The sequence below is a fragment of the Amblyomma maculatum genome, chromosome 2, assembly GCF_055883805.1.
Source record: "Amblyomma maculatum isolate TAMU_Amacu chromosome 2, ASM5588380v1, whole genome shotgun sequence".
Lineage (NCBI taxonomy): Eukaryota > Metazoa > Arthropoda > Arachnida > Ixodida > Ixodidae > Amblyomma > Amblyomma maculatum.
The window spans coordinates 135,253,066-135,325,154 of NC_139345.1; the positions used below are offsets into that span (position 1 = coordinate 135,253,066).

Consider the following 72,089-nt stretch of genomic DNA (forward strand, 5'->3'; position numbering starts at 1 on the left):
CACAACTCCCCCTGAACCCTTTTTTCCAAAACTTCAATAGGATTTTGTGCTGAGACGCAGGTCAAAATATTCAATTTGTTCTTGCCGATGAATATAAGTTTCTTGAAGTACGAGGATGTCGGTCAATCTTTTTGGCGCGAGCCATGTCTATTGTTTCAGCTTGTTTGGCGGCTTTAGTTAAGACGCGAATGTAACGGTTGTGAGAACGAAGGAAAAGGCCAGGATGTAGCTAAAGGAAGGAAGGGAGGCAATGCACGACCACCTCATGAGGAGGGAGCGGTGTCATGGGCAGTGGGAGAAGCGGAAGGTGACTCCGCTGTGGAATCGCCGTCGTAGATGTCCGAGATGTCCGAGTAGCAATCACAATTCGTTGTGTTGCAAATGCAACAGGGAGGTTGGCTCGGCATTTCTATTTAGGTGTCAGAGCTGCTCTCGCTTATTGGGGGAGGGTTTTCAGAAACAAACGCTTCGTCAACGGCGCGTCGGTGGAAAATTCCGATGATGCAGATGGCGCTGATTTCTTGTTTTTCTTCTTGGGACTGCGCTTGCGTTTGTGCCGCGCTGTGGTCGTATCCATGTCCCTCTCTTCATCTTCTTCAGTTTCAACCGAGCGGTCTTTTGTAACGGCAGCGACGCCGGCCGCACAATATTTTTCCTCTACCATGGCGGCCAAGAGGGCACCTGGCATTGTCCAGTTTTACGTTTTATTTTCGGGGTCTGTTCGAACGCTGTAGAGGGTGCGGCAATGTCCGCAACCGCCTTCCCGGCAGCCGACTTTGGGGGCACCTCGTGGTCTTCATAGACTACTTCTGCTCGCTTGTCCTCTAATTCTTCAGATGGCGCGGCCGCGGCCGTCGCCTCCTTGCTATCTTCCTCGGTGATGGCGTTTGTAGACGCGTCACCCTGCGTCTCGGTTTCTTTCGGGTCCTCAGTGGTTGCGAGCGCGAGTGCGGGTGCGGGCTGCTTCCAATAGTCAGCTGGCTGTTCATTCACATCTTGATTTCCTAAGACAGACGCAAATGTCCTCTTCTCACATGCCTTTACAGTGTGGTCCTCACCACACCTAGGGAACACGACCTCACACATTTCATGCCCATACGCGCCGCAATGCTCGTACTGTGGCGTGTTGCAACTCGCGCCTATGTGGCCTTCGTATCTGCGCTTGCGACATACCCTCTTGACTCCTTCATACTCGCACTAAATGGTTGTATCAATAACATCGAGGAAGTTCGGAATCTCAGACTTCATCTCTATCTTGATCCGTCGGTTTCCTGTGGTGAGGAACGGGAAACCGGGGACGGTCTCGCGAGCTACGCTGACAATTTTTCCATAGGGCTGCAGTGCATTTGCCAACTCGATATCATGATGCTTCGATGAGTAGCCGAAGCCGCGCACCAGCGTCGCGCGCGTGCCCCGATACTCAAGCGTTACCGCAGTTACCTTAACATCTACGACGGGATCCTTCAGGAATCTTACAACAGCAGCCCGAGTCTTCAGGAAAATCTCGAACTTCCCGCCTGTGAAATCTTGAACGCCACCAAGTTCCGCTTTAGAAAAACGTTTCAATAGGATCTTCGTCAGTTTAAGTGTAGTGGTGCTATGCGGCACATGGCCAAAAAACGTAAAAAGCTTCAGCCGCTTGGCTCCTGGAATTGCGAGAACGCGCCGGCGAGCGCCGGGCGCGCAAGTGTCCTCGCAGTGACGCAAGCCAAGAATGGCGGCGTGGACGCACAATAATCAAATCACAGGGCCAGCTGACCAACTCACCCCTTTAGGTAACGTTTCCGTGCTTGCGTAGCCTTCTTTATCACGGAACACGAGCGTTGCTGTCCTGGCACATCTGAGTCACAGAACTTCACAAAAAGGTCGCGAGGCCAGAGCCCATGCGGCGCACGTCCGCTTAGCTCAGCATCTCAGAGAGCTCTACCGCCAAAAGAACCTCCAAGATGCTTGATTCAACCAGGGTTTGCGTTGATTACCGCTGTATTAACAAGATCACGAGAAAAGACTCCTACCATATGTCCCACATCTACGACAGTCTGGACTGCCTTCAAGGTGCAAAGCTATTTTCGTCACTTTAATTGCGCTCTGGTTATTGGCAGGTCCCGAAGACAGCTGAAGACCGAGCCAAAACCACATTTTATTACCCCAGATGGCCTATATGGTTTCACCGTCATGCCTTTTGGCCTATGCAACGTTCCGGCCACATTCGAGCGAATGATAGACACAGTTTTGCGTGGCCTAAGGTGGAGAAAGTTCCTGGGCTATTTGGACGATATCGTATTATTTTCGCCAGATTTCGAAACTCATATATGTCGCCAGAAGCACGAACGCAATTCAGCAGCTAAACTTTGAAAAATGCACTTTTGCTGCCCGTGAACTCACGATTTTAGGTCATGTCGTTTCGACAGATGGTGTGCACCCTGATCCTGCCTAACTTCGTTCCGTGACAGCGTTTACGACACCCACCAATGAGGAACTACGAAATTTCTTAAGGCTTTGCTCTTATTTTAGGTGCTTAATTCGCAATTGTGCATCAATTGCTGCCACCTTGACTGAGCTACTCGGCAGTGATACCACTTTGTCGACTTGTTCAGATGCGTGCGACAACGCTTACAGCGCCCTGCGTCATCTTCTAACGCTGGGCCATTTCGACGCAGAGGCTCCGACGAAAGTCCACACTGACGTCAGTGGTACTGGTCTCTTTGCAGTGTTTCGTCAGTGCAAAGCTGGATTCGACAAATATGTCGCTGCGTATGCCAGCCGCACACTCAGAAAAGCCGAACTATTGTGTAAAAAAAAAAGAATGACTCGCCGTTGTGTGGGCCTTTGGCAAATTTTGCCCTTGCGTGCATGGCCGTCCTTTCGAGGTCGTTGCGAACCATCATGCCCTCTGTTGGCTTTCTTCATTGAAAGATCCTTCTGGTCTCTTGGCCCGATGGGGACTTTGGCTCCAAGAATATGACATCCACGTCATCTATCGGTCGGGCCGTAAGCATCAAGACACCGATGCCTTGTCCCACTCCCCGCTACCAGCAGAAATTGCGAGACTCTGTCGAGACTTGCATATTCTCTCGTCATGAGGGAAATGCCTTCAGAGCAGCTCAAGGATCCTTGCAGTAGGGCACTTCTGAACTTTCTCTCCGACCCCTCGGTGGTATACCATCACGCACTCTGCGGCGACAAGCTTCAAATTTCGACACCCACGACAACCTGCTCTACCGTCGCAATTACCACTCTGATGGCCGCCAATGGCTCCTAGTCATTCCATGACAGCTACGGGCCTTTTACATTTGCTCAGCTTTTCAAACGGACATGCAATGCGATCACGGGGGCCTTTTTAGACGTACACGCATCTGCACCTCCGATGTTACTGCCGTGGCATGTATAACTTTGTTTTAAAGTACGTGCACTCGTGCCTCGACTGCCAACGCCGCAAAACGCCCACCCACCGTACTTCTGGAGATTTACAGTCACTTCCTTGTCCGCTTCACCCTTTCGACCATGTTGGAATTATTTATGTGGGCCCCGCCGTACACGGTATGTGACAAACAATGGATTATTGTTGCCATAGATCACCTGACGCGGTATGCTAAAACCACCACTCCCCCTGTGGCGACAGCCTAGGATGTGGCATCCTTTCTTCTACGGAGGTTTATCCTTAGACATGGTGGCCCTTGTGAACTGCTCAGCGACCGAGGACACATCTTCTTGTCCGACGTCATTCAACCTCTGCTCCTAGAGTGCAATGTAATTCACAGGACTTGCACTGCCTGCCACCCTCAAACAAATGGCCTCACTGAGCGTTTTAATCGTAATTTGGGTGACATGCTGTCTATGTACGCGACACGAACAGGCACGTCGTCCTTCCCTATATTACATTCGCGTACAATACAGCCCTACACCCTACTACAGGATTCTCTTCTCTCTTCCTTCTGTGTGGTCTTCATCCTTCCTTTCCCATCGATACTGTTACCGTACCACCCTGATACATCTCAGTGTACCACCGTTTCGCAAGTTGTCAAGCACACCGAAGATTGTCGCCAGATTGCACGGTCCCTCACGACGGCTACTCACTGCCTCCAATAAGCTTGCAACGCAGAAAATCCATCTGCCCCACATTTCCCGCCTGGCCCTCTCGTCTGGCTATGGATATCCCTCAGTACACCAGGCCTCTCCAGAAACCTTCTGGCAAAATATCACGGTCCCTGTCGGGTCTATCGTAGCGGGAATATTCTTTCAATTACGTTATTGCGCCCCTCACGCCGTCTCCTGATCTCCGTCGCCGCGGACGTGAGACAGTCCACGTCCAATGCCTCAAGCCTTATTATGACCCCGTGGTCTCCTCCACTCCTTAAGACGCCAGTTTGGCTCCTTTTGTGGTCGGGGTCATTGTAAAGAAAAAGACGAGCTTGTGCTCGAACCTCGTGGTCGTCGTCTTCGCTCGCGCCTGGCTGGTCTCGCTGCTCTGTCACTGCTGCTGCTGGTGGTGGTAAAACATTTATTTTTGGAACCAGGGTACATTACAAAGGTTAAGGTGGTTCCTAATCCTGGCTGGTGTCTGTCAGGCCGTACCTGGCAGCGACCGCTTCAGCCCAGTCAACCAGCATCTTTTGCACTGCTGGGTCCGAGCTGGCGACCGCGATCTCCCAACCATCTTGGTCCGTGAGGCCACATTGGGGCGGTGGCTTGAAATCTTCGCATAAAAGCATTATGTTATTAAAGGTGGCTCCAGGTTCGCAACATAGAGAGCATACACCTGCTTTAGAGCTTCCAGTTTAATTCAGTGTTCTATAAGTAAGCCTCCACTCTCTTACGTCTTTCTGCGGACACCTGAAGGGAGGAAGTTGGGAGTGAAAGTGGATAGAGCGGAAGAGGAGCCGTAGTGGGTGCACGGCTACGGAGTAATTTCGATCGCTTGGGGATCATTAACGTGCACTGACATCGCACTGTCCATGGACGCCTCTTTAGGTTTTGGGAAAGGAGGGCACAGTATGCTCTGAGCGGAGACCACGGATTTTTGGACGCCCCCACTCTACTAGACCAAGGTCACGTGAAGGCCAAATTTAGTGCCACGTGAAGACCGACTCTACCTAGCGTAGTGCACATTTAGCTTCCATTGTAAATTCATTTATATGAAAGGAAAGCGGCGTCATATGCCAAGGTCACTTGAAGCTGAAGATTGGCCTCACGCTGACAGATAAAATGAGGTTTTGGATTAATAATAAAACAATTGTTTCACAGGAAAGTATAGGCGCAGTACTTGTCACACTAGTTCTGTGGACAAATATTATGGTGAGGCCACCAAAAAATATAAAATAATATGCCTCTGCCCGTGCCACTAGGAATAACGGGCTAAAGACAGCTTAACCACGCCCCAAGGGATGGGATAAAGGTGAGAATTAAAGTAAAAGCAAATACGAACCGTAATGGTTACACACGGAGTAATGCCGACAACTTAGGTATCTTTAACATGCAATGACATCGCACAGCACACGAATGCCTCTTTGTTTTACCTCCATCCAACTGCAGCCGCCGGCCATCGGGTTTGCTAAACCGAGCGACGCACGTCACCTCCTTCTCTTTCTCCACTTCACATTCGTGTAGAGAGAGAAACAGGCTTCGAACAGAAATGGATGAAATCTGTGATTGTGGCTAGTAGGGCTAAGCACTGCAAATTGTGTTCCCACAATGAATAGAAAGACTGTCTTTACTAGCTCTCCTCAGCGGAGAGCGCAGAATACTACTCCAGATTGAATGCGTGAAAACTATCATTCTCGTTGTGTAGCAAAAGGATGTCACAAGGCGCTGAGGGTAAGAACAATAGCTTCTGTTCGAGAAAGAACGAACAAAACTTGCAACCTTCTCCCAGAGTATAGTTATGGAAGGCAACGAAAACGGTTCAAACTCTGCGCACGCAAAATTCAAGCCGAGACCGAGACAATGAATCTAAAGTTGGAGATGTTGCGACTTCCTGTGATGTCGACATAACACAGCACAGCGCAGCAGCATTCTGCAGCCTTGGCAGTGAAGAAAAAAATCTTTAAAGGAATACCAATAACGTCGGGAGACTCAATTTACCCTTGAATTATAGCGCAAGGCGCATGACGTAACCCGTGAAGCAGCAAAAGACTAACTTGCAGAATATAATTACCAAAACCACGCAAAAATTGTTTCGTATACTGTAAATAAGCAGACTTGATTGCTCTCCTGGAATGTTTCATTAGAGAGATTAGTCTTAACTGTTGGCTCCAAAGAAGTACTCATGACCAATTCAAAACTGACAGAACTTCGGATAAAGAACAGTACACAAATAAAACTGCAGATCCCTCACTGGCCGTCTGAACGTCCATAGTAGATTTATTTGGGATGTTTGATGATGCTCCTCTGAAGCGGGAAAGGCTTGTTTCCACAAATTCCAGCCCAGTCATCCGCGTTTAGGGTGAATGTCATGGTGCCTCCGTAGCCATTTCTGACAGCCCATTCGGCCTGGAAGCATCCAAAATAATTTTTATTCTCAAAGTATATAAAAAGCACAAAAACCAAATGAAGTGCTTAATACTGCTAATATTTAAGCGCAAAACGCCTCCCGTATAAGCTTGATTCTTAAGCCATTAATTCAACGCGTTTTCTAGTTGTGTTTGTGGCTGTAACAACATTCATTCAAACTGGAAAAAGTAAAGCCGACTAAAAAAACTTAACGTGCAAAGATGAAAAGACAGAGAGGGGCAGGAATAGTCAATAGAGAGTGCTTGTATATACATAGATGAAATACAATACATATAGGTGCAATCAGGCGTACACTGGCTCTGTTCCTGACTAATAATGACCATTTTTGCCAAAGGACGACCTAAGATCGTCAATAACCCCGGAAGCATTTTCTAAGCAGCAACCTACCATTAAAGACAAGAAATACTGTTGCCTCTAAAACTGAGGAATGCTTTTTCTTAATGGCAGTAGATGAAATGCTGCCGTATATGTGAGGACCAAATTATTGTGGGCTGCTATCAACTTCAAACATCATCGATGTAATCGCTTTCTAAACTGGCATATGTGGCATATTCACGCTCATAGGAATATCTGGTACCTACGCACAAGGTTTCTAAAGTTGCGGCACAAGGGTAGCCGTTCTAGTAATAGCACACATTTTCTCCTTAATCTTTTCAGTTGTTTCAATTTTTTTCCTTTATATCCGCGTCCCGAGGGCTCATATTTATTTGTCCACCAAAGAAGAGACTTAAATTGACAAAAGAGGAGCGTGAAAATTTCGATACGCTATTGCGCATCGGAATCTACCCCATCTCACCGTTCACCACAACTTGGTAACCAGGGTGTCCGTGGGTATTGCGCACACTGCATTATTGCCCTGAGAAGCAGGCTTTCAATTCTTCCTTTTTCACATGGAAAGCGAGCAAAGTAATAGCAGAAATATTTGGTAGGACACCCGTTTCCTCTTTTTGACGTTCTGGGTTAGAATGCGCCTTCTTAATGTAACAATGTCCGCTATTTATTGTTCATTTTTGTACGCTCCTACATGTACTGATTTTTTTTTTACTCTCAAGGCTTATCCGGCGCTGCAGAGAGGTGCGTACAAGGGTTCAACAAAATCCGAGAATACAAACAAAATGAACAACTAAGCAGTGGAGCAGATTGAAAATCCAAAAAGGTGACAAAAGCAAAGTGCCATAACAAGAATAAGTGGCAGAGGCTTTAAGACAGGAAATTTCTTAACACGTCTTTGAATGCTTCAATTCGGGAAATGAGTGGGACGGATGGTTTTACTGTTTTCCGCTTCAGGCCAGCATCGAATGGAATAAATGAAGATCTGTACGGTAAAATGGAGGCCGAACTTTCAGCAGGCTCAGAAAGAGGTTATATTTTGAATAACAAGCTGGCTAAAAAGGTTTCTGGGTTTGAAAGAAAATGGAGAGATTTTTCTCGACAAATACATTTTGTTGACTCATTTAATATTTCATTACAAATAGCGGTACGGGAACAATTAGAAGTAATTAAACGCGCTGTTATATCGTAAAAGTAGTAAAGAAGGATTACTACAACGAAAGTATAATTTATAAAACGGTCTCTTTGGTTAATAGCTTAGTTTTCGTGTCTCCATGAATCAATTTAAAGTCAATTTCCAGTCAAGAGGGATCTAAATCATTCCATGTCTATGTGCCACTGTTGCACACAGTAAAGAAACTGCCCCTACCTTAATTGCCACGCTATCCTGGTCGTCGTAACTAATCCACAGGGTTCCATTATGTAGGAATGGAACCTTCGCTTCTTCGTCATATTCACACGAAGCTCCATCTTCCAACAACCTGCACACCTGGCAAATAATATACCACATGATGTTGTAAATTTTTGAGTTCTCTGTGTTATTCAAAACAAATTGATTACACAAAATTGTGTCAACTAGTGTTTTCTTGCTAATGCTTAGGTGTCCAGGAATGAAAATGTCCACAGCACAAAAGATAATGGTTATAGACCATTTTCGCGGCGAGGTAGAAAAAGCCTCGAACAGGAGCGCGCAGCCTCACTCCTCCTTTCTGCTCTGTGGGGACGCGGTGATTGCAGCGAAGGCGCCAGGGCAATCAACGCAGAAGCCCACGCGCTACGCAGTCTTTTGCACACAAAACATCTTGAACAGATGAAAACCGTCTAAGGTTCTCAAGTGATACGAGCGATGGTCAATTTCTAGTTCGTTACATTTCGTACGCTTTAGACATATCCTATACCTTACCTCTCTACCGTCTTTTCCCCCGTTCCTTTCCTTCCGATCCACGATTGTTTCATTTCTGCCGGCCATACATAGCTACTAACAAGTGCCGCGGCTAGCAAAACCTTTTCCTTTTCGTTAGTGTTTTAATTATCAAGGAAATAAGAGCTTAAAACAGATCGTTAATAAAAGATAGAGATGAAAAGCACTGTGAGTTCATATCGCTATTCCAGTTGCAGCTATTTCTATCGGGCTATGACGAGCGGCCGCTTAATTTCAAACACCAAGCAAAAATGTTTCGCTTGGCAGCCTTTCATGCGAGTTCCGAACAGTGTGTTTGTAGAGAAGAGACAGAAAAAGCTCAATACCCGTGTGAAAAGCGGATGATGTTCTTTACGGCAAAATTTTACGGTTGGCTGCCTGGAGAAGAAAAATTATTTCGACGTACCTGAAGGTTTTGCAAGTGTGAAAAAACATGATTGTCCCAACTGAAGACAACGATGCCAAATAAATTGGTCGTCACTTTATTGTTTAACCAAATAGTGCCACAGTAAACATTTTTAGAAAACATGGCTCTCATAAGCTTTTGGTGCCGATAATAAATGTGAATGTGGTCATGGGAACGACAGCCATTTCCTTTTAATAAGCAAATCTTGCGACAACAGATGTTTAATGTAATAGTTGTTCATAAAATTACCTTCATTTTGTCACTTTGAACGTCAAACTCTACATAACCAAACCAAATGAAACAAATTTCGCTGTGGTCATTATGGGACATTATTCGTAAAGTCAAGATTTTATGAGATTCTACTATCCATTTCCTATTTCTTCTGCTGGACCTCAGCATTACAGCTGCATCAGACGATTCACAGCGAGGGACCAGTCACAGAAATTCCAGGATAGCAGCTCCCGTCTTCGACGACAGCCATCGCTGCTAACCACAAGCAATTGGTAAACCGGTGGCAGAGTAATGCAGCGAATGCTGAAATACGATTGCCAGGTGGTCAGTGCCAAGGACGCTTCAACGCCACTTGTTACCCTCAAACAGTGATCGAGGGCACAGTAAATGGAAATGAAGTGGACAATGGATCATGAATATAACATTAGTGGATGCGCAACAACTTCTCCCAGTATCCGCTGAAGTAGTAAACAGTCTATTAGCATGATCGGTTTGCCCAACAAATTTAGCACGATTAGCGTTGCTCCTACAATCACATGAAACGGCATTGGCTTGCTTTCATTGCTCTAAGCTGTTGCGGTCACCCATCCATACAAATCTTTCAAGAATAAAAATTAGATCCAAAGATGTCCTGTATTGTTTTATTCACCACGCCAATGGTACGCCACCGCCCCTCTGTGCCATACAAAAGCTACACGCTGACTGTAATCAGGCTTGCGGTCCATGGCCGAGAAATGCCTTTTGCTTATATGAAATCGTATCTGTAGAACGTATTTATGAATTTCGCTTGCTACAAACACAAGATTTGCTCTCCTAATATTACAAACATGACATCACTACCAAGTTTACAACGCCGAAATACTGATATACCCACCATAAATCTGGATGTATGGGAAATTCTACGATTCCGTACAATTTTCAAGCTCAAATCTTTGGCTCACAATCTACCAGCAATACTGAATAAACTGATACACATAGTAAGCCCCAGTCGAGAAGAACACGAGGTCTTCGTTTTTAGAGCAATGAAATTGCTGTTTGCTGTTTTTTTATTTTTAGATGGAACAACTCACTTTTTACGATGAAGCTACTGAATTTGTTTCACTACTTTCTTTTTTTTGTCATTCAAAATGTGAATTTCATGTTTTGAACTGTTTGCGTTAACAATTTTAAGATGCAATTAGTAAATGGTTTGATTTGTGTCTTTCTTTTTGATGCCCAATGTAAATTTCATGTTTTGCACTGTTTATCAACCGACTATATAATGATTGTTAGTGCTAAATCCTACTGCTGTGTTTTCTTTTTGTGTGCTACTGCCCCGTAGTGGTCTCTTGTACCTTAGTCAAGCTTCATGGGGAGCTTTTAGCCCAGGAGGCCATTGATTCATATATTTCGCTCATTTTTGAATGAATGGCTAGATGCTGCTGAAAAGATTTCTTTTTAAGTCAGAGCGAAAAAGTGTGCACATGCAAGCTCCGCAATACGGATCTGTGTTCCTTGTCTTCTCTCCCGCCGACGTGAACGCAAATACCAGCCACGGCCGGTCTCGAGGGAGAGCGCGTTTCTCTCTTATCTTACGGCCTCTCCAATGGGGTCTGTTTCCACCGCCCGCCGCGCCTCAGTGAGGTCGCCACCGCCCCACTGCTGCTCCTCCGCTACAGCCCTTCACGCGCAAGGGAAACGCGCGCTCGCTCTTCGCTCCGCCTGCATCGGTTGCAATCGGGAAGGTCCAGATGTTTCACCCCTTATGGCTTATAGGAAAAAGCCGTAATCAGCGTCTGATTTATCGTGTATAAGCAATAAAATAGGCAATAAAGCGCACGAGACCGCGCGCGCATTCGTTAGAGCTGTCGCGCACGGTCGAATGAAGTTTCGGGTGAACTTACATCATCACTTTTTGCCCCGAAATTTTTCACAAACCTATATGTACCATTTTATGCAGTGTGCCTTTTAAAGCTGTAAGCAGGTATAGCGCGACCTACCGCTAGTGCATGGCAAACTGTTCGATGGATATTCTGTCAACTACTGCCATTTTCGTTTAGAGAAAAAGAGGCACTGAAGAAAATTCATAGCACGTCTCAGATTCAGAGTAAGGAACAAAAATTTACCCATACAGTTAAAATTTCAGTTGTGTAGTGAAGTGGGATGTTCTAGCTTCGTTTAAAACAAATCAGTAAGTTGAAAGACAGCAGATGTATACGTAGTCTCGCGACTGACGCACACGTAGACAGTCGTAGTCAATTTAATACAGTGATAAAAACACAACATTTAATCAAGGAAATGGGCATAAACAGGTATGCATAATTGAAAAGAGCAGCAAGCAATAAACAAAATGTCCTTCAAAGTTAACACATTGCACTCATTCATGAAAACGGTACATGCAGCTAGAAAATTAAAGTCTCAAAATCTTTCTGGATGGTTTGTGCACATAAGGAACTGGCCTTTCGTTCCTGTCTGTCACTTTCTTAGCATAATTGACAAGAAGGATTCTGAGAAATTTCTCACATTTTAAAGAAGCGGACCTTATAGCATGGCTATTGTCAATGCCTTCCGGGCAACTCAGCAAAGGTGTGTTCTCAAGTGCTGGCTGGATTAAGATTTGAAGGACTTCAAGGACATTTGTGTGTGGTAGGTGCACGACAGCTTTTTTAAAAAAAAAAGACACAACCTTGTCCAAGAGGGCTACAAACTCTGATTTTTTGATAATGCAGTCCGCTAGAATCTTGTCGTCGCAGAATAGTGTACATGGGGCTGCTTCTTTCGCTGGTTTCAAGAAGGATAGCACAAGCGTCACACTTGAATTCACTGATTAACTTCACAATGTATCCAGCGACGTAAGCTAAACCAGAATACGTGACAGTGGGTAATGGGATGACAGGAAATACCATCACTTCTTTCAGTTCCTTGGTTACTGATTGCGGCAGAGCTGAAATGATTTCGTCGGTGTCGACAGTAGGTGCCTAGGCGCGCAATACAGCGCGACATACAACTCCTATGGTCACCTCTGAATAAATAGCACAGGGAAAAGCTTTTATACCCATTATAGAGGAGTCTCCCTTGAGTAACAGTGGCGAATCTGTAATAAGCAAAGCATTCTACCATAATAATGGGGCAGCGATTGCTCTCTATAAGGCAGGCATTACTTCACAGATAGTTACAAGGAACTATTAGTTCAAAAACATACTAGAAAAAGAAAGAAAATATTGCTAGGAATTAGTGCTTGAAATAGATTTCCTGTTTTTTCATGAAATAATCATGATATCATGCAAACATTTCATTAAACCAACGCTTATTTGCAAAATTAAAATAATATATTTATAATACAACATAAAACATTTATTGGTCTATAAATTATAGCAAAATTGACAACAAAACTTAAAAGAGTTCCTCTGACGTTATACTAATACTTTATGTCATGTAAGCATTGTGCAACTTATATTACATTTTTATAAAATTATTTTCATCTTCAGTGTTACCTCGATGGTTTCTCATCTAGCGCTGAAAGACGGTTTTCCCATTGTTGCTGTTATGTTTGCCTTGAAGAAGCTTCGATGTGATCACTACTCATTCATATTTTTTTTATTCATCTTCTTGTACAGGCTTGGGAAAAAATTCAGATTAAAATGAACACAAGTAGATACCATGCCGCAATACATGTCATATGCTTGTCGAACGTTTGCTGAGCGACAGTGTTTTTTAATATAAAGACTCCATTCACGTGTGTAGCACGCTGACAGGATGCCGCTGCAGCATCTACCTTCTGTAATCTCTCATTTAGGGGCTGCACTCACCACGAAACCCGCGGGCGACAGCGCGAAACCAGGCAAAAGCCACCCGACGCCACTGAAGCAGATGCGGAGCGAACAGTGAGCAGGTCGCGCCCCTTGCGGCGGCGGAGAGCGTACCTCAAGGAGAAAAGTTCCCATCGGTCACGCGGCGATTGAGAAGGCCGTATGAAAGAGCGCGGGCTCTCTCCCTCGAGACCGGCCGTGTACCAGCATGGCGGTTGTCCGCACCTTAGCCGCTAGATGGTGCCAACTACGCAAAATGGCAGCTAACAAGTAGAAGGGAATTGTGCAGTCTGTAAGCCGCGGATATTGTAAACATAGAACCTAATTACCATCCGACGCCGAAATGCGTTCAACTTAAACACGCAGAGATAACAGATAAAAATTCTCTCGTCTTATCTAGGCTAAGCCTGGTTATGCAAGAAAAAACCTGTTTTGCTTCGAAACACTGTGTTGTCAAGTCAGGATAGATTCATATATACAGAGCGGAAGTCAAACGATCGGTTCTTGCGCGCGGCTCTTCCATGGCTGTATTCGAATCTCAAGCACACCAAAGCCGGGTAAAGGCGTAATAAGATATCGGGACATTTTGAAGAGGGAGATCGTTGGAGGGGAGCCAAATGGGCAGTGGTGACGGTGGAGAGAACACGTAGGCAGGGGACTCGAAAGCTGTGCGGCATTGTGTCAAGCAATATTGCATATTTGTGGATATACGTACCGGTACGAATATAGTTTTAAGTGTGTGTGAACATTGAGAATTAGCAGCAGGGTTACGAAGTAAAAGAACCGAAGCAGCAGTAGAGGAAGAAGGGAGCGCCGCCGATCCCGTGCGCCGCACCTGATGTCAAATTGTGGCGCCCAAGACCGTTGCTCGAAGAGGGTTGTAAAACTGTCGCTTTAAAATGATTATATGCTGCAAAAGCTTTAAGGCTACGTGACACAGGAAAATAAGCCCTCATATTGCGCGCAACTCAAGAAACCTGCTTGCGACGTACCAACGCCTCAGGATGGTTGCTGTTTGAAACAGTGCTCTAAAGGTTTCATTGCACTTTACAAGTGTGAGCTACACTCTGAAGAGCTGCAGTCGCTGTTTCTAATCAAATGTTTTGAGCATTACTTAAGCCGTACGCATGTTACTTTGCAGACGTATAGCTCTGCTTTACATACATATAGGACATGCATCATGCAGTTCAGGGCGTGCAGCCCATAACAATACCCCCTTGTCTTCGAAGTACAGTCTTTGTCGAAAATATGTAGAGTGCTTCATGGGACAGTTACGAGGCTCGTTGCGCATCCTAGCTTGCTTTTCCCTGTGTGAAGACGTCAGATGCATCACCGTATATTTATTAAGAACTACACTCGCTCTCCTGAGTTAAAGCTGAATGTCTCCTTTATAGCCAGATTCTGCATTTCTCCATTGTTCACTCTTAGTACAAACTCAAGAAAGGAGTTGTTTCGTCCACGCTTTATACGCTTCCAATTAAAGCGTAACCCACTCGGGGATCCTGCCATCCTGCATAGCATGCCACATCCCTTAAAATTTCTGTATCATGCACTATGCCAGGGCACGCTCATGGCAAAAAATCATTTTAGCCTATCTGTTAGTGCTCTTTAATGACACTTGTGTTTGTCTTAAAGGTAGCTGTAGGTAGCTGTATTAATATTATAAACGTAAAATAAGGAGAAGAATTTGTATGCACGGTTGCTAAAGATCTGCTAAAGACGTGTATAACCACTGCGGATCCCATTACAAAAATAATATGCGCTCAAATATGAGCCCTTCATCATATCTGCAGAACAATTACGTGTAAAAACATAGCGAGCTGGGACACTTGCATTCGAACACACAAAAAAAAGTCTTGTTGGCTAGGTATACGTCTCTTGAGGCTTCTGTGCCCCTTCTCAAGAAACAGTGTCAAAGCATGCAAACACACTTGACGAGAAGAGTAACAAAGCGCTTACTAGGAACTGACAGTTTTCTGCCTCCTCATTAAGAACAATAATACTAATACATATGCGCTTAAAAAAGAAAATCAGAGGAAAAAGAACAAATTTAGAAAGTGCTTGCGATTGTACCATGAAACAAATGTAACCAGCGTTAAGAAGAACCGTTAAGGAGATAGCCGAGGCTAGGAAAATATCCATACAGGGAAGTACGCGTGTTAGCACCCTTACGGTATTATTGATGCAAACCCTGTCACCCCTATTGGACTGTTAATCCTTGTTTATTGTACATAGTGTGATTGTTGTGTCGGAATATTCTTCCGTTTTTGTCTGTCTTTTTTCTTATTTTACCGTCCTTCCTTTTTGGTTCTTTCTATGCCTGTTTTTGTTATTTGTTGTGTTACTTAGCTGGAAGAAAATTGTCAGTTTCTAGTCAGCGCTGTGTCTCTCTTCTCGTCGAATCTATCGTTTTGTGTTTGTGTTCTTCCTTTTGAAAGATCGGCCGACAAGCCCACCGATATGTCCTCGCCCATGTTTAGTGCAGGCTTCCACAAAACTGCAGAAATCACTTTATGGCACCTGTACGAAAGCATCTAGATTTCAAGACACGCAAATCCTTTGTGATCCCCACTTAAACGTGCACAATAGCCTTCCGGTTTTTGCTGCATCCTCGTTGCTGTGACTGCGTAGACATTCCCGAAACTCGTACCTTTCAGACAATTCACTTGAAACTTTAACGACGGTAAATAAAAAAAAGTAATATTTTCACAGTAGTGTCGAATCTTCCGTGAGGAATGACAACGACATTGAAATATCCCAAAATCTTAAAGGAAGTTTTGATCTCGCTTATACTTGAAGCCACGCCCTCGATTTCAACACTGGACATACAAACGCCGTTTCAGAATGCTTTCTGGGCCGTCCTTCTAAGCATATTTAGGATCGTGGAAATATTTAGTATAGAGTTACGTGTTTCAGGGCTAGGTCTGCAAAGAAGGCTGTGCAGAAGGCGAACGAAGAGGACGAAGTGCTTACTCTTTGGTACAAGCGCAGTCAATCTTCGAACTAGGCGCATCACTGCTTGAAAAGGAGCCAAGGTCGCAATGTTGCGCCATAAGCACAAAAGGAGCTGTACTGTCGCTCCGTGACTTGCTGGGTTGAGTCATGTAGGCTATCCCAGTCAGGCCACCACTGCGAAGCAGCCGCGACAGTGGTACGAAGATGGAACCCAGCACCTCCGCCAAAGATGTTACGTGTTTCGAGGCTAGTTCCAGAGTACAAGACAAGGTGTACATTGGACGACCACTGCCCAGGACAGCACAGCACAGAGCGAACAACACGCTCAGCCCTTCGACCTCGTCGATCGTCCTCTTCGCTCGCCTTGTTCGTAGCAATATCTTTCAGCAATTCTCCTTTTCAATAGGTGGTATACGATCGGCGCTGCGTTGATTCGACGCCACCCACCATTTTCGTGGTGCACGTAGCCATGCAGACGACCTAGAGCATTGCTGGTGCGGGTCTCGTGGTTGCACCGCTTTGTAACTCTCGGTGCGGACTACCGGCCATGGTCCCGCGGTGGTGTTTAGACCATAAAACGTTTGGACTACTGCGCGCTGCAGCTAGTTGAAAAACAGCGTTCAATAATGGCGTTCTGCACAGACAACCTAGTGCATTTTCCTGGTGCGGGTATCGTGTCTTGTAGTCGCAGTGCTTCCTTTGAGGATAATGTGCAGCGAACCATGTGCTGTCTTGTCAACTGCGCTGCGCCTCACCTGCGGAACTCATGAAACATGAGGCAGTACACGAAAGGTCTGTTAAAAGTTGAACGCCCAGATACGTCACAAACGTCAGGAAATGGTGGCGACGATCTTTTTGCTTTGCCAAAAACGAGTTGACCGACGATGTGGAAATTATCTACATATGGATAAAGCGGACATAAACTATACGTTCGTCCGCAGCACAAGCCTTTTGTCTAGAGAGCACTTAAAATGCAAACAAAAAGAAATATTTGCATTTGCACAATTATCTTGCGAATCGTCTAGATAAGTAGCCAAAGATTAAAATTCTGCATGATGATAACATCGTTGTGATCGGAGAGGTGTTTTCCGATCACATATTTCGATCCAGGCCGGAGCATACGCTAAATTTCGCCATTTTCTACTTTGTGTTTTCAGGTGCGCCATCGCAGTCATTTCGCGAAAAACTACTGATTCCATTCATGGCTCCATATGAAAGCTGATGGCGAAGTTGTCCACGCCACTGTGTGTGCATGAATTGTTTGGGGGAGACATATTTTCACACTGGAACGGTCCTTTTTTTTACGTACAGACGGTGGTAAACCGTCGTAGCAACCTTCCATGCTCGACAGTCCAGGGTCCGGAATCACGTACAACTTCAGACGTGCCCTTTTCCGACACTGTGTGTACCTAGAAAAAAAATCAACCCTCTATCGTTGGACTCCACAAATCAGCGGCTCCATTGCTAACTTTCCCTTCCCTCTTCAATTCTCCCATATCACTGTCCAAAACTCTGATTCGAATCTGTCATTTGCAGCCTCTCCAAAAAGCGTGGTCATCTTGTGGTTCCATTTTAAACTCGGCGCCCAGCCAGGCTGCCCCTTTTTCATGTAGTACGCAGTTAGTCAATTCGAAGCACCTTGTGGGATCAAGTGCATTCTCAGAGCTCCAAATACGAAGGTTCTCTCCAGACACTTCGCTCACCTGTTATGAAGAGCGCAATGCACACGCGGTAGTGGGTCATCTAGTCGTTCGGGTCCTCTCTGCGAATTCATTCCCGCCGTATTGTCTCCCGCTTTAATAAAAGCGATGCCGTCTTCGAGCACTCTCCCTGCCTTGGTTTTGATGTCGAGAAGGACACCACATGCGGCATATTTTCATCGTTGCTTCCGTTTCGTGACCGGCTCGTGCAACCGTAAACTGCATAGAACACCATCATGAAGCGTTGTTTTCTAACTGGCTGCAACGCGTAGTAGTTCAAACGTTTTGCCATCCAAACGCTACCGCGATACCGTGGCCAGCAGTCCACATCACTAGTGACAAAGCGCGGCCACCAGGAACCCGGTTGCTACGCGCACCTCAAAAATGGCGGGCGGCATCGGTGCCCCGCGGCGCGGCAGTGAGCCAGTGCATGCCACTCATAGGACCTAGAACCTGCTTTTGCTGCTTATTTTTGGTGAGCGTCCATATCTACCTTTTTTGCGCAATTTTAATGGCTACTTTAGGTTGGGGAAACCTATGCAATGGGATAAAGCCAGTTATAATCCCCATTGTTCCATACCATGTGGCTGAAGGGGGCCGGCTAAGGGGCAGTACTTCCCAGGCTTACTCAAAACAAACAAAAATGAGGAAGGCAAGAAAAATGAAATGATGTGCCATGTTTTTAACGAATAATCACAGCTATCGCGGACTTACTTCAGGATAGTAGACGAAGCCATCCCCTCTTTCTTGGCGTCCAGTGGCAAGTGCGCCGACTTCCCATGAGTCAGGATCTTTCAGCACCCACGCGAGCCCGTAAGTCGGAATACCGACCATGATTTTGGACTTTGGCATGCCCAAGTTCGCCCAGAGTTCAACGCTATTTTTCTGCACAGAATGCAAGGGCAAGGAACAAATAATCAGTTCACCTTTAACGCACCTCCTATGACATAAAATTTTTCAATAAATTTGCATGTTTCACGCACTGCTTTTTTTAAATTTTGTGTTGAGAGATCTAGCTGAAGCAGAGTTCTTGACACAGCGCAATCCTGTTGCTGCTGGAGAAGACCATTTACCCCTACGCCCATAGAGCACAACAAAATCTGTGCACTTTAGCTACTCTGCCTGAAAGGGTCTCTTAAAAATAAAGAAGGAACGAATTTGCGGTATTGTCAGAATGTATTCTAAATGGTATTGCGCACAAGTGTGCTTGCTCAATATGTAATTATATTTTGATTGTTCTTTTCCACTTCGTAACAGTGATGCTCCTTTTTATGTCACGAGAACTTGGGCAAAAATGCTTCCTAATAGTCACAGGCATTCGTTTTCACCGCAGCGTATACATAATTACCCGATAGACTGTTGGTCATTCTGCAGCATTTTGCTTCAATGTAACAATTCTGTTCAGCATTTTTGCTAGAGGCACGTAATTTTGCATCTAGTACTGCAATTAAACGAAAATTACTACAGGCATTTCCTCAACTCATGCCTGCTGTTGGACAATTACATTGTAGCGATAATATTAAAGAGATTCGCTGGCAGGTAGAAAAGCGATACCATTTCCGTAAACATAGGCGAATGTTTCCGACATGGCTTACTGCAAAAAGCACTGAACCTATGCTTCTTGACTTCTTGAACACGACGCTCTCGGTTCATTCTGCCTACCAAATAGCATTACATGGAAAGTTAATAACACGTGTTTGGTTTAGTTTTGTTCATCAACATGTTAGATCAGCAATATCTCACTTCCTTCCCTTATTCAGTTTAGGTCTCTCATAATACATATATACGATGACCGAAATGTGAAACCTAATGCACAACTCCGGGTGCCATTGTTGACTCCGCGATGGGGTAACGTATCCTTGTTTGTAATCTTGATTCGGTGCCTAACGTTCAACGTTGGAAGACGAACCTAAAGCATATCTTTTCATATTTGCGCGTGGTAGGAGGTTCTACTGCATATAAAATTTCCGCCAATCAATGACGTCGATTCTTAAGAAGGTTACTTAAAATTAAAAGCGCTTTACAGTATCAATGGCAACACACAGGTGAAAATGAGGACAATTTGCTCCACTATGTAATGACAGTCCCCCTGCAGGACGTTCGCGGCAATCGAAATGTACACTATATAAGTACGGCGAATGGCCGCCGTGATATTCGCCTTGATGTTAGTAAAGAATCTAGTAAAGCGTTTCTATTCGATCTGATCGCTACAGCTAAAAACAACTGCAAAACAAGATGTAAATGTCCGCAATAGTAAGCCCCCTATTCAGTACCATTGAGGTCCTCCAGCTCCGCCATAAAATTAAAAAACAAAAGTGCGATATTTTGCAATTCACTCATAGGTATATTTTAGCCCACATTCATAGGTTATATCACATGACTATTGCCTTGCCTTTTCTGGACACTATCTACTCAGAAAAGGAGAATGAACTTCTTAATGAGGAAAAATGAATGACATGTGAAACAAGCTTTTGAAGCCATGTTACTGCCATCTGAAGAGGTGTAAGCTTCCTCATCTTGGATAGAGCGTGAAAATTATTTACTGATATTAAAGGTGTGGGCGTTCACTGCTGTCAAAGAGAGCCTTGTATGCTACTCCACTCTGCGGAAGTCAGAAAAGGGAAGTAAAAGAGAGTTAGGGGGCGAATAGAGGGTGACATCATTATGCAGGGAAATTGTTTGTGAGAAGCCAGGATAATACGGAAACCATACACACACTTCATAACTTTTCCATACGCACCAGTTTTAACTGTATACACAGCGGCATAGGTGCAGAAAACTTTCCGTTTTTTTTTTCAGGGGACGTTTTTATTGCCTATGAGTGTAAGAAACTCCGCCGAGCACTTTTGCTAAGCCAAGATTGTTGTTTTGCGTTTATCGTCTGGTAGGTGCAGAAAAAAACATGCTTATTACAATTCCACCAGTTGGCGCACATGAATGTTGCAAGCTTTATGCTTGCGGCCTGGGGTACACTCAGCAGCTAATTAGCCATCACGTTGACTGCATATGGATTCTGAATGAGAAATGACGCTATGACGCTGAATGAGTATATGACGCTACCTTGAATGCTGCCCAAGGAAATGTTGGATCTAAAGTTTGATACGGAGTCTATGTTAGTATGTCTATGAGGTAGTAACAGTAGTCTCTCCAAGCTATAACCTGACCGGAGCTAGATCTAACAAAACAATTGTGTTAACCGAATGCTGCACTTACCACATTGAGCGTCTGTAGATACAAAGGTTCACTACATCTTGTGAACAAAGGACTGTTGTGATTCACCCAGGGCGTGTACCAGCTGTATAGGTGCAAGTCATACGTCATCAGGTTCACGAAGTCCACGAACCTGTTGAGACCATCAAAATTGTTGATGAAAAAATAAAACAATTTTACAATTTTCCTTACTATCTTTAATTGCGAAAGGTAAAGGAAGGACGGGGGAAATCACTCTGAAATGGGTTTTACTGAGGGTTCAACGGAATATAGTCCTCTGTAAGCTGCACGGCGAACAGCACAGGAACACAGTCCGTCTAGGTACAAACCAGCGAGCTCGAGCAGCGCAGCGGCACTTCGCTGTTCTCTTCCTCGTGTTTCGTGACATCCGCTCTTCGTTCACTACAATTCCCCCGGGAGCGAGGAGGAGCCACCCTGGCGACCTATGGCGAGGGCAAGACGAGCGGGTCGTAGTATGTTTTGAGGCGGCTCACGTGCACAGTTTCGCGGCCGCGATGACGCATGTTCGACAAGTATTGGATTTCTTCCCCATTTTCACTTAACTCGAGCCCAACATCAGGCTGTAGGAAGCGACTCAATCTCCTTCCTTTCTTTATATTTTGCTTTGTACAGTGCCCCGAACTATTATCATCACCACGAAACATCCACTTTAATCACGGCCATTTTCCACCAATGACACTTTTTTTGGAGTTTCCGAATTTGCTACAAAGATATCCCATTTGTACCATTCGTAAGCGGGAACTGGTTAAAAGTGCTAACAACGGGGCATGATATAGCATAAATCAGCGAATAATTGCAGAATAAAAAGATTTTATGTTGCCCTGGGTGTGATCACTGGATGGACGGAACTGTGACCTTCATAACGTCATAACGGCATCTTAACGGCAACGCGTCTGGTAGTTTTGAGCCTATCTCCTGTGAAGCGAACATTTGGTTAGCGTCCCACGCTTGTTACGTCATTCACGTTGCAACTCAATATCTTAGCCGCTTGACAACTTATGACTTCCTTTCAGGAATCCTCTTTCCCTAATCTCTATTGTTTTCCGCGAATATTAACTTTAGTTCTCGGCCAGATATTACAGACGGATCAGTGTATTCCTCGGTGTAAATTAATACCTGCCACTTTCAAGCGCCGCATTATTTTTTTTTATTTTAACTGGCGTGAATAATGCAGCCCCATCACGGTCCTTCACGAAACAACTACACGTGAGCAGTGCTCCTCGATTACACTTCATCTAATAATTAAGGCTAAGAAAAAGTCTTAGAATGATAAACAGCAGGGTAGAGCAAAACAGAGTACTTGATACCAACAATAAAAGGACTGCGAGAGTGTATATATGTCTGCTTGCAAGCACCATATTTTGATAAGGCAGCGCCTCTGGTAAGCCGAGTGCCCGAAGACGTGTAAGACAGGAGGATTGTTTAGAGACAGCCTCCGTATCGCAGCCTACAAACGAAGCCAAATGAACTAATAAAAAGTATTGGCAAATGCCGTCATTTTTTGAAACCCTCGCTGATGGTACGCATTGGCAAGCGTGGCAAAAAATCGGACTCATGGCGCAAGTTTCATAGTTAGTAGCTTTCTATTTGTTTTAGCTTTCATTTCCCTCAATACGAATGACTCCTACGTCGCTTGAAGAATGTGCGGTCTTAGAGCCCTTAATGCAATTGTTAGAGAGGTTTCGAATCACATAGGATATCGACAACTGGACACTCATAATTAACGCCCGTGTCAAAGCCACTCCAACAACGACAAATTTTGGCGCCGCAGAACAAGAGATATTCTGTAAGTCGAGATGGCTGTGAAGCTAGAAGCATGGGATTAGGAATAAGGCACAGTATGGCTACTATCCAGTGACCCTTAGATTATCCGTCTTTGGTAAAGGTATAAATAGCCTGAAGTGTCGGCTTCTCACTCTTACACCGGTACATTTAAGAAAGCCTTCAAGCTGCATATATCTACAAGGTTAGTTAGAGCAACTGCCTTCACCGTTTCAGACGTTTTAATCACTGACCTAGGCCAGATTTGAATTATTCGGGCCAACCTCTCTGCCTTTTCCTTTCAATAAATCCATCTATCTATTAATCACTGACCAGGCTTACGGGCTCCATAATACGAGCCAGCAGCAACATATGCAGGCAAGTTACATTTGGCAAGACGATACCCCTGCAGGATATATCTTCCATGATGTTTTTGTATTCAGATTGAACTCCCACTAGACGTGCGTAGTAGACCAATTTGCGGCTAAGCGTTTCGCTAACGAAACATGTTGCAATATTTTTCAGCTCAGCAACGGTTGTTGTGTGGTTACAGTGCTATAGCCTGTTGGTCCTGAAGAGAGGCATTTGATATCGACCACTGAGGCTCCTTTTTTATGATGGGAAAACCGAGGCGCCCGTGTATACTGTGCTATGACAGGGAACGTTAAAGAGCTCCAGGTGCTAGAAATTTCCATGCCCCTCCAGTACGGCGTCCCTTATAGATTGTATCTCTTTGGGGTATGTAACTAACCCATCAGCAATTTTATTCTCACATTCTTTTATTAATCTCCATTTTTCGCACCATTTTCTTCAAAACGACCCCTCGTCTGCCAAAAATTACATAGCTGATTAGGAAACGGGCTGGATCCTGCTGATTAGGCTGAATTAAAGAAGGACTTCATCTTTTTTTCTTCCGCACTGCTTACCGTGCCATGCGGCGGACGTAGTACCGTCCTACCACGAGTAGACTCGGCGCGGGAACTGCTACCGACAACAGCAGCTGCCGTTCTCCTTTTTTCCTGAATTCCTTAGACATCCCATACAAAAATTGTCTATGTACTTCAATGGAAAAGTTTATGGTCAGCTATGTCTATCTATGGCTATAAAGTGCCATTGAAATATTTATAGGCAGCTATAGAAAATTCTATACCACATTGTCTATAGCTTCTGGACAATACAAAATATTTTTAGCTAACTATAGAAAACCATATGTCCATGAAGCTATAGACTAGTAGCCATTCAGTTATCTTTAGCTGTCTATAGAAATGTCAATGCTTCTAAAGCCACAGACTGCAAGTCATATAACCTGTTTTAGCTGGCTATAGAATATTGTATATACCAAAAGCTATAGACCAGTAGGCGTACACCCTTATATGAAAGTACACATATCGTCGGTTCGAATCCCTCGCGCGACTTGTTCTCTAGCTTGATTAAGGGTTGTGTGCTGTATGCAACGAGGAACCGTATGTCATCAACTACAACGCTGTACGACAAAAGTATTACGTCACAGTCTTGGTATAACTGGTGGGAGCACTGTCGCCGCATGGAGGTACGCCTGCAGTGAGTACCTCCGACCCATGATGGTTTTAGTTGTGGGGACTGGTGGCCAATTTTCAGTCATTTATTCATCGAATTGAAAATAAAACCGAAGATATAGAGCATGACACACGTGCACATACACACTTGCGCATACACAAACACACGCGCGCGCGAACTTTCTATAGCTGACAATAGAAAATGCTAAAGACAGCAAATACTTAAATTAGGACACCAGAATGAGTCCATAGGTTATAGACTTCTATAGCAGGCTATAGCTTTTTGGGCCAAATATCTGTAGCCGACGATAGAAAGGATTTTCTATAGCTGGCCATAAAAGTTTGTTTGTGACCATAGAAAATGCTAAAGACTGCAGTACATAGGGAGCCATAAGTCTATAGAATAGGTTAAGGACTTCTATAGAATAGATTATCGAAAAACCTAAAGACTACCTACCATAGGAACGGCCATAGCTTTTTGGGCCCAATATCTGTAGCCGACCATACAAAGAAGTTTCTATAGCTGACCGTAAAAGTCTATACCTGTCTATAAAAAATGCTAAAGACTGCAGTAAATAGGGAACCATAAGTCCATAGAACAGGTTAAAGACTTCTATAGAACAGACTATAGAAAAACCTAAAGACAGCCGTAGAAGCGGCTATAGATATTTGGGCCAAATTTCTATAGCCGACCATACAAAGGATTTTCTATAGCTGACCATAGGAAATTTTTGTATGGGATGTCCTGCGCGGAAATGAAGGATCCATCTTCACATTGTCTCTTAAACCTATATTCAGGTCCTACACGTATCACATAATGTGAAGCTCCAACATGGCCACTTTGAGTTACGATTCTTTTAAAACAACTCGAAGTTACTATCTTTATGCAGGCTTACTCAATTCACCTTTTTCAGCGATCGCGTAGGAAACACTTGCGGCACATCCACTTATCGGGCTTCTGATGTCAGCTTAGAGAAGATCACTATCCGAGTACCCAGAAATTGATACGACCCGTCGAGGCATGAGACTACATTCAAATCGCAAATATACGTTTGAATTCTGAATTGACCTGACACTGTCCTTTGCCCTCTAGTCATGATCAAAATATTTCATTATTTTTCGCGTGGTACTTTACATGTAATTCGCACACAACACATATTTGTTATTTATGTATAAGAAATGAATTCTAAGGGTTGCGCAGGAGCATTCAAGAAATCAATAACAATCACTTCTTGCATCGTCATATACATCCCTGATCAAGCCGGTCCTGTGGATGTGGCTCCGGAGCGATGAGATGTGGCGGACAGATTTCGCGACCACTTCTGTTGTTAAGATGTACCCAAAGTACAATGGCATATGCGCCTCATAAAAAAATGCGAGATTGTCATCGCATAAGCGTTTACCTTAAACGTGCTCTCGACTACCCAAACGCACTTCTCTGTCAAACGTAACAGACCAGCCGGACCAGCGGCCAGTCACAGTTAGCAGCAGCCCTGTGGGTCCAAACGCTGTTACGTGCTCACTCCCGGCTGCAAATGTAACTTCTATGACATGCTGCTTTGCCCAAGGTTCTTTTTCTTTAATTATATTATTATAAGCGAGTTGCGCTCTGCGCCATTACAGCCTTTGGTGAAAACGCAGGCATATGCATGACAGGCAGCAAGGCGTGCTTTCAAACTGTGACAAGAACCAAAGAATGACGCCCCATTACTCGACTTGAATCCCGCTATGGTCGCCATCGTTACAGAGCGGTAATATTGGCAGTGAAACTGCACACGTTGCGTTATTAGTTTTCAGCTAAAGACCAGATATTCGGTGAAGCTGAATCCTGGAGAGAGCGCTGCGCGGCGAGAACGCAAAGCAAATTGACATGTTTAAGTGGGGCAAGCGGTAAAGCAGCAGAAGAGCGATGAGAAAAAACACGAGCCTATGTTATCTTAGCTGAAATAAAGGGAAAATGCACAATGGAGAGTGATCTAAGCGATGGGAAAATGGCCGAGAGTTCAATAGCGAAAAGGAAACGTTAGGAAGATAAGTTAACATATTTAGAACTTCTGTTATTGTTTGTTTTGTTTTGTTTAACGCCCCAAAATGACTCAGGCTATGAGAGACGCCGTAGTGGAGAACTCCGGAAATTTCGACCACCTGGGGTTCTTACCCTTTCATGGATCACTGCCTTGTCGTGGCGGAGGGGCTTGCGAAACTCGATGAAGTCGTGAGCTCTGCTGTGTAGGGCCACCCATGATAGACAGGTCACGGCAGAGAGTTCTGACAAAATGTGATTCACTGGAGAAGGTAATGGCAACCCACTCCAGTATTTTCTGCCAAGAAAACCCTATGGCCAGTCACAATACCATTATCAATATGGAGCCGGAAGATGAGCCCCCCAGGTTGGAAGGCGTCCCACATGTTACTGGGGATGAACAAAGGGCGATTCCTAGTAGCTCCAGGACGAATGAAGCGGCTGGGCTAAAGCCAAAAGGACGCTCAGTTGTGGATGTGTCGGGAAGACCGGAAAGTCCGATGTTGCAAGGAGATATATCACATAGCAACATGGAATGTAAGATCTATGACGCAAGGTAAACTGGATATCGTCAAGCGAGAAATGGACAGATTGAACATTGATATCTTGGGTATCAGCGAGCTCAAGTGGACCGGAATGGGAGAATTTAACTCCGGCGACCATTATGTCTTTTATTGTGGGCACGAATCCAAGAGAAGGAATGGGGTCGCTCTCATAGTAAACAGAAGAATGGGCAAAGCAGTGCTAGGGTACAACCCCAAAAACGACCGAATGATTTCACTTCGGATCCAAGGTCACCCTTTCAACATAACAGTTATCCAAGTCTATGCACCGACCACTGCTGCTGAAGAAGCTGACGTTGAGAGATTTTATGTGGACCTACAATGCCTTTTAGACCGCACCCCATCATCAGACGTCGTTTTTCTCATAGGAGACTGGAATGCTAAGGTAGTGAGTGAAGAAATATCCGGAATTACAGGCAAGTTCGGTCTTGGTGAGCCAAATGAAGCTGAGAAGAGGCTAGTAGAGTTCTGTCAAGAAAACAACCTGACCATAGCGAATACTCATTTTCAACAGCACAAGAGGCGCCTGTACACATGGATTTCACCGGACGGCCTGTACAGGAATCAGATCGATTATATTATTTGCCGGCAGAGATGGAGAAGCGCTATACAAGCAGTAAAAACAAGGCCTGGGGCCGATTGTGGCACCGATCATCAGCTTCTTGTTGCCAAAATTAAGCTTCGATTGAGGAAAACGCAGAAAACTAGAAGGCCTTTCAGGTATGATCTGGATCAAATTCCATTAGAATATGCTGCGGAAGTGAGGAATCGATTTCAAGAATTAGATCTAGAAGACAAAGAGCCCGAAGAGATGTGGACTGATCTTCGTGATATAATACAAGAAGTTGCTACTAAGGTAGTTCCAAAGCAAAAGAAATGCAAAAAAGCAAACTGATTATCTGAAGAGGCTTTGCAAATAGCCGAGGAAAGGAGGATGGCAAAAGGTATGAGGGAAAGAGAAAGATACAAGGTTCTCAATGCGGATTTTCAGAAAATAGCAAGGAGAGATAAGAATGCTTTCCTGAACATACAGTGTCAAGCAGTTCAGGACAACAGCCAATTAAGGAACACAAGAGCTCTGTATAAGACAATCAAAGATATCAAAGGAAGCTTCTGTGCTAAGCTGGGCGTGATAAAGGACAAACGAGGCAAGGACCTCACTGAAGCCTCAGAGATAAAGAAGAGGTGGCAGGAATACACAGAAGAACTGTACAGGAAGGACCCGGATGTGCAAACCCAACATAGGACGGCTGTGATTACTGATCTCGAGCCGGGCATCCTGAAGAGTGAAGTTGAATGGGCCTTAGCCAGCCTTGCTAAGAACAAAGCTAGCGGAATTGATGGTATTCCAGCTGAGTTGCTTCAAAACCTCAACCACGACGCTGTTAACACACTGCATACATTATGTCAAAAGATTTGGACAACCCTGCAGTGGCCACAGGATTGGAGGAGGTCAGTTTACATCCCCATTCCAAAGAAAGGCAGTGCCAAAGATTGTTCTAACTACCGCACGATCGCACTTATCTCGCATGCTAGCAAGGTGATGTTAAAAATCCTGCAAGGTAGGCTGCAGCAATGTGGATCGGGAGCTTCCGGACGTGCAAGCTGGGTTTCGCAAGGGCAGAGGAACTAGAGACCAAATTGCCAACCTTCGCTGGATCATGGAAAAAGCAAGAGAGTTCCAGAAACCCATCTACTTCTGCTTTATTGATTATGCGAAAGCGTTTGACTGCGTAGATCACAGCAGATTGTGGCAAGCTCTCCAAGAGATGGGAGTTCCAATTCACCTCATCTGTCTCCTCAGGAAACTTTATGAAGGGCGAGAGGCCACAGTCAGAACTGGGCATGGTCTTACTGATTGGTTTCCGATTGAGAAAGGGGTGAGGCAAGGCTGCATACTGTCGCCCTGCCTATTCAACCTATATGCAGAGTGCATCATGAGGAAGGCCGGTCTGGACGAGTCTTCAGCTGGAGTGAAGATTGCTGGAAAACGTATCAACAACCTTAGATATGCGGATGATACCACTTTAATGGCAGAAAGTGAAGTGGAACTCAAGAGACTTCTGATGCGCGTACAAGAAGAGAGTGAGAAGTTTGGGCTTAAACTGACCATTAAAAAGACGAAGATCATGGCGTCTTGCCCTATCAAGTCCTGGAGCATCAATGGACAAGAAGTGGAAGCTGTGACAGATTTTCTGTTCTTGGGAGCCAAGATTACCTCGGAAGGAGACTGCAGCCATGAAATTAGGAGACGCCTGCTTCTGGGAAAGAGAGCAATGGTTAGCCTTGACCGCCTAGTAAAGAGCAGAGACATTAGTCTGCCAACCAAGATCCGTATAACCCGTGCTATGGTCTTTCCAGTTGTGACGTATGGATGCGAGAGTTGGACTGTGAAAAAGGCTGACCGCCGAAGAATTGACGCGTTTGAATTGTGGTGCTGGCGAAGACTCTTAAGAGTTCCTTGGACTGCCAGAAGATCAAATCAGTCGATATTGTCGACCATAAACCCTGACTGCTCGTTGGAGGGTCAAATTCTAAAGTTAAAGCTCAGCTACTTTGGTCATCTGATGAGAAGAGCGGAGTCGCTGGGGAAAGATTTGATGTTGGGAAAGGTTGAGGGTCGCCGGAGAAGGGGTAGGCAGCGAACGCGATGGTTAGATGGCATTCTCGAGGCATTGCAGATGAAGCTATGTGATGTTAAGAAGATAGTGAGAGACCGGAAAGCGTGGCGTGACATGGTCCATAGGGTCACGAAGAGTCGGACACGACTGAACGCCTGAACTGAACTGAACTGGGGTTCTTTAACGTGCACTGACATCGCACAGCACACGGGCGCCTTTGCTTGTTGCCTCCATCGAAAAGCGGCTGCCGAGGCCGGGATTCGATTTCGGATCCTTGGGAATAGTAGCCGAGCGCCGTAATCACTGCGCCACCCCGGCTGGGGAGAACTTCTATTATATTCACAGAAACACACGTTTAACAATTCCCAAATTTTTTTTTACACAAATCTATCCTTTTCAGTGCCATCATGTAAGGGGCCATATGCGGGAAATTAGCTTGCAGATTACTTGCAAGAAGAATTTTATTGGAGTCGTGAAATACCCTCCGCACGTTTAGGTTCGTGGAATATAGATATAGTGATAATGAACATCAGCAAAGGGAATCGACGCCGTAATAGGGAGCTAGATGTTGGCTGTAGGCCGGATGTTCCAGTACCGTAGTAAAAGCATACGGTAGATTCTATTTCCTTTGTCACCCTATGGCCATAGAAATCAGAGAGCTTCCAATAATTTCTAAATGGTGCAATCTCCTACCATAGCTATCTTTATCGGAAGCCGAAAACAGCTCCCAACTATTGACTCATAAGAAACAATGCCTCGGCATCGCCTGAACCACAGTTCCACACAGTAAATTACTTTTTAAGTTGCATAAAGCAGGAATTAATGAAACTATTCTGATGTGGATTGAAGCTTATTTGAACAATCACAGGCAGGTTGTGCGTATGGGTGACTGTTTCTCTTCAAGATTAGAAGTGTTCTCTGGCGTTCCTCAAGGGTCGGTTCCAGCTCCATTATTGTTTTTAATTTATATTAACGACATTAACGAGGTTACTGAGTCTCCTGTAGAGTTGAAGGTTTTTGCAGACGATTGTTTAATTTACTCTCGAATAACTCAAACTGACGACCAGATCAGAATAGACCGAGTCCTTCATTCCTTGAATCTTTGGTGTGAGAAATGGGACATGGAAATTAATTACACCAAATCAACTTTCGCACATATAACATATAAAAAGAGTGTTAGGTTATATTCCTATAACGTTTGAAGCAATAAACTAAAACATGCTGATTCCTTCAAATATTTAGGAGTCACAATTACACATAACCTTCAGTGCCATAAACACATTATTAATGTGTGCTCAACAGCTTCACAAAAACTTTACTTTTTGAGAAAGAAATTAGAATATGCAACAAAGGATGCTTACAATCTTGTCCACCTATGAAATTTTCATACACCCATCCTTGGAGTACGCCTGTGCTGAACAAAAGTTTTAAAAGATAAACTGGAAGGTATTCAAAGAATGGCCGCTCATTTTATTTTGTCAATGTACAGAAGAACGGACCCAGTGACGGAAATATTAAACACATGTGAACTCTATTTACTTGAAAATCGAAGGCAAAAATCCAGGTTAAAGCTTTCATTTCAGATACTTCAAGGACATTCAAAGATAAGCAAAGATATATATATTTACTCCCCTGAAAATCGGAGCGCCAGAAGAAACCACACGAAAGCAGTCAAGCCTTGTGTCACACGAGTTGATGTTTTCCGCAACTCCTTTTTTCCTGATGTCATTGAATCTTGGAATGCTTTGCCAGTTGAGGTTGTTGAGCAGACGGACGTGCACAAATTCGAACGATCCATTGATGTTTTGTATATAGAGCGTGCAAATTGACAACTTGGCGTCATTATAATATGTTATGAATGGTATTTTATTTTATGCCCTCCCTATATCGACCCTCAAGCGAGGGTTAGCAGTATCAATAAAAAAAATTGCCATTCTTACAGGCATAGGATGAACATTCCAGGTAGTGAGCAATCACAATGCTCTGTGCTGGATCGTCATTCTGAAAGATCCCTCTGGCTGCCCTGCTCAATGGAGAATGCGATTTCAAGAATTCCACACGAGCGCTCATCGAAGCGCCGCCTGAAGGAGGTGGTGAAGACGCTTTCTTCCTACCAGTAATCTAGTTAGTTATTAGCTTTATAAAAGTTTTATGGCGCATAAGCAACTATGGCTAATATGTGTCAAACACAAGATTAGGTGGTTTGTTATCTCATATTATGCCTATATTGGAATGAAAACATCTCATTCTTGAGAAACGTGAAAACAAGAGAAAAATCGTCGAGTGCTTGCTCGACAAAAAGAAATGCAGGATGAAAAGAAATATATTTTTGTACCATACAGTAAAACACTTTTGCTAAGCTTGTCAAGTTGTCAGCGTGAAATTAGAAAGTGAATAAGGGTAAGCTCAATGCCACAAATGTTGTGCACAAGTTTGTCTTTTTTAGCGGGTAATTATGAATGACGTGCCTGTGTCCTGTGTATGAGGGACATATTTTTCCTCAATGAATAGTTTTTGGAGTTAACCTGATTGTCATTCTCCTAATGTGGGCTTTACGGGTAAAGCTTGTTGTTCGCTCATTTTCCTAAGCCGCCTGCTGCTTAGCTCTTAATTAGGTGCCACTCACTTCCTGCAATCTCTGTGTAGCATGCTGATTTGTTTCATTACACATTTTGTGCCCGTGCAGCGCATACAGCTGCTCTTTCATTACCCCTAATAACATAATGCTTCCTATCAACAGTTCAGCATTTTTTGGAGTTTATTGCAGCGATGACGTTTAAAGAATCTTATTTTCTTCACAACACAAACAGCGCAGCATTCAGCTTAAAATAGATGTACACTGAGGTAAACGTATTGTTTTCTCTGTTGTGCCCTGTACTATAAAGCTACCAACGTTTTGAGCCGTCTATTATAAAATTTGGCGTAACTTCTATATTTTTCATTCAGTGCTAGGTATTCTAGTAATATGTGCTCACGAGGTATTTTAGTTTTCTGAAATTGCATTAGTATAGCTTTGAATACTGGGGAGACTGTGTGCAATGGTCGGAGTGGTTTATGCATTGCGTTCATTTATTTAAGTCTTGGTAATTGTGCTCATGGCGCATGAGCAACGGCCTAACCAACAGGAGCTTAATTGTTGCTGAGCACAATTCTATATGTACATTTTGTGAGCATTGAATTACAGATGTTTTGAGTGAGAACGGATTTTAAAATGTATATTAGTGAGGTACTAATATCTTCTGATGCAGGCTCATTTGTTTCTACATAAACACTGGCTATATCGGGGATGCTCTATTAGCACCGTGTGATAACCGCAAAGCAATAATATCTATTGGGTCAAGTCGTTCCAAGTAGTGTGCCCTTGGTGAGTCATATACTATGCATCCGTAGTCTAACCTGCTACGCTCTACCGAGTGATATATTTGCAGAAGGCATGTTCAGTCGGACCCCTACCGTTTGCGTGAGAGCACGTTTAGGACGTGAATGGTTTGCGTAGCTTTCTTTTTATGGTTGTTTATATGGGGAAGAAATGCAAACTTTAGTCAAATGTCATACCTAAACATTTATGTTTCTGTTTCAATGGTAGAATGGTTTTGTTGAGTTATAGCATGAGATCGATCTGTGAGCCTCTTCTCAGTGAAAACACAATGGTTACTGTTTTTAAAGGGAAGCGTAAAACCCATTTATGTCTACCCAGGTAGCTCGTTTATTTAGTGTCCTTTAAATTTTCGTGCACACTTAGATATGCTGGAGGAAGTGCATGCTATTTGCTGGTCATATACATAGACCGAATAGATATGTACTTGCAGATTACTTCAGTTCTCGAATTCTTTTTTATTACAAAGTGTGTTGGGCTTACGTTCCATAACAGTGGCACGCCACTTTGTTGTGTGAAATTCATGGATAATACTGTGCATAAACAGACTTGCAATGCACGATTAATCAGGACGTCGTTCAGGCAGTTTAGGATCCTGCCACGAATACCTCTATCTGCTAAGTCGTTGAAAATGCCGAACCTCACCGCGGTATCGCTGGCTTTCTCCATGTCGAAGACCTCGATACAGTGCTTCCTGTCGCTGAACGCCTTCCTGATTGTCTTTTTGAGGCGGATGAGATGATCGCTGGTTGAGCACAATTTCTTAAAGCCACGCCGGTACATCCATATTTGACCGTGCTTCCAAAACTAATGCTAGTTTGATGTTTGCAATGTTTGTAAGGATTTCGCGATACAGCTTGTAACGGCTATTCGACTGCAACTTCAAATATTTGTGAGTGGTTTAGCTTTTGTTTAAAAGGGTACTATTATGATCTTTTTCAATACTTCCGATATTTTACAGTGTCCATATATTTTGCTAAAAAGTCGAACAATACGCGTATGTCAGCTTGCGACAGATCGGCAAGTATTTGATTGTGTGCATTGTTACCAGAAGATAAGACTATTAAGTTCCTATCCCAAATGGGAACTTTTTTCTGCTCTTTAGTTATGGTTTCTAAATGAGTGAATGTCGTCGTACAAGTCTGAAACTTTGGCATAATGGTCACCCAAAACTTTCCATGTTCCCACATTTTTTTAAAGCAATGACCTGGCAATCCAAGAAAAATATTTTGCAATGAGGTGTTCTCTGCGTTTATCCTCACGTATCGCGCTCTGGCTCTAGCCTTTTTTGAAGTTTACTCGGGTTTCTGCTGTTGAATACCTACGAAGGGTAATCCACGCTTTGTTTTGCTCCCTTTTTTGCTAATTTACATGCCTCCGTTTATGGTACCTTGTGTCCTGTCTTGCGTTTTATTACGTCTGTTGGATGGCTATGAAAGCTGCTGATATTATGATTGCGCTAAAACTCCATACAGTTCTTCTACAGTCAGTCCTTCACAGTACACTTCTACTGCGGCATATTCCTCTAAAAAGTTAACAGTCGGCGAGGTCAAGTTTGCAGCGCTGTGGTCTCGTTTGAATGATGGGTTTAGAAGATGATATCTTTAATACGGCCGGTAAATGATCACTTTCCTTGGGTCGTCTAAAATATCTCAATTAAAATGAGTAAAAACGGATGGTGATGGAAACGATAGATAAATGCAGATACAAGGGACTAAATTCTTCAGGCGTTCCCAATTGAGCTAAGGAGCAGGGAATCAGGGGTTTGTATGCACATTACCCCGCATCCAAAAGCAGTATTGTCATGCTTAGCCACCGATGTTAGACATTATATTAGGACGTATCGTGAGCGTGCGCGACGTAAGACTCTCCCGATCCGAACTGCAGGGCTACTGCAACCAATATTCTGCCGACTAAGCACTTTTATGATAGGAATGGATCTCCTCGGCTCATTCCCGTCTAGACGACGTAATACGTAGATCATTGTGCCCACTGACTACCTTACCTACTAGTCTGAGCAAAAGCCCTGTCCACTGATGTCGCAATATATGTCGCAGTTTTTCTTCGAAAGGTTTCTACAATGAGAAGGCGCCACTGAAGTACTCATTAGGGACAAGTAAACAACCTTTACGGCGGAGTTTGCGCAATTCAGCTTGAACTATAGAGAGACAAGTCACTGGAAGAAAACTGCGTACCTTGCGCTGGCCAATGGACTTAGCGTAAGAACAAAACTATCGCAGACTTTGCCTTGTACGTCAAAGCTGAACATAAGACATAGAACTCCGTCTTGCCCTTAGAGATCCTCATCTGTAAAACCTCCATTCAGGAGAAGATTAGGACGACTCTACTCAGTTCATGAATGCGAAAAAGCTCACCACCAAGCTCGACGCAGTACTTCCGCGAGTTAGAGTCAAGGAAAGCCTCGATGTTGCGACTACGATCTAGCGCAGAGGCCCGACGACTCGCCCAGCTTTCAGTTTCATAAGTTTCAGTTTCTCCTTTATTTCAACTAAATAAGTGGTCAGTTTCCCCCTCTCAATTTGTTTATTAGTATATCAAGCACTGACTTTTCGTTCTATGCAATTTAGCAACACTGAACTCCTTTTTTTCTTTTTCGTTATTTCAATTGTTTGAGCAATCATACACCTAAAATAAATTTTCCTTATTACATCATCAAGCATTGGCTTTTCATTGTAGGTATTTTACACCTTTGAAAGCCTTTTCCATATTCTTATTTTTTTAACTGGTTCACTCAATTGATCAATTACTTAATCTAAATATTTTATTGGCATCATCATGCATCGGCTTTCATTCTAAGCATTTTGACACCGTTAAATCCCTTTATCCAATTCATTCATTTTCCTTTTCTGTAATGGACTAATTAATTACGATGATTTCTTTACTTTGCCATCTCCTATCACACGCCACTCAGCTATGAATCGTCGGAACCACAAATTACCATGATACAATTTTTGTATGTAGCCCTCGATTCTTTCCGACGAGCTCTTCAGAATTGAATGAGGCTACTGGTTAAAAAAATCAACTCTAAGGCCCTTAGAATGTTTACTTTGCACGTAACAGTGACTGAATATTTTTAAAACCATTACAACATTTTTTCTCGGTAGTGAGATACAGAAAATGTGCGTTGAGATCCTGTATAGCGGATATTGCAATAATGCAATCGCATGTGCGCGCGCTGACCAGCGCACAGCACACTACAACAATCATGGCGGTGGTGCAACTTCCGGAAAACTGGCGGATGTGCACGACCGGTCGGTCGGGTCGGTCTATTGCTTGCACTTTCTGAAATGCCTCAATAAGAGGCACCTTCTCCCGAATTTCGGAGTCATTTTGCAACCTTGTCCGGTTCATTATATATGTTTATTTCGAATGTGGGGTGCTTTAAACTCGCATCAAGTCACGAGGTTGTCACGTCCTTACCCTGTCGACCAATCAGATGTTTACCAAAACACGTTGCTGGGCTAGTTGGCGAAGCATTTTATTAAAAAAATATTCAGCGCTACATAAAAGACACAGACATTGGAAGAAAACACAGGACTTCCTGTGTTTTCTTGCAGTGTCCGTGTCTTTGATGTAGCGCTGAATACCTCTTTATTAAATCAGACGTTTGCAGCATAAATATTTCCTGTAAACGGTTCGCATGTCTTACCGACCGAACGAGCTGTATATGATTGGTGCAAAATGTTGTATTGTGTGCACAGTTGATATTTACCGTCTATCATGTACGCAATCCCCGCATTGCTCTACAACTCACCTGCGTTAACCGCACTGACGTACCCCTTATTTATATGTTTTAAAAGTCGAATTCCGACGAGGAAAGGAATCACAGATACGTATTTTCTGGAGCATATTAAAGGCTGTATGTAGGGTTTGGCCATAATCTATATATTCTTTCACATATTTAGTGCTGGTTTATATATGGCTCGTTTTCGCGTACCGGTTTGAAAGTTGACCTTGTTCTTTTTATTTTTCAGAAGTCTATGGTTGATCTTCTTCGATTTGCGATAATTTTTCTGCACTCGAATAAAAACACAAGTTAGAAAAGTGCTATTTTGTTCTGTGATAAGCGGCGTTTATTGACACAGTGTAATGTGCCTAATTTGTTTCAATAGACACTCCGTGCCAATGCAGAAAGCACTGGTGAAGGATCAAAGCGTACCTTTTAAGATTTCTTGCCTTACCTTTAGAAGTTGGAAGAAATGTTGAGCATCGCACATCGAAGGAAACTCCCAGTCAAGATCAAGCCCGTCGAGGCTAGCTGCATCCAGTAATTTTCGAGCGGAGGCAATAAATCTGAACATACGTCAAGAAATTAAACATGCTGTTTCAGTATACCATTTGCGATCGAAACAACGGGGCCGTTCAAAAGAACATATTTTCGAACTGAGTTTCTAAGCAGTGCAGTCGACTCAGTTTTGACAGGCGTGGGTCGTCAAAAGTGAAGCCCACAAATAGGAACACTTATGAAACAAAAGTTCACAAAGTGAGGACATCTATGTGACCATGTCGTAAACTTGATACTAAAAGTTGTAATCCTAATAATGAGTAAAGAGGGCAACAAACACTTAAATATCAAGTATCAAATAGCTTGTCGATATAAAGTGGGGGCTGTACGTTTGTATCGTTTATATTTCTGCACCCTAAAACGCCGAAAGAAACCATATTTGCGTAGTGTATGTAAACGATCCACCATTAAATCTTCCCATATGCACTACAATACGACCCTGAATCACTGATATCATATGGTCATGTCCAGTACCAATGGAAGGGAATAGAAGTTTCCATGATTGGTTTAGCCTTGTTCAAATTTTCAATTCCTTAAATCTACCTGCATCTCGCGGAAACACTGGACACCATGCTCTGGAAGTTTTCTTCGCCGCCACCTCCACCCACCGAGAACATTACTTTGATGTCTGGTCGGCGCTGGCGAAGTGAAGTGAAAGCGGTGAGGCCCTCTGGGCCACCAACATCAGAAAGGTTAATGGTGGAGTCGGATGAAACCGTGGCAAACCCCATGATGATATGGCTGCAGAGCTCGACATCAACTCCTTCAAACTGTAACGACGCGGAATTATTTTCCGGAGTCCTTAAGTAGCACACGTGCTTGAATGAGGAACCTGCGTAAAAAAAGAGACGGGCGTTGTGCTTTTGCTTCGGCTGTGTGCTCCCTTTGTAGAAACATTCTCCCGCTTTCTAATGGTGTACTTGAAATTATTATCAAGGTAACTGTTATATTGCACCCTTCGTAAGGCATTTGTTCTTTCAGGCCCTTTTATAAGTCACCTCCAATGTGGCGTTCACGAAAGTTGCCCTGAAAACTTCCCGCTATAGAAGGAAGGGGAAACGTTTTTCGTACAAAGAAGTCTAGCAGACTAGCATGCACAAAATATTATGCAGTTAGAGGTACAAATACCTGTCGGTGAGCCTACTCTAACCTTTTGCGAGCTGCGTTTTTAGCTGCCTTCCACTTCCTCTTCCTAAAACATGAAAGCGGGAAGCGTTATTGCGCCGGCCTACAGTGAGTATAAATGTAAACGCTTCTGCATCGTATAACCATAACTTCCACATTCGCAATATTATTTGCATTTTCTTCAGCAGCGGAAAAGACGGCGTGCACAGAAAAAGTGTGACCTATATGTTCTACCTCAGCGCTGCCTCTCGGGAGTTGAAGCTGTCAACAATTTGCAGTTACTGCACATATGTCTACCCCTCTCGTCACAAGCAACACGTCCATCACACACCTCTCCATATTGAAGCTTTTGTACGTGCCCACCGGCAGTTTATCACTTGGTGTCGGACAGTTGAGCAACGTTTTTGAGTGCTTCTCTACTATGTACCTTATGAACGCATTGTTGGGCAAGCTGCCTGCTGTTCATATCAGACCAAAGGCACGAAACGCACGCACACAAGGGCGCTCAGACTTCTAGTGTTCCTTGTGTGAGGTTAACAACACTCTCGCATTCAAAGCTTGCCACATCAATGCTACTGGTCTTTCAAGGTTGCAAGGCTTTAAACAATTGAAACCACCAAAGTCGTGCTCATGATTTTTTTTATTTCCCGGAGGTGTACTTGCCATAACGTTAAAATAATTTCCAATTCATCAGCTCTTGTATGATAACCTACCTGGCATGTGCAAAATGGAGTCTAAAATTTTCTATTCACAACGGAAGTACTCGACACATACTTTACCCTCCTTGGAACCCCTTTTAGAAGCTCATTACTAACGTATTGCGTCAGCAGACAAACGAATAAAAGCAAGACGTTCGTATGGATCTCAAGGTGGTTCAATTCAATGTGTTCATACCAGTTTTTCTAGTTATCTCGCAGGGATCGACAAAACGCTACCCATTCCCTTAACATATTCTCTTAACTATTTAATGGAATAGGAAGAACAACTTTAACACCAAGAGTTTTATGCGTTATCATGGCATTTCCTTTAATTATATTTATGGTATATTTTAGTTTCAGACTGCTCTGTCACAGTTGAAAACAATGTAGAAGAAAACTGAAGTCTGCAAAAAATTGCCGACGAATAAGTTACTTCCTAATGCGAAATTTGAGCTCAGGTCATCAGATGTTTCACCTTGTCGACAGATTGAAGCAAAGATGTCTGGCAACACATGTATGTTCATTTACAGACATTTGATTTTTTCACGAATATTCCTTCAAGAAACAGTGCACTAACAGTTCTTGATTGTCATGAAGGGAGTCTTGTGGTCGCAGGAATGAAGAGAGCAATTAGGTTATCGGAAGGTTGCGCGAGGCAGCGCGTGGGCCAATAGGACCATTGCGCGGCGAAGAGATAGCAGCTACTCATTGATGTCGCTGACGCCACTAGTGAGTCAATGTGGCTACGCATTTCGGCTTGGAAGGCACGCACCGTGATCCACTGATAGCAAGCCGGAGCTTCAGCAACCGGGTATATTGATTGATTTATAGAAAGGGAAATGCGCGGTAACTGTCTCACTTGTTTTCAGTGGACACCTCATGCGCGCCGTAAGAGAATGGAGTAAGGTGGGAGTGAAAGTGAAAAGAGAGAAAGAGGAGCCGTAGTGGAGAGCTACGGAGTAATTTCGATCACCTGGGGATCTTTAACGTGCACTGGCATCGCACAGCACACGGACGCATCTTCGTTTCGCCTCCATCGAAACGCAGCCGCCGACCTCGGGTTCGAACCTGGATACTCCGACACAGTAGTCGGGCGTCTTACCACTGCACCAACCCGGCGGGGATCGGCAACCGAAGAATACCGGAGAATATTGTCGCCACCACGCAAGAGGACGGAGGTCAGGAGCGCGCGCATCAATGGGAGGACACGCGCGGTCTCCGCCACAGAGGAAGAGGGAGGGCGGGGGCGAAGAAGCGCCTACTGCCCTGACTGCGGAGCTGGTTACGAGGGACAATGCCGACGACGACGTCGACAACGAAGCGAAACGCAGGAACGGGCTCCAAAGAGCCGCGCTCTAAAACGTTATGTCGAACACTTAAGCTCAGCGTTTAAGAGCATAGCGCGAGAGCATAGACTACCACCCCACATATTGTGTCCTGTCTGAAAACCTATATTTCAGGTTCTATTTTACTAACGTGGAACGCAATGGGATTGTTCTATTCTCTAGAGGGTAGTGTTACGTAACGGTATTCGCTGTTCGTGCGCCGGAGGACGATGAAGTGGGGCAGACTGACTGAGAACTGCGACGCTGAGGGTGGACAGATGTGTGCTGCCCTCAAACATACTTGAACTAAAATTATCGTTTTTGGATCCTTCCTGTAACATTATAAGCATTGGCTTTAATCAAGTCGTGTTCCATACCTGCGTTGCCTATCGGTAACGAGAACTTAAATGTCCTGGCCGGCTGACTCTGATATCGCCTACCCATATAAAAGAGAGCCCCGATTTTGTAGCTCCTGCTTAATGTATTACCAGGTACTCCACGCCCAGTTAGTTCGAAGCCACGTTAGCTACCAGCTAGCTGTGCTAGCTCCCTGCTCGTCTTTTGTCGCCCACAACACCACATTTTCAGAGAGCGAGGCCTTTTGCGATATCACGTTCAATGGTGTCATTCAGCAATTAAGTCCTTAGTTGCGTGCCTCTCGCTCGATTCGCTTCTACCTGAAGCAATTCATAGCGGCGCTCAGTAGCCAACCCCTCCCATGTCGTGTGAGGAAATTTGCCTGAAGAACGACAGGTGCATTTCACGTGTAAAGAAAAGAAGATTCTATGCTATGAGGTTCCAGGTTCTCTATAATAATGTTAATGACTGCGAATTACCGGCAATCGTCGTAGCTCTTGCTACGATAAAAGGATATCAATTATAATTATTAGTGTTCATTGTACCTCCTTGATCACATAAGCATATGTTGCTCAATTACAATTTGAGCGCACTCGACCCAACACTATTAGCTCATGTTTCTATGCTGAAGCCATCTACGATTGGATGTAGTAGAGTACCACTTACGTGCGGCATCTTCCTCTAATTGAGAGGAGGTCAAAGCAAAACACAACGTTTGCAGCAGTAGACGCATGCTGTGCACCGACGATGTGAAACGCATCTTGAATCTGTAATATAGCAGATGTTTTAAACATCGTCTATACAAACTATACAGGGTGTTATGGCTTATCCTAGCCAATCTTTACAAAAGATTATGCCTTTGCCCAGTGAAAGCGTTTATCGGCTCTATGGAATCTGTGTCTCTATTATGTACTATTTTCGCGTGCTTCAAGCCTATTTCTATCTGCAATTTTCATTACGTAAATTTCACTTATTTGATTGAGGAACAAAGTGGCAGTTAAGAAGTGGTAAAACGTACTAGAAAACAGGCTAACCACGTACCTAGCTTTATATTATAGCTCTTCAAAAAAGCCTCTGGTTAGTACTGCATAGACGACGCGAAATGAGTATGCAAAGTCGTAGTTTTCAATACAATCTTCATATTCAGCACTAATACTTTACTCTGAAGCGAATAATTGAAACATCATGTAAATATATATTACTAATTAGTGAACGATAGAGAATCAAAACCTTGACAGAGACATTCACGATTGTAAAGAGGCAATAATGCGACAGCACGAACACTACCACTAAGGCAACAAAGCCTCTTCCGATTGCACTTTACAGCGCCGGCACGGCCGCCATTTTAGTGCTTATGAAATCCATCTCCCACTGGAACCCACTCACAAAGCTTTTTCGTGAGGATTTGATATAACCGAAAGCGGTTTGCGTACTATGTCGAGACCAACTCTAAGAACGCACGCGTTCCTTCAAAACATGAAAACATCACTAGTGACGACCTGGCGTTGCAGCTTTAAACAACTCTTTTCCATGGACTGGGGAAGCGCACCGGCCTACAGAAAGGCAAAGGGCGTACATCCGTTTCCAGGCCAAGACGATGTGGATGGCACTCTCACCCCCTGCGTACTGGCGCGTGAATGTGAGGGGGAATGCGCCAACACGTGCGTAGAAATTATTGCCGCGAGCGCCAGATGATGAACTTACACTCCCGCCGCTGATCCTGTCGAGGTCATTAATAATGCGAAGTAGTTAGTATGGAAAGAAGGAACGTCTTGGTAGCCTTCCCTCCCCCCCCCCCCCCCCCTTTCCTAGAAACATACAGCCAGAATTTAATCTCGAAAGAAGGGCCAAATGAAGTGAAGCTCTAGAGCGATGGTTCAAGAACATGGTAGCGAAAGAAGTACTCTATGTTGATGCGGCAAGTGACAGAACAAGTGCGGCGGTAGCCTCGGTAGTTGATGACCGAGAGGCGCCGGTATCAGCGGCAACCATCAAAGGCCGCCACATAGGGACTGCGGAGGAAGTTGCGATAGCGCTAGCTTGCGTAGGAACGGAAGCCAAATTTTAATTAGCGACAACAAAACCACCAACCAAAATTTCGGAAAGGGGAGTATATCGCCGGTGGCAGCCAAAATTTTCACCCAAAGAATGCTGAATAGGAAAATTAAGTTAATTTGGACACCCGCTCACGCTGCCGCCCCTGGTAACGAGGCGGCTCACGAGCTAGCCCGAGCTCTCTGCTTCCGGGTAGCCGTCGAGCCCCCCCTGAAAACTGGGCATACGACGAGCGTCTACAAAATTACGGGGAAATCATCGACCATTATAAATTGGGACGTACACTGGTAGCTGCCGCGTGGAGGCGCCTAAAAACTAATACGTTAATGAACCTGGTCTTGGCGTTTCACGCGCTACCAGACCCTAGATACAATGATCTATGCGAACACTGTGGGGCGAGAGGGACCCTCGATCACATAATTTTGGAGTGCCCACAATCTCCAGGGATAGGACAAAATATTACAAGTAGAGAAGCCTGGGATACCCTGCTGCGAAGCGCGGACCCTGCGATCCAGCACCGCACCGTCCATCTGGCGGAAGAGGCCTCAACACGCCCAGGGCTACCTGCCAGCCTCTAATCCGCGGGCGCACGACTCCCCGTCTTCCACACCACGCGTTCCGGGGGCGGGGAAGAGGACGCCTATTTATGGAAGTAAAAACTGTATAACTAACTAACCAAAGCACTACTTCACTATGTTCACAGATTTCTGTCTTTAGGCCGCGTCCGCAAAATTGTGTCCGCAGCAGTTGTAATTAAGAAGTTCTAAAGGTTAATGAATTATGTTAATCAATAGAGAGCGAAGTATTGTTGTGCCAGAAAAACAATTAGGCAAATAAGTTAAGTAGTTGTTTATTAGAAGTAAAACATCTAAAAGTAAAAGCGAAAATGTTCTTTTTAGCTAATGGCTTGTCCCCACATTTGCATTTATCAAATACTTAAATAGTTAATTAAATCGGCCAATTATGGTGACTTTAAGATGTATCAAATACTGAACAGTTAATTAAATCAGTCAATTAAGGTGATGTGAAATATGTGACCTCAAGCAACCTAAGTCGAGCCAAAATAAGGCATAGAAGAAATTGGCGCTCACTGTGAAAGTATCAAAGACTAAAATAGGTAATTATGTAAGTAAATTAGGATGACGTCCAGGGTGTGACATCATCCTAAACGACGTCACACCCTTGACGTCATCCGACGAAAGTAGAGCCGAAAAAGGGCATAGGAAGAGATTGGTGCGCAATTTCGAAGTACCAAACTAAAATGGGTAAACAAGAAGTGAATTAAGCAACTGCAAGCAACTGAATAAAACAACAGCTGCATCCGTGCTTTCGCATTATTCCAATGCCGGTTCTGCAGTGCTCTTTAGTTTTTCGAATGGCCGCATCGTTTCCCTCTCCACATGCGCCCGCTGTCTTGGTACTGCTGCCAGCAGACTGGGAAAGTGGCACGCATCGACATTTCTCTTTACAAATACTGCTGTCTATAGACCACGACGCTCCCATCAGCCAACCGTGGCTTTCAGTAACTGACAGATGGCAGCGTTAAGCTTCAATATATTTATTTGAAATATTATGTAGATTCAGAGTTTGCTCCCCTTGCCACTCTGCAGCTATATGCTTGAGCAGGTACAGCAAATATCTAGCTGCCAAAATGTTTTTTTTTAAATTATCGCCAGGTCTAATTATTCATAAGTTATTGCAAAATGTACCTGAACACCGAAGTCTATAGTGATACTTTCTTTTATTTAATGCCATTTTTATTTTGTCTGGGAGCTTTATATACACGAATCACAACGATAGATGTGCCTCCGAGCGCTAAATAATTTTTAAGTGAATTTCTTATCTCACCTGTACTGGTTTCAACAGTCAGGCGATGGCTGTGACATCTATTTGAAGTGGAAGTCACGTGCAGGATGAAAAACTACGAAATAGCTAGTCATTTTCCCTTTTATTTCACCACAACGCAAAAATCCATTCTGCCGCGAGAGCACGAATCACAATGAAAGGCACACGAGTATATCGCAAATTTTCATCCCTCACTACACTAGACTACACTGATGTTGTAGCCATACCTCGGCTGCTGAACTGGAAATTGAAACTGGGGAGAAAATCCAAGTTATAAATTATTGCATGCTTGTCAGGAAATCCTGCGTGGTGATCACCATTGTCGCCTGCATCATTATGAAGAGCTTTATGATATGATTTTGTCCGCGATATTTCTGAGTTGGCTTTGCGGGAAATTAAAGAAATTCCTGATCATCGAAAGAGTACGCGTATTTTTCAGCTGATCTGTTCCCCCAGAGCACGTGAACGACGCTAGTGATATTTTTTGCGACATGAATCGTGAACAGTTGCTATAAGCTGCCTGCTGAATTTCGTTGACTCAAGTGCGTGCGCTGACCGGCGTATTCCCGTTAACGAAATAGTGAAACAGGAAGATCCTTCAATCACTCATCACAAATATTGCCACGCGCTGGGTCCGCTGCTGCTTTTGCCAATGCAAACGAAAAACACGTGAAACATCTTAACCACCAGATAGGTAAACGTTGCGAGTTAGACAACGTTTTCGCTTCTTTACTAGCATTAAAGAGTATTGAGTGCACTAATATAAACTCACCGGAGCCAAAAATGTGCAGAGGTTGTGTCACCAACTAGGAAAACTGATGGTGGCGTGTTCGGAGCCGGCTTGGTATTGTTCTCACACATCATGTCTGCTCAAAGGAAGCATGTGGACGTCATAGTGCGAGGTTCTCGCCATGAAGCGTGGCATGATCAAAAACGGCTAGGGAAAGCTAACGAAAGGGTTCCATTTGCTACAGCACCATGATAAAGCTATATCAGCACAGGTCATGGAAAGGAAGCCGGCGTCTTGTGTTACGATATTTCTCATGTATCATAGTCACCATGCACGGCGTAATGTAACTTCTTCCTTTTTCTTCTTACGAAGGACAGGAAGCACTGCTTAGCAATAGCCATTTTGACATGCAAAAGTTTATCATGAAGAATGCGGCACTAATGAACGAGGAATGCCGGCAGAACCGATGTGGACAGGCGAAAAGTCGCAACTGAGGTTTATGGACCAAGCAACAAGCACCATATACATGAAAATAAAACAAACTCCAAACATGACATTTCGATAACCCAGTACAAATGAGAAAGTTACATAGTAAAGAAGCACGTTTCACTTGTCGAAGAGGAAGAACGAAGGTATGTTTTACCAGCAAAGACTGAGTTGGCGGCAAAAAATTCAGTTCGAAATTTACCTCGCGACGGAGGGCTGGCTGACCGCACCAGTTCTGGCACCGTCTGATATGGAAGACCACATAATTTATCGGAAGAGCTAGTTGGTGTGTCTATGCAAGATGGTGATTGTTGAAAAAAAAACAGGCACGCAAATGCTTGTTTTATTTTAGAACGCATATTTCAGGCACCCGTTACTCAGCTGAGTGGCGTCGGCGTCGCCGTTGGGGCAACCGGTCGGCAGCTATCGCGTAGACCACTCAGTAACATTTTTCACTAGTCAACCGGGACAAAGTTCTTCTCAGCCTCCTGTAACTTGCCATGCAGTCAGGAACACAGACGCCTGGTTCGTGCCAGCGTTGGCATCCTAGGCGACCCTAGAGGGAACTTGCGCTGGTCTTCAGTGTAGGACTATTGCGCGCCTACCTCGTCTGGACCTACTAAAGGGCGAAAAAATTACGGCGAAACGGAAGGCACGCTGCTGCGGTCAAAAGTGCTTGGGTAAGACAAATAAGGTTTGTTCATTATTCTATACCGCAGTTACCGTGCGAAACGAGAGGCGGAGTAGTTACATTCGTGCATGCTACACATGTAAGGTAGATCGTTGGGACTTTCATTTCTGCGCTGCATCATGATGCTATATATTATGCGACTTCTCTTATCGTACTGAGCATAAAATGATCTTTTAAGCAGAAATCATTTCTTTGCTGATGAGTGGGGTAGATAGGAGGTGTCTACCGAAAGAATCAGCAATCGTTGTCAGCTAAAGGTGTGCGTGCCTCGCCAGACATCTGCGAACAAAATGGTTGAATAATGTACAAATACTCGATTATGCTATGAACTTTATAAAACTCATAGTATGCGAGGAAAACAGTAACGGTTAGGTACAAGATTAGTGGCGGCAGCTATAGCTATAAGTTATAGTTAAAAAAATTACATCGTAGCTGCTGTACTTAAGTCTGAGATAATAGGTATAACGATAATAATGGCAGCGACTGATATTGGATAGATCGATATATAGGGATGATGATAGATAATCAGACGTTTAGATATTGAGTGCATAATGATAATAATTATTTGTGAAGAGAGATGATGGTGGTGATGTAAATAATGGTAGGTATAGTGTTAGTGGTGAGATTGTGAAAGTGATCCTGATAGGTATGATAGCGATTAGCTCACGAGGGTAGCAATAGATGATGATTGGGATAGAAGTGACAGCGATATTGATAGCGATGATGATTATATAAGTGATTGTGGTGGTATTAAAAGTGATGATGAAGGTGATATTTGCGAAGAAAAAGAGGATGAAAGAAGGAGTTTCGTTTTTTCAACTCTTCGGCATGTCTTACGAGCAGTGTTTAATTTTAATTCATTCACTTTTCGTACTTGCGCTATTTGAGGTGAGAGCGCAGTGTGAAGAGCGGCTGTTCGAACTCCTTCTCAGCGTTATCGTTGCTCTCGAGCATCATACCGTTGAACAGCTCGTGCACTTGCTTAAGCCTTATGAGATGAGGGAAAACATTGCAGTAAACAACAAGACTGTGAAGGCTGATGCTCACGGCGTTCTAGGATGGATGTTAAGACCATTTATATGGCACAGTCAGCCAGTTAATTACCTATGCGAATGCCCAGTTGGCTATCAGAAGTGCTAAGAATGAGGAAACGTGATGCAGCAATCAGCATGCGTTTAAAATTCGGCGTTGAAATTTTTCAGAGCACTGCGGAATCTGCGCGGCAGGAATGCAATAGCCTGAAGGTTTCTGCTTCAGAGTGTGCATTGCGCGCCCCTTGTAAAGGTTTTGCTAGTATAAAAGGCTCGTACCGCGCACCGAAAATTTCCGCTTCCTCTCGCGCGCTCATAAGTACTCCTGCAAATTATAGGATTGGACGGTATGCCATCGCTCCTATCGCGGAGCGTTCTAATAGCCACTTGACATTATCACCAAACTTGAGTGTCATGTAACCTTATCACATAGCATTTTCATTGTCGCGTGATGTTTACATACAATTTGACTGTCAGATGATTTCGCCTCGCTATACTCTAATAGTCGCCTGGCATATTCGTGCAACTTGACTGCCACGTGAACGTGGTTGTGTAACCTGAATGTCGCACGATTGATGATCGAATCAAATAATGAATTATATATAATAACTATTTTATCTACTCCAATTACATATTGCTACTTCTCTAAAGCTGAAGTTGTCTGTAGATAACCTTGACAGCTGTATGAATTAAGTAAATCCCTCACAAATTTGGTTTTCAATCTCAGCACAGAATAACCTACGAAGCAAGTAAACTATAACACACTATTTTTCATCGACACATTCACAAAACCCGTAACTTCGAACAAAACATTTCATTAATAAGTTGATTTATTTAACTAAATATAAATGACAAATATGCCTATACTACTTACTACACACTCTTTATTTACTGCCTTACATCATAAAACCCTTTCACAATAATACATATGGGGCAATTTTTTCTGTAGACAAATATTGCGTAAATGTTCAGCGGACAATTTTGGCCACCGAATATAGCCATGTACTGCTTTTTCATTCATAAACTCTAGCAAATCACTAGCATAATGTATCGAAGACGAACAATAAGTGAGCAGTGATCAAAACTAATCATCGATTCGAAGATTCGCTACCTTTTTCCTCCGAATAAAAAATATTTCACTTCAGCAGAACCCAATGCGCCTTTTAGTTTTTGAGTTACTTTCATGTATTTATTTATTCATTCATGCATAATTCCACAATGCTATAGGCATTACACAAAGGCCGATATACACCCAAGCAACGTACAATCGTACAGGCAGTAAATTTCACAATTCCTCTTGACCATACATGACATGACAATTCGTCACAATACATGGTAGTATATGACAGTAGTGCACACCTAAACATCAAAATCGCTGCGCACAAAAAGCTATTCTTTAAAACACTGTTTTAATATAAATGAAAAGAAAGGGGCCACCAAGAAAAATAAAACCTTAAGCGTTAAACGCTAAACAGAAGTTGTCATTGCACAAAATAGAAGCCACAGAAGCTGGCAACTTATTACACTTATCTACAGTTTTTTTTGAAAGAAATAATGTTTAAAAGAACTCATTTTTCATTACAATGATCTGATCTTTGGATGGCCATTGAAAGACATTGGACTCCTTGACAAACTCTAAACTAACCTCGCATGTTTCCCTCAGGCATTTTGCAAGCTGTGAACTCTATGAGCACATTTGTCGGATCATGCATTTCATTATTTGATTTGATATCATTACACTACGAAGCACCTTAACACGTATTTAATGGCCGTGTTTTATCTCCCCCTTCAATTCTATTATTTCTCTTACCATTCTTTTTTCAATCTTTCCCTCCCGAATTCCCCTACCCATATAGAGTAGCATGCCAGCGATGTCTAAACGCCGGCAAAATTCTGTTTTTCCATTAAAGAGTCTCTCTCTCTCTCTTCGCTTTGCAATACAGTACTTTAGGGCTGAAGGTAACTTAATTTTCTCATACCAGTGCAATTGTAAATTATATTATGTAATAACTAAGGCGGAGTCATTTCTTCTATGACTCAGCGGTTGCCATCTTAAGCTTGCTTAGCACTTATAATGTCCAGATTCCTATTATAATTACCAGAACAAAACGGACAGCTCTGTTCTGAAACAGTTGAAGTTTCTTAATTTTGCAGTGTCCGGATCCCTCACAGTGCATGCGTAGTATGGAGCGAAGATTCGAGCAAAATGAAATTCGAGAAATGTTTGAATGATTGTTTACGGACCGGGTGTTATCATCTATAGCTGCAAGTAATTGGAGAATTTTTTGGAGAATGTTTTCGCGATTCCCTCGGTGTCGCCAGCAGATGGAAGCTTATCGACATGGGCTGGTATGCCCACCAAGTAAATTCTTGTAACTGATACAGGCAACATATCATACTTGGGAAAACGTGTGTGCTGTTTGTCTTCATCCGGACACCAGTTTGCTACAAACCATGCTGTGGCCTCTGCATCAGGGCAAAGAAAGCCGTGCTCCACAGCATGGAAAGTTCGCCAGAGATGAGTGTGTTGAGAACTGCTCGCACCACCACAAACAACGTTCCCACTTAGAATTTTTTGATTACCTCCTCTGCTGACTGTCCTCGTTATATCAGTTGGTACAGTGAGTGCCTCGGAAGGCTGCGGCCCTGGTCCCAATCCCCGAAGCAGGGCGACGGTTTCTTTACCCACAAAGTTTCTGAGAAAGCTTTATCTCCTGCCTTTGTGCGGCATGGCCACGCATGGGCGGATGACAATGAGCAATTCCTCTTTTTGAGAAAGCTACTCGACCTTGGCGGATCAGCTTAAATATTCGACCGACACAAATCTCAATTCAGTTATTGATTTAACCTTCTCTCGTTCTACTATCTGCTCTGCAAACTATCTTTAATAGAATAATTAGTATAATGACTTCAACGGAAAAGCGTTTATCCCGAGTTCAATCCTCGCACCAAGAGAAATTTCCTTTATTTGCAAGTTCCGTCGAAAGGTGTATATCTCTCCTTAGTAGCCGTAAGGCTACGCTTGGGTGGATTTAAATCAGTAATTACTCGTTTATTAGGATGTGGGCGAAGGTCTGATTGCGGCTCTCCAATCAAGCTCCCTGGACTTGGTAACTAGCATTTGCGCGCCGTGTGTGCTGAGCGAACAGCTACATCTTCAAACACTAATGGGCCCATACCACACAGAGAAAACGTCAAAAGCGTTAGGTACGCCAGACAAGTGGTGCTCAACGAAACAGTAATGAATCAAGACCTATAAATATTTGTCTCAAATTTTCTGTAAGTATAGTTCTGGCTAGATTTTGTTTATAAGCTTTAACGTGGCAAAGCAACTACGGCTATTAGAGACCCCGTAAAGGAGGGCTCCGGAAATTGCGACCACCTGGGGTTATTTAACTTGCACTGGCATCGCACAACACATGGATGCCTTGCATTTCGCCTGCATCGAAAAGTGTTCGCGGCGGCAAGGTATCGATCAGGCATCCCTGGACAAAGCGATGGAGCACCCTAACTACTTCGGGGACCACTGCGGAAACAACAGTTGTTAGGTAGACAGGACGGTAGGACCAGCCCAAAAATTGTTCGCAATATCGATCTTAAAGAGTCCTAATTGCCTCCTAGACGTTCTGATACTAGATCAGAGTGCCCACTGTTCTCCCTTACGATTTGGTCTACGCAATCAATTCTTCACTGACGGGAAGAACGGGAAGGGGCGAGTGTTAATATAGCACGCGCTGAATACAAGGATACCCGGAGGTGAAAAAGAAGAAGCGCGTAAACTCCAAGACAGATCGCGAATATTTTCGTTCTTTTATTTAACATTCATTTAAACTTCAGTAGGCCGTAGCACTACTTCACTCAAGCATCACTGCCAGTGAACCTGATTTGCTCAAATCTCTAGTCACAGTTCTGCAGCACGGAATCTAAGAAAATGTAATTACCGCCTGGTCATGGCCAATCACCCCTGTTGGTATGGGTCAATTTCATAAGGGGGAACCGCGCGAAAAAACATTCTTTTTTATATTGCATACAGGAACCCTCCCAGTTAAAACATGGATGGAAGAAAAGGGCCTTTTTGTACCTTGGGGTCTCAAACTGTCTACTATGTAGGAAATCTGAAACAGTTGAGCACGTGTTCCTGGATTGTTGGGATGCGGTGTTTTACTGGGATGTGTTACATAGGACCCCCTTCATGGATCACTGCCTTTTCGTGGCGGAGGGGCTTGCGAAACTCGATGAAGTCGTGAGCTCTGCTGTGAAGGGCCACCCAAAATAGACAGGTCACGGCAGAGAGTTCTGACAAAATGTGATTCACTGGAGAATGTAATGGCAACCCACTCCAGTATTTCCTGCGAAGAAAACCCTATGGCCAGTCACAATACCATTAATAATATGGCGCCGGAAGATGAGCCCCCCAGGTTGGAAGGCGTCCCACATGTTACTGGGGATGAACAAAGGGCGATTCCTAGTAGCTCCAGGACGAATGAGGCGGCTGGGCTAAAGCCAAAAGGACGCTCAGTTATGGATGTGTCGGGAAGCGACCGGAAAGTCCGATGTTGCAAGGAGATATATCGCATAGCAACATGGAATGTAAGATCTATGACGCAAGGTAAACTGGATGTCGTCAAGCGAGAAATGGACAGATTGAACATTGATATCTTGGGTATCAGCGAGCTCAAGTGGACCGGAATGGGAGAATTTAACTCCGGCCACCATTATGTCTTTTATTGTGGGCACGAATTCAAGAGAAGGAATGGGGTCGCTCTCATAGTAAAACAAAAGAATGGGCAAAACAGTGCTAGGGTACAACCCCAAAAACGACCGAATGATTTCACTTTGGATCCAAGGTCACCCTTTCAACACAACAGTTAGCCAAGTCTATGCACCGACCACTACTGCTGCAGAAGCTGACGTTGAGAGATTTTATGCGGACCTACAATGCCTTTTAGATTGCACCCCATCATCAGACGTGGTTTTTCTCATAGGAGACTGGAATGCTAAGGTCGGGAGTGAAGAAATATCCGGAATTACAGGCAAGTTAGGTCTTGGCGAGCCAAATGAAGCTGGGCCGAGGCTAGTAGAGCTTTGTCAAGAAAACAACCTGACCATAGCGAATACTCATTTTCAACAGCACAAGAGGCGCCTGTACACATGAACTTCACCGGACGGCCTGTACAGGAATCAGATCGATTATATTCCTTGCCGGCAGAGATGGAGAAGCGCTATACAAGCAGCAAAAACAAGGCCTGGGGCCGATTGTGGCACCGATCATCAGCTTCTTGTTGCCAAAATTAAGCTTCGATAGAGGAAAACGCAGAGAACTAGAAGGCCTTTCAGGTATTATCTGGATCAAGTTCCATTAGAATATGCTGTGGAAGTGAGGAATCGATTTCGAGAATTAGATCTAGAAGACAGAGAGCCCGAAGAGATGTGAACTGATGTTCGTGATATAATACAAGAAGTTGCTACTAAGGTAGTTCCAAAGCAAAAGAAATGCAAGAAAGCAAACTGGTTATCTGAAGAGGCTTTGCAAATAGCTGAGGAAAGGAGGATGGCAAAGGTTATGGGGGAAAGAGAAAGATACAAGGTTCTCGATGCGGATTTTCAGAAAATAGCAAGGAGAGCTAAGAATGCCTTTCTGAACATACAGTGCCAAGCAGTTGAGGACAACAGCCAATTAAGGAACACAAGAGCTCTGTATAAGGCATTCAAAGATATCAAAGGTAGCTTCTGTGCTAAGCTGGGCGTGATAAAGGACAAACGAGGCAAGGACCTTACTGAAGCCTCAGAGATAAAGAAGAGGTGGCAGGAATACACAGAAGAACTGTACAAGAAGGACCCGAATGTGCAAACCCAACATAAGAGGATTGTGATCACTGTTCTCGAGCCGGGCATCCTGAAGAGTGAATTTGAATGGGCCTTAGCCAGCCTTGCTAAGAACAAAGCTAGCGGAATTGATGGCATTCCAACTGAGTTGCTTCAAAACCTCAACCATGGCGCTGTTAACATTCTGCATACATTATGTCAGAAGATTTGGACAACCCTGCGGTGGCCACAGGATTGGAGGAGGTCAGTTTACATCCCCATTCCAAAGAAAGGCAGTGCCAAAGATTGTTCAAACTACCGCACGATCGCGCTTATTTCGCATGCTAGCAAGGTGATGTTGAAAATCCTCCAAGGTAGGCTGCAGCAGTATGTGGATCGGGAGCTTCCGGACGTGCAAGCTGGGTTTCGCAAGGGCAGAGGAACTAGAGACCAAGTTGCCAACCTTCGCTGGATCATGGAAAAAGCAAGAGAGTTCCAGAAACCAATCTACTTCTGCTTTATTGATTATACGAAAGCGTTTGACTGCGTAGATCACAGCAGATTGTGGCAAGCTCTCCAAGAGATGGGAGTTTCAATTCACCTCATCTGTCTCCTAAGGAACCTGTATGAAGGGCAAGAGGCCACAGTCAGAACTGGGCATGGTCTTACTGATTGGTTTCCGATTGAGAAAGGAGTGAGGCAAGGCTGCATACTGTCGCCCTGCCTATTTAACCTATATGCAGAGTGCATCATGAGGATGGCCGGTCTGGACGAGTCTTCAGCTGGAGTGAAGATTGCTGGAAAACGTATCAACAACCTTAGATATGCAGATGATACCACTTTAATGGCAGAAAGTGAAGCGGAACTCAAGAGACTTCTGATGCGCGTACAAGAAGAGAGTGAGAAGTTTGGGCTTAAACTGAACATTAAAAAGACAAAGATCATGGCGTCTTGCCCTATCAAGTCCTGGAGCATCAAGGGACAAGAAGTGGAAGCTGTGACAGATTTTCTCTTCTTGGGTTCCAAGATTACCTCGGAAGGAGAGTGCAGCCATGAAATTAGGAGACGCCTGCTTCTGGGAAAGAGAGCAATGGTTAGCCTTGACCGCCTAGTAAAGAGCAGAGACATTAGTCTGCCAACCAAGATCCGTATAACTCGTGCTATGGTCTTTCCAGTTGTGATGTATGGATGCGAGAGTTGGACTGTGAAAAAGGCTGACCGCCGAAGAATTGACGCGTTTGAATTGCGGTGCTGGCGAAGACTCTTGAGAGTTCCTTGGACTGCCAGAAGATCAAATCAGTCAATATTGTCGACCATAAACCGTGACTGCTCATTGGAGGGTGAAATTCTAAAGCTAAAACTCAGCTACTTTGGTCATCTGATGAGAAGAGAGGAGTCGCTGGAGAAAGATTTGATGTTGGGAAAGGTTGAGGGTCGCCGGAGAAGGGGTAGGCAGCGAACGCGATGGTTAGATGGCATCCTCGAGGCACTGCAGATGAAGTTATGTGATGTTAGGAAGATAGTGAGAGACCGGAAAGCGTGGCGTGACATGGTCAATAGGGTCACGAAGAGTCGGACACGACTGAACGACTGAACTGAACTGAAGGCTGCAGCAGTATGGGGATCGGGAGCTTCTGGACGTGCAAGCTGGGTTTCGCAAGGGCAGAGGAACTAGAGACCAAACTGCCAACCTTCGCTGGAACATGGAAAAATCAAGAGAGTTCCAGAACAGCATCTACTTCTGCTTTATTGATTATGAGAAAGCGTTCGACTGCGTAGATCACAGCAGATTGTGGCAAGCTCTCCAAGAGATGGGAGTTCCAGTTCACCTCATCTGCCTCCTCAGGAACCTGTATGAAGGACAAGAGGCCACAGTGAGAACTGGGCATGGTCTTACTGATTGGTATCCGATTGAGAAAGGAGTGAGGCAAGGCTGCATACTGTCGCCCTTCCTATTTAACCTATATGCAGAGTGCATCATGAGGACGGCCAGTCTGGATAAGTCTTCAGCTGAAGTGAAGATTGCTGGAAAACGTATCAACAACCTTAGATATGCGGATGATACCACTTTAATGGCAGAAAGTGAAGAGGAACTCAAGAGACTTCTGATGCGCGTACAAGAAGAGAGTGAGAAGTTTGGGCTTAAACTCAACATTAAAAAGACAAAGATCATGGCGTCTTGCCCAATCAAGTCCTGCAGCATCAATGAACAAGAAGTGGAAGCTGTGACAGATTTTCTCTTCTTGGGCTCGAAGATTACCTCGGAAGGAGACTGCAGCCATGAAATTAGGAGACACCTGCTTCTGGGAAAGAGAGAAATGGTTAGTCTTGACCGCCTAGTAAAGAGCAGAGAGATTAGTCTGCCTACCAATATCCGTATAACTCGTGCTATGGTCTTTCCAGTTGTGATGTATGGATGCGAGAGTTGGACTGTGAAAATGGCTGACCGCCGAAGAATTGACGCGTTTGAATTGTGGTGCTGGCGAAGACTCTTGAGAGTTCCTTGGACTGCCAGAAGATCAAATCAGTCGATATTGTCGACCATAAACCCTGACTGCTCATCGAAGGGTCAATTTCTAAAGTTAAAGCTCAGCTACTTTGGTCATCTGATGAGAAGAGAGGAGTCGCTGGAGAAAGATTTGATGTTGGGAATATTGAGTGTCGCCGGAGTAAGGTTAGGCAGCGAACGCTATGGTTAGATGGCATCCTCGAGGCACTGCAGATGAAGTTATGTGATGTTAGGAAGATAGTGAGAGACCGGAAAGCGTGGCGTGACATGGTCCATAGGCTCACGAAGAGTCGGACACGACTGAACTGAACTGTTACAAAGGACAAATAAGTAAGACCTGTCATTGACGCCACGTGGAATTCGGTACTTAACTGTTAATGATGATTTTCAGTATGACCTCATCATGCTATGGGGCCTTCACAGTATTCGGAGTAGGATGGCTTATAGACACTGTGATGTCGATGCACGATCTGTATGTAATTATTTTGTTGAACAAGTGTATAAACTAAAAGAAATTTTGAAGCAGCTAGACGCTGCGGAGGAGGTCTAGAATCTGATGGGCGAACTTGTTGTAATGAAAGTCCATTATACACGGTTGTCAGCCAAGGGGCATGGCAACCACAATCTTTTACTCATGTATTTGTACCAATTCATGAAATAAAGAAAAAAAAGCCGGGATGGTGCAGTGGTAAGACACCCGACTACTGTGCCGTAGTACCCGGGTTCGAACCCGACCTTGGCGGCTGCGTTTCGATGGATGTGAAACGAAGAGGCGCTCGTGTGCTGTGCGATGTCAGCGCACGCTAAAGATGCCCAGGTCGTCGAAGTTACTCCGCAGCCCTGTACTACGGCTCCTCTTTCTCTCTTTCCACTTTCGCTGCCACCTTCCTCCCTTCCCTTACGGCGCGGTTAAGGTGTCCACAGAAAACAAGCGAGAAAGGTAGCGCGCCTTTCTCTTCCTATAAAGCAATCAGCTACAGAGCCAGTCGCAGGCCCGGGAAATTTCTTTTCCTTCTTCCTAGTCTCTGTTGTAGGCCGTCATTGCACCTGCCACTTCGGTTGTGGACGACGGCTGTTGCGGCGCGTGTCTTTCTCTCCCTCTTCTTTTTCTTTCTCTATTTTCTCTTCTGTCCGCACGAGGCAGCGGCGGTGGCTCAGCAGGCCCGTGCAAATTCTTTTCCTTCTTTCTACACCCACAACATTACAGCAATGCAACAACACGCACCTGCAGACGAAGGACTTCCTACGGTTGCCTTGCTCATGGCTTAGAAAGAACCGGCAGAAAATAAACTATTTATATAGGCAGGCAATTCGCAGTACCGAACGGCGGCTATGCGTCTCGGCTCGGACGGTGCGATCTATCGAGCGCTGCATCGGATAATATATAATAGTTAGTTCACAGGAAGGGAAAGGCGCTGTCTCTGTCACACGTGTTTCTGTGGGCACCTGAACCGTGCCGTAAAGGAAGGGAGGAAGTCGGTTGTGAAAGTGGAAAGAGAGAAAGAGGAACCATAGAGAAGGCTACGGAGTAATTTCGACCACCTGGGGATCTTATCAGCATTTCGTTGACCGCATCAAAGTTCCCAGGCGGTCTAGACAGAATCCACTTTACAGCAGGGAGCATGTGATGACTGCAGACGCTTTCCTGCTCCACACGGTCAGCCCTCCGCAGCGGCACGCGCATGCGCAGTGCAGAACCTAGTTACGAGGGAAAACGCTTACGGCGACGCCATGAATCGCAGGAACGGGCGCCAAAGTGCTTCACTCTAATACACATGGATGTAAAGGAAAATAAAATGGGATATCAGTTACCTGATCAGGTGGTTTCAAGACAGCGAACGTTAACTGTACCTTACTTTGAAGGCGGCGAAAAATTCGCATGCTAGTCTCCAGCTCTCTAACTGTAAATGACAATTTTTCTTTGCAAATGTGGCCATATGTGTTCGAGATTTGTATTGAACTTTCCATTAGATGTATTCATTAGTTGCTACTTGAATAACCCTCTAACAAATAAAATAATATTGCCACGTGCCTAGCGCCGCGCGACAGCCGTATTTGGTGCCGACGACGACGAAGCGGTGGTTGGCACGAGCGGCGCGCTGGTGCTGGACTCTGTGACTCTGTGTTCGGAACGACAAGCCAACCTTATTCTCGGGTCCTCGGCTACGTGTACTTTCAGGGCTCCCTCTGACTTCAGTCGTGACACTGGTGGAGGTGCCATCGATGATCCCTTCTCCCGCAGACGACCCTACGCGGCCGCCTCTCGTGACCACGCCTGTTCATCGTACCAGCCGACGGCTCCGAGGCTTGTCCCCCGAGGCCTTCCCTCTTGACGAAGAGACTCTGGCTGTGGCAACGACACCACCCGCCCGTACCATGACTGTCCCTTCCACCCCTTCGTCCTGTCTCATCCTTCAGACCCCACGTACCCCTAAACCATTTCACGGTGAGCATTTTGAAGACGCCGAGGACTGGCTAGCTCACTATGAAAGGGTCGCGACGTTTAACGGCTGGGACGACGCTGCGAAAATGCGGAACGTCTACTTCAGCCTTGAAGACACTGCTCGGACATGGTTCGAGAACCGCGAGGCCACATTCTCTACGTGGCCGGCCTTCCGAAGTCAGCTCCTCGGTACGTACGCCAACAGTGACCGCCGAGAGAATGCCGAGCGTGCCCTGACCTCTCGAGTTCAGCGTCAGAACGAGGGGGTCGCAATGTACGTTGAAGACGTCATGCGCCTTTGCTATCGCGCCGACCCGTCTATGAGTGAGGAGAAGGTTCGGCACCTGATGCACGGCGTCAAAGAACAGCTTTTTTCCGGCCTCGTGCGGAACCCGCCCACCACCGTCGCGGCGTTTCTGGCTGAAGCTGTGACCGCGGAGAAACTGCTACAGCAGCGATGCAGCCAGTACGGTCGGCCGCTGAATTCCATCTCCACACTACCACCGTCTGAACGAACCGACTACAATCTCGGGGCAGATATGAGCTCCCTTCGCGACCTCATTCGCACCGTGGTTCGCGAGGAGCTCCAGAAAGTTCATGGATCATTTACTCCTGGCGCAGCTTCCCTGGCCAACATCATCCGTGAGGAGGTCCAGAACGCACTCACGCCACCAACAAGTACAGTCGTTCCACCACCACCCCCGGGCCCCACCGAGCGGATGACTTATGCTGATGCCACACGCCGCCCAGCCCTGCTACCTACCCCTTCGCCTTACACGAAACCTCAGGTCGCTGTGCACGCTGCGTCACCGCTGCCCCTTTGGGCAGATCGGCACCAGGCGCCCCGGAAAACTGATCTCTGGCGCGCTCCAGATAACCGCCCTCTCTGCTACCACTGTGGCGAGGTAGGTCACCTGTACCGGCAGTGCCCTTATCGTCAGATGTGCCTTAGGGGATTTTCCCCCGACAGCCCTCGTCCACGGCCTGGTCAGCGGCCTCAAGACATCACCGAGTACGTCACCCGCCAGCGTACGTCACCCGCAAGTCTGCCACATTCTCCTCGTCGCGAGTCGCGCTCGCCTTCGCCTCGTCGCTCTTCACCCTCTCGGTCACGGTATACCGCTGGACGCCATGGTTCCTCGAGCCCTCATCGGGAAAACTAGCTCCGGCGACCTTTGGGGGCGAGGCCGCCGCACACCGATTCGCTGTAAAGCTTCCACCGCCGCACCGCTCGATTCGCCCCGACGTCGAACGCCGAATTCCTGTCCAGTTTTCGCCGCACAGACCAGATCGCCCCGACGTCGTCCGCATCGCCGACCAGCTATCACCGCCGTGTCGCTTAAATCGCCCCGACGCAGACCACACAACTGCCGCCCAGCTTGCGTCGCCGCACCGCTTGCTTCACTCCGACCTGCCGTCGACATTGAATTGTCCCGACGCCGACCACCCAACCGCCGTCCAGCTTCCGCCACCACACCGCTCACTTCACTCCGAACCGACGTCGACAGGCCCTGGTCTTGGCCGGGTCTCCCTGGACATCCCTGTTATCGTCGACACGAAGGAGGTCAGCGCTTTAGTTGATACGGGAGCCGATTATTCTATCCTTAGCGGGCGGCTTACAAGGACACTGAAAAAGGTGATGACGCCATGCAACGGACCAGACATACGTACGGCAGGAGGACATGTGGTTGCACCCTGGGTATGTGTACAGCCTGGGTTACGGTGCGAGGCTGCACATTTGTTGCGACTTTTCTCGTTCTACGCGAATGCTCTCGTGATGTTATTCTTGGCATCGACTTCCTTCGTGAGCACGGTGCCACTATAGATCTACCGAACCGCTTGGTGACGTTTTCCGCCAAACTGGCCACTCAAAAGCATGAGTACCGCGGGTCCCACTCCACGCTGCGAGTCGCCGATGATAGCCTCACAGTGCCACCACGCGCCAGCATCCTCGCCAGAGTTACTTGTGACGAGCCACATCACGGCCTCCGGGTTGTTGAGCCTGTCTCCCTCTCACTCGCCCTGGGAGTTTCTGTGGCAAGAGGTCTTTGTTTCCTTCGTGGAAGAGAGACGGAGGTACTTGTCACCAATTTCTCCAATGAACATCGACATCTGTTCCGTGGCACTGTCATTGCTTACGTCGACCATCTGCATGAAGTCGCCGAATGTTTTGATTCAGAGGAAGCTACGCCTAGCACTGAACCGGATGATGCCGTACACGCTGTCGACATCAATTCTAGCCTTTCCTCCGTTGAAAAAAGGCAACTCCAAGATCTATTGCTGAAGTTTCGTGTGTGCTTCACGTCTTCATCTAAAGTGCAGCAAACGTCGGTCATTAAACACCGGATTATCACGCATGAAGGCACTCGACCCATCCACCAGCAGCCCTATCGTGTGCCTCCTCGGGAGAGAGATGCTATCCTAAAGCAAGTCAAGGAGATGCTCGCCGAAGGCGTCATTCAACCTTCGAGCAGCCCATGGTCCTCGCCTGTAGTCCTCGTTAAAAAGAAAGACGGAACACTTCGTTTCTGCGTTGACTATCGGAAACTTAACAGTATGACAAAGAAGGACGTCTATCCGCTGCCACGGATTGATGACTCTCTCGACCGACTTCGCCGAGCCAAGTACTTCTCCTCCATTGACCTCAGGAGTGGTTATTGGCAAATTGAAGTTGATGAGAGGGACCGTGAAAAAACTGCCTTCGTAACACTAGATGGGCTCTATGAATTCCGCGTCCTCCCATTCGGGCTCTGCTGTGCTCCTGCCACCTTCTAGCGGATGATGGACACTGTGCTCACAGGTCTTAAGTGGCAGACATGCCTTGTTTATCTCGACGACGTAATAATTTTTTCACCGACGTTCACGGAACACCTGCGCTGCCTGAGAACTGTTCTCGAAGCTGTCCGGTCTGCCAACCTTTCTCTCAAGCCTCAAAATTGCCACTTCGGGTTCACCGAATTGAAGTTTCTTGGACACATCGTGAGTGCTGATGGCATCCGAGCTGACCCTGAGAAACTTGCTGCCGTTGCTGCCTTTCCCGTCCCCGCCCACAAAAAAGCAGTCCGACGGTTTTTGGGGCTGTGCTCCTATTATCGTCACTTTATCAAAAAGTTTGCACAGATGGCCAGCCCTCTGATTCTCCAGACTCGAGATGACGCATCATTTTCCTGGGACGCCGAGCAGCAGATGGCTTTCGACGAGTTACGACGCCGGCTCCAGACACCCCCGATCCTGGCACATTTCGACGATGATACCGACACAGAATTACACACGGATGCGAGCAACGTCGGCCTTGGTGCTGTTCTAGTTCAGCACCAAGACGGGGTCGAGAAAGTAATTACCTACGCCAGCCGTGCACTTTCCCGTGCTGAGTATAACTATTCCACCACTGAAAAAGAATGTTTGGCGGTAGTATGGGCCGCTGCCAAGTTTCGCCCGTACCTTTATGGCCGACCGTTTCGCGTCATCACTGACCATCACTCGTTCTGTTGGCTGAAAAACTTAAAGGATTCTTGTGGCCGCTTAGCACGTTGGGCATTGCGCCTACAGGAGTTCGATTTCGATGTTATTTATGTCTGGCCGGAAGCACACCGATGCTGATAGCATGTCCCGCGCGCCCGTCGGCCCTCCTTCGTCAGATGCCACCGACGACGATAGCTTTCTCGGAGCAGTCACTACGTCCGATCTCGCCTCCAAACAGCGTGCCGACAGCAAGCTGCGACTGATTATTGACCATCTTGAAGGTGGGCATCCTACAATACCCCGATACCTTGCTCGGGGGTTGTCGTCGTATTGCCTCCGCAATGGGGTGCTTTATAAGAATTCTACGTCGAGTGCGAAAACATACCTGCTAGTCATACCGGCTGATCTAAGGCACGAAATCCTCCTGGCCTGCCACGACGAACCAACTTCAGGGCATCTTGGCTTTACACGCACCCTAAACCGAGTCCGGCAGAACTTCTACTGGCCACATCTTTCTCCGAGCGTTAGACGTTACGTACAGACTTGTCGACAATGCCAGCGGCGAAAAATACCCACGCTCAAGCCATCCGGTATGTTACAATCTGTTGATCACCCCTCACACCCTTCGAGCAAGTGGGCATGGACCTTTTAGGCCCATTTCCTTTACCCTCGAATGGACACAAGTGGATCGTAGTCGCCACAGACTACTTAACACGCTACGTTGAAACGAAGGCCCTTGCCTGAGGTACTGCCTGCGAAGTTGCTCGATTCTTTATGAACGACATTGTGCTCAGACACGGTGCACCGTCGACCATCATTACTGACCCAGGAAAGGCATTTACAGCTCGGCTACCGCGGGACACCTTAACTCTCAGCCATACCGAGCATCGCACAACAACAGCGTATCAACCTCAGACAAATAGATTAACGGAACGACTAAACGAAACTTTGGCGGACATGATCTCAATGTACATCGACGTTGAGCATAAAATGTGGGACGAGATCCTGCCGTATGTCACCTTCGCCTACAATACGGCGCCGCAGGAAACCACGAAGTTTACGCCGTTCCGTCTCGTATATGACAGAGACGCCTGCCGATGTTGGACGCGATGCTCCCGTGCGGGGAAGAAGCGGTCGAACCCGGCGCCGCCCATTTCGTAGAACAGGCCGAGCAAGCCCGTCAGCTGGCCCGCTTGCACATCAAGGAGCAGCATGCCACCGACGCTCGACACTATAACCTTCGGCACAGGGAGGCCCACTACGAACCAGGGGACCAAGTGTGGGTGTGGACCCCCGTGCGTCACAAATGCTTGAGCGAGAAACTACTCCATCGCTATTTCGGACCCTATAAAGTCCTGCGCCGCTTAAACAAAGTTAATTACGAAGTCATTCCAGATGGAACTGTGACCGTCACTGTTCGACGCCAGCGGCCTGAAATTGTGCATGTGGTGCGCTTAAAGCAGTACTTTTCGCGTGACTAAGCGTTCCTTGCAAGTGAAACCTTGCGTTATTGTACAGTTCACCTCAAGCCTAATTTTTTTCTCCTCGCACCTTGTCATCTGGACGATGTCTTCTTTCACGGGGGGGGGGGGGGATAATGCCACGTGCCTAGCGCCGCGCGACAGCCGTGTTTGGTGCCGACGACGACGAAGTGGTGGTTGGCACGAGCGGCGCGCTGGTGCTTGACTCTGTGATTCTGTGTTCGGAACGACAAGCCGACCTTATTCTCGGGTCCTCGGCTACGTGTACTTTCACGGCCCCCTCTGACTTCAGTCGTGACAATATTTAAACGCCTTACTGAAAAGCACTTCATCGTGACACGATGTTCAGTTCATTTACTTCCCCATGCTTAAACCTGTCGTGAATAAATGAAACTTCCTAAAGCAAAATTAAAGGCTAAACAAACATTGTAAAAATACCATCGGTATCTGTTTCTGAGACCAGCTTGAGTATGGTATAACGAAACACTCTCTTCTCTTCCATATATAAAAACAAGCAATGGAGATTGCGTTTATTGATTGATTGAATGTCCGTTATTGAATGGGAAGGCTGATGGCCATGGATGGGAATAAAGGGGAGTAGACAGAATCTTCATTGTTTACGTCGTCACTCGAATCACATTGCTCTAACCAGGCCACTAAGCGAGCCATACTTGGCAAATATTATCTGTGTGTTAGCATGAGTTTCTAGAAGGGAACGGTAGTTCAGGCGGTAGGGTTCGATCTCGGGGCGTCCAGTAGAAAAAGCAGGGCAGTCCCAAAGTAAATGATATATGCCGCGGCGGGTTAGAGTCCTACAGTGGGGGCACGTAATCATTTTCTCCGTATACTGACGCCAGCGGTCCATATAATGTGGCGTGTGAGCCGCATGGGCAATGAGCGTATTCAAAAAGACTTCTTGACTTCGGGTGAGGTGGGTTCTTCTCGTAAAAGGTGTGTCTGGTGTGGTTTACCTGCATGCGATGCTGACTGAAGCTACGAAGACTGGTCCGAGTATAGTGCATAAGGGCAAGAGAAGGGGTGAGTTGCCCGCCCAAGGTCGAATAAGAATGAAGCAAGGGGGGTGGGGAAGTAAATGTGGACATCCCACCTGCCAAGGCAGCCGCGGCGTGTGCCGCCGCATTGCCCCCTGATTCGTCCGAGTGACCTGGAGTCCAGTGAATAGCGACGGTTCTGGTCGCGAGTTGGTGGAGTTTAAGGAGGCGCTGTCTGGCCGTAGCTGTTGCATCTTGTGAACCCGGAGTAGTGATTTCCTTGTAAGCTTCAAAGGAATCAGTAAGAATACGTATTGACCCAGTTCCGGTGCAAGGCACTCCTGACAAGGCTCCCCAAATCGCGAGGAGTTTAGCGTGAAGAGGGGTACCTTGAGGTAGGTGGCAGGCACAAGCGCCTGAAAGGGAAGGGTTGTCGTCGCATACCCAGGCCATAGATGCAAATTCTCTTGTAATCGATGTGTCGGTGTATATGTCAGTCGTATCAAGGATTCGCTTTTGTCGGTGATGGGCAGCGAGAAGCTCCCGGGGAATGACAAAACCGCTGTTTATAGGTCGGCGATGGAGGCGTGTGACTACTGGCATCTCCCAAGGGGGAAGAGATGCATATAGGGCTTGTGTTTTGTCGTTACGCTGTTCATCCCAGGCCAGCAGGCGACGCCCCTGGACAGTGTTCTCTAGACGTACTTGATGACGCGTCTGTGACTCGGTAACGATGGTAGTGAGCGGTGGAAGAGCGGCAAAACGCTCAAGTTCGGCTATAGGAGTGTGCTTAGGTAGACCGGTAATAGTGCGTAGTGTTGCGCGATGAAGGCGTTCGACCTTAGCGAAGTCAGTCTTCGACAGTTGGAGGACGGGTGTGCCATAGAGGATTTTTAGAGCGCAGCTCTTTGGCGTCCGTTCCTGGGTTTCGCGTCGGCGTCGGCGTCGTTGTCGGCCTCGTAACCAGCTCCGCCCCCCTTTCATCCCCCCAGCGCTAGCAGCGACCGACTGATACCGCTGGATGCCGCTGATACCGCTAGAGAGTCAAGATAACGTGACTGCATAGAACACCGTCGCCGCCATGCAGAAAGAGGAGGGGAGGGTCCCCCCCCCTGTTCCTGTGTGGCGGATAGGGTGCCCTTCAGTTGCAGACGCGCCGGTTATTTCACGTAGGCCCCGGCACGTTGACGAATACGTGTCCACCTTCCCACGGCTAGACCTGGTTCTTGGCGCTGCGGAAGCGAGGGTATCATATTGTTTGCGTCGGCATCGGCGGCGTTGTCCCTGAAACCAAGTCCGCAGCTGGGGTTGACTCACTATCGGCGTCAGCAGCATCAGTCATTCGCTGCTATCTCTTCCCTCCTCCCTTTATCGCGTTGTCCGCTTGCTGCGCCCGCTTCTGCCCCCATCGTTTGCCGCTGGGTGTACACGCCGCCCCCCTCCCCCTCTTCCTGCGAGTCTCTGGTTGTCAAAGCGCCGGCTCGAACTTAATTCCTTTCTTCGCTCCTCCTCCAATGCAACCCCTGTGCGGTGGCAATCAGAGAGCCAGATCGGTGGCGACGGATCTGTATACGTGCACCGCCCGAGCCGAAATTGCCGTTGCCGTTCGCCACTGCGAAATTATCTGCCAGTTCTTTCTGAGCCATGAGCGAGACGACCGGTGGAAGTCCTCCGTCTGCTGCTGCTGCTGCTGCTGCTGCTGCTGCTGCTGCTGCTGCTGCTGCTGCTGCTGCTGCTGCTGCTGCTGCTGCTGCTGCTGCTGCTAAACGAGCTGCCAGAGCAGAGGGACCATGTCGAACGTATATCAGTCTATTTCTCCGACCACAAAGCTTAATTCATGACTGTCAAGAACTGTTAGTGGAGTTTTTGTTAAAGGAATACGTGTGAAAAATAAAAAAAAAATTCGTTAATAGCGCATACATGTGCTGCGCGATTTCTTTGCCTCAATCTATCGAAAAGGTGAAACAGCTTATTCGCTGCGCTCAAATTTCGCATTATGAAGTAGCGTAATCGTCGGTAATTTTTGCGACCGCCGCTGCTCTGGCCATCACACGGCAGGCATGTTGCCGCGCACAGCAGTGCCGGTTGGATAGGCGACGAATAGTAGTACTTCAGCAGTGGTGGCCAAAGGCGTTGTAACTGATGAACCCATTTCTGGGGGCTGTTGGAGCTTGATATGGGCAGGCCAAGAATGCGGATTTGCCCATTTGAGGAGGTGATGGTGTTGGCTCCGATGTGAAGATGGATCTGCATATTGGGGTTGGTTTTATGTTTTCCGTCGATACTAATCAATTCTTTTTAATGTGGTGCGAGTTCGAGCCCAATTTTGGTTAGTGTATCTTCAAGACAAAGAAGGGCGGCTTGAAGTTCAGTCTCCATAGAATATTTGTCTACGTCATCCGCTGCCTCAGTCGAGATGGTAATATCATCCGCATATATAGCGAATCTTGCGCTTGTACTGATTTCCAGATTCTCGGCGACGCGTGTCATGGCCACGTTGAACAATATGGGTCCGATAATGGAGCCCTGAGGTACACCCCTATCCAAGTAATAGGTTTTCGGCACCCATCCCGGAGTTTTGACATGTAGCTGAATGGGTCTAGATGTCAAAAAATTGCGGATCCAGATTTGGGTACGAGTACTACGAAAGCGTTTGGCGAGTTCCTCCAGGATAAACTCATGGCGAACATTGTCAAAAGGCTTTGTGAATATCGACAGCCAGGAGATAGTCAGGTAGCGTTTTAGGACGAGCTCTATTCAGAACTCTTCGCAAAAGACAAAGGCAGTCATGCGTTCCGAGGTTAGGGTGGAAGCCGGCTTGAGCTGTATGAAATCAGGACTGACGTATTCAATATAGTGACTAATCCGGGTATGCAGCAGGCGCTCGATGAGTTTACAGAGATGTGAAGTCAGTGCAATTGGACGCAAATTCCTAGGAAGTCGAGGGGTTTCGCCATGTTTAGGGATAGGAAGAATAAGAGAAAGCTTGAGGTTATCCGGTACCGTTCCGGTCTCCCAGTAAGAATTAATGATGTCGAGAAGGGCATCCTGGGCTGCCGACTCGAGATTGCGAAGCTCCTGCCAACTGACTCGGTAATACCCGGGTGTGGTGTGAGCTCGAGCTCTTTCGAGGGCTGTTTTCAGTTCTCCCTTTGAGAATGGGTGATCCAGGTCTGGATCAGGGCTTCCGACTGGGAAAATGGAAACTGCTGGTGGAGGCGTTAGGCTGGCGTGTGGGAAAACTGTGCGTATAAATTTATCTTCAACATCAGCCGGGTTGCTATTGAGAGGGAGATCGGCGAGAGGTGGGGCCCCGCGTGCCTTGCCATTTAGGCCACGAAAGATGCGCCAAAGTTGTGATAGGCCCGGTACTGGTCCAAGACGGTCGCATGTAGAGTACCAAGCCTCACTTTGCAGGTGAAGCTGGTATGCCCGGATAAGCTTGAATTGTCGTCGAAGAAGCACGAGATCTTTGTGACGTTTTCCGCGTGTCTGAAAACGTTGCGTGAGGTGTTCTGCGTGACGCCAAAGGTTAGCCAGGTGAGCATCCATGCCAACTGTGGAATCGTCACAGGTGATATATTCGAGAGCTTGAAGACGGGCCTCTCGGAGTACAGACAGGAAGGAGTCAATATCCGGGAAGGGGGTCGTAGTATTAGCACGAAACTTGTCCCAGTTGAAAAACGAACGTTTCGTCCGAACGCGAAGACATTTACGATTGAGAGTGAGCAAGATGGGCAAGTGATCACTACCCCAAGAATTAGAAAGCACTTCCCAGCGCCGAAGAAGATGAGGTGATGAGAATGTAAGGTCTAGTGTAGTGTCTGCTTGAGAGGGATGGAGACCGATAGGGGTCGGCGCGTTAGGTTCGTTGCACAGGGTAAGAAGAGTTTGATCAAGGGCGTCATATAGGTGTTCACTACGTTGACTAAGCTGAGATGAGCTCCAGGCTGCGTGATGTGCGTTGAAATCTCCGCCAATAAGAATAGGATAAGGGTGTGCTGCGTTTTCAAGGTCAGGGAGCCAGGTACAGGGTTCTCCCATGACGTTACCTGGCCGGAAATAGGCCGATGCTACGACAATTAAGGTTTTTGGCCAGGGGCGAAGATTTTTACTGCAACAATCTCACGAGTGGAAGAGCAAAGGAACTGAAGCGAGAGCTGAGTGGAAGAATCGTTTCAGATTAAGACGGCCGCCTGTCCCTCTGAACGGCCGTTTTAATGTTGGATAGTAGGTGTCTGGTAAGTGCAGTAACCAGGAATTTTACAAGGACCGCGCTTTTCTTGAAGACGTATGAAAAGAGGACGGCGCTGAGGCACAAATGTACGAAGGGTAGGACCGTTCTGATTGAAGCTTCTGCAGTTCCATTGAATCCCATAAGCCATAGTACTCATGAAAGGGGCACAGATTTACGGTGCTTACTATCGTCTGTGAGTGTGTTACGTTGGAACTCCTCAAACACAGTGTGCAGATGGCTCTGCATGTAAGTGAGGGCAGCAGTAAGAGTTTTCCTTTCGTAGAGTTTCTTCCAGCTTTTGTGTCTCTTGGGCGCGTTCCTGTCGGATTAGCCCCAGCATGTGGGTATAGGCGGAATCAGACGCTGTGACCGGTTGCGGCCGGCGGGTAGGCGAACGGCTTTTGAGGCCCTTCTGTGAGCGGCTGCGTTGCGGAGTCTGGGAACGAGTTCGGGTGTCCATTGTTATCTGGTCCTTAGTTTTCATCTCCCGGAGACGCTGATTTTCGTGGCGTAGTTCAGATATTTCTGCTCTGAGGCTCTCAATGACCTCGGCTAAATCTGGAAAAGAGGTCTTTTCAGCATATGATACATGTTTGGAGACACTATGTGAGGATGTCACCTGCAGCGTATTCGGATCATCCGACTTCTTAGGTGCCGATTTGTCGACAGGCTTTGCATAAGCTCGAGTCGGGCACTGGGCACTCAGGGCGATATTCGTGGAAGCGCCGCACGCTACGCAATGAGGAAACTGCTTCCAGCCGGGGTCTTCAGGGTGCGGGTTCTTACCGCAATCCCGACAAACGGCGGGAAACGAGCAGTATTTGGCTACATGGCCGATGTAGTGACAGTTATAACATGCGACTGGGCGCGGGTGGTATTCGCGGATTCGTGTAATCTCGTAGTCGAATACTAGGCGAGAAGGTAACGTGTCTGATGCGAAGGTCAGAAGTAGCAAATTTGTCTTGCCGAGCATGCTGTCATTGCGTTTATTGCGCGAGAGAATTTCCGCCCGGTTGTTTGCTGTTGGTGGCTGTAGGAAGAAGGACAAGCAAATGCGCGGGTTTGCTGCTGGCTCTGTAGCGTAGCCACCTCCGCTGCCTGATTTATTTTATTTATTTATTTATAGGCGCGGTAACTGTCTCACTTTTCTCCTGTGGACACCGCAACCGCGCCGTAAGCGAAGGGAGGAAGATGGGAGTGAAAGTGCAAAGAGAGAAAGAGGAGCCGTAGTGGATGGCTACGTGGTAATTTCGACCACCTGGGGATCTTTAACGTGCGCTGACATCGCACAGCCCACGGACGCCTCTTCGTTTCGCCTCCATCGAAACGCAGCCGCCGAGGTCGGGTTCGAACTCGGGTACTCCGGCACCGTAGTCGGGCGTCTTACCACTGCACAACCCCGGCGGGCCACCTCCGCTGCCTAGTGCATACAGACGAGAAAATAGAGAAGAAAGAAAACGAAGAGGGAAAGAAAGACGCGCGCCGCAACAAGAGCCGTCGTCCACCACCGAAGCGGTGGCGGGTGCAATGACGGCCTACAACAGATAAAAATTTGGTGTCCGGCTAGCTCCCGCCACAAGCGGCGGAGACCTACCTGTCCAGACCCGTTATTTGCAAAAAATACCACAATTGCTATTGTTGTGGCTATAGGAAGAAGGAAAAGAAAATACACGGGCCTGCTTCTGGCTCTCTAGCTGTGCCACCTCCGCTGCCTCGTGCGGACAGAATTAGTTCACATTGGTTCACAGGACGAGAAAGGCGCAGTATCTTCCGTTTTGCATTCCGCATTCCGTTTTGCATCTGTTATGTGCGCGTTTGAAGCGCCCTGGTCGCGGGCAGAGAACTCATGAAAAGACTGCCATATGTGTGTGTATTTTCGCTGGTGTTTGGGTGTGTTTGTAAGCAAACGGAGCGGCCGTGGCAGACTCCTCCTCCCTCTGTACTGTCCCAACTGTTGAGGTGGCCTGCGAGCTGGCACCGCACGGTCGACCAGCAGAAGAGCGTCGCTCCCGAAGACATCCGATCTGCTTGCAACCATCCCCTCCGAGCCAGCGAGTCAGCTTCTGATAATTCGACGGGCGCTGGCGGTCAACATTTGTAACGGGGGTGGAAGGCGTCTTCACCAGCCACAGCCGCGGCAAAATGACGGGGGAAGGGAGGATTCCCCAGGAGCCTGGCGAGGAGGAATTTGAGGGAGAGAACGACTTTGAAGCGTCCGAGCGAAGCGGCAAAACGGGAGTCTCGTTTCGGGTGCCGTGACGAGAGGCCGCACCCTGATTGAAGTTGTGCTGCAATTTGTATATAGTGTAAATAAATTCTGTATTCTGCAATTAGAGTGAATTCCGGTCCATGTAATCGGGAGATGAGAGAAATTTGAAGAAAACAACAAGAAAAGAAGAGCCTGATATTTAACTGCATCTATATGTTATTAATCATCCTCGGTAGTTCTTTACCTGAGGTACTCAGAAAGACAAATATAATTAGCAATTATCCGATTAGAGCTGTAATCTCCAGCAAGCCGGAACCTCACTCTTACCATTCCAGGTCTCAATACTTCCTCTTGCGATTGGCAAATACCACTGGATACACAAGTTTAAAATCTTTCTTTATTGATGGATTCTATTCGCGGATCGGTGCGCACTTGGTGATGGGAATCCTTTGGTTCACATTTTTTTCGGTGATGACATACACGGGAACAGGATCAGATTCATGGTTCTCGTGCACAAAGGCGCAAACTTTCTCTAATGCCGTCCATGAAAGTGTGGTTGGTAGTATGACGTTTTTATGTCTCACTGATATAAAAAAATTTGAAAGAAAGTTACCGCTGGCCGCCGGTAAGAAGATAATAAAGAGGGCCTGCCGTTCTAAATGGTGATATACCAAACGAGCTGTTGATGCGGCTGTCTATTTTCGCCATTTGAGGAGCAGCTATGCTGTATGTAACCTAATCTAGACAGTGTTTACTTTCGCTAGTCTTGTTCACAGCAGTAATGCAGTGGTGGCCGCGTGGAAGGTAATCGAGGGCTTAAGACAGCAGTTGTGCGAGAACACACTTGTGTTACGTGTGGCATGAAGACTGCTAACTCACACTCTCTTGCTAAGCTCTTGAGCTGACAAGTGTGAAAAATATTTGCGACACATGAATGGAGGAAGCTAACAGCAGCCGAAAGCAAATATAGCATAGAGCGAGGTAAATGTTTCGTTCTTAAGTTCTGGTTGCTCAGGCATGGTTATCTAACAATCATATTATTATCTGGCAGTGGAATCTATCATAACGGAGTCGAAATTGACTATTTGCCACTATTAGAATCTTACTAGTCGGTGACCACCCTAATTAATTCAAATAGGAGAGACACATTGCTCTCTGATTTGCTGTGTTTAGGAGGGTGCTGCGACTTCAAATGCATGTCTGGCAGACTTATTATGATGAGCGAAACGCAAAGCCACGCATCATTTCTCGCTTAGTCGTACTTTTATACCTAGTGCAACAAGAGACCACCAAGCAATTTTCTAGAGTTATTTCTTGAATTATGATTCATGAAGCGAAGATGATCACAGGC

General features: G+C 45.9%; 1 protein-coding gene across 1 annotated transcript; it reads right to left on the minus strand.

Moving 5' to 3' along the window:
- Positions 1–6,333: 6,333 nt before the first annotated feature.
- On the minus strand, positions 6,334–39,102 carry LOC146199941 (acidic mammalian chitinase-like). Its single transcript, XM_084592236.1, has 9 exons — positions 39,096–39,102; positions 37,801–38,089; positions 37,154–37,265; positions 29,455–29,466; positions 23,760–23,860; positions 21,055–21,184; positions 18,556–18,726; positions 8,210–8,329; positions 6,334–6,489 (listed from the first exon to the last, which is right to left on the minus strand). Exons 1-9 carry the CDS (start codon positions 39,100–39,102, stop codon positions 6,361–6,363), a joined length of 1,071 nt encoding a protein of 356 aa, XP_084448362.1. The 3' UTR covers positions 6,334–6,360.
- Positions 39,103–72,089: the final 32,987 nt, after the last annotated feature.

What these genes read in the sequence shown, in the direction of transcription:
- LOC146199941 (XM_084592236.1), bottom strand. An exon ending in AGTGTTTCCGCGAGATGCAG is followed by an intron (nt 37,266 to 37,800) that starts GTAGATTTAAGG and finishes ACGTATGTTCAG; the next exon opens with ATTTATTGCCTCCGCTCGAA. An exon ending in TACGTCCGCCGCATGGCACG is followed by an intron (nt 21,185 to 23,759) that starts GTAAGCAGTGCG and finishes TGGTCTCAACAG; the next exon opens with GTTCGTGGACTTCGTGAACC.